At 35.4% G+C, this 72,089-nt stretch overlaps 1 pseudogene; it reads left to right on the top strand.

Annotated features, from left to right (window-relative positions):
* Positions 1–24,853: 24,853 nt before the first annotated feature.
* LOC100983007 (dipeptidyl peptidase 3-like) lies at positions 24,854–65,560 on the top strand (annotated as a pseudogene).
* Positions 65,561–72,089: the final 6,529 nt, after the last annotated feature.

The raw sequence follows: 72,089 nt of genomic DNA, 5'->3' as shown, positions 1-72,089 counted from the left end.
ACAGAATTAATTGCACTGAAATTAATGAAAGACATTTGAATTAGTGAAGACTTAGAAAGAACAATGTCTGATTTCAAAAAGAAAATACCTTAAGAGCAGACATACTTTTATTAATTTTTTAAAATTTTTAAAACTTTTTTTTGTTTAGTAGTTTAAAGATTCATAAGTTGCTAAAATTATAGTTTCCTTGTGGCCTTCACCCTATTTCTTCTACTAATATTATCATACATAGCCATAATACATGTAAATGACTTAAATAAATGGGCTTGCTTTTCAATTTGATTTTATTTGGATTTAGCATATTGATGTTCGAAAGATTTTTTAAACTATAAATGAAATCAGTTTATTGTTCACTAGTTGAGTGTTGCTCCCCACAAACATGTGTGAAAAGGTCAGAAATCATGTCTGACACGATGTCCTTATGTCTCTGTGAGCAGCCAGTGAAGGAACTTATCAAATATAGCCTTAGAACGTGCTCTTGACCATTTCCGGGGAGCTAAAGGAGGGTGTCTAGGAATAACCAACATCATCAATTGCTAATTAGTTTAGCCCCTATGCCCATAACCTTGAAAATATTCTTAACCAGGATGGTAACATTATAACAAAGATCACTCCAGCATTTCCCAAATCTAAGAAGTAAACAAATTGTCTTTAGAGGTAAATCCAAATTACTTCCTGCAGTACATAGTTTGTAGATTACTGTGTTCTTTTACACCCTCTCCCCTTAATATCTGATGTTTTAAGAAAATGTGTGAAATATAGGAAATATTCACAAGAAAGACAGCATAGGCCAACAGCTTCCCCACTTAAATACTAAATTACTACATACTGTATACAATTTTAAAAAAATCAATGCAAAGTCAAGGTATAATGACAAAAGCATGCGGTTTGGAGTCAAATCTGAAGTAAAAACTTCATCTTATGACTTGCTGGTTGAATGATTTGGGGCACCTGGCTAAACTTTTCTGAGCCTTAGGAACCACCCTCTGTAAAATGAGCACAATCATAACTATCTTGCACTGCTATTGAGAGGATTACATAAAGAATTATGCTTTAAAGTGCCAGCTATTAGGATGCTGCTGTGGAGAGTTGCTCAGGCTGTGCACTACACAGCTCCAGGGGGTTGTGCCTAATGACTCAGTCCCTGTTGACACAATGCTGGCTCCTAACTGAAGCTGTAATAATAATAATAATAACAACAACCATTATCATTATAGATAATAATAAGGATAATAATAATATGGATCTTAATATACAGGATACATTGCTGAGTGTTTTAAAAAATCTGTGTAAACATTTCTTAATATCAGGACTTAGAGGAATAACCTGGTTGAAAATCGGAAACAATACACATAGGCCAAGTTGAGGAGAGCAAAGGATAAATTGCTGTACTGAGAATTAGTGTGCATAGATGGTTATTCTTTCCAGCTCTGAAATTCAGGATAGTAAGTAGTTACACATCAGGATAGGGGCATATCAAAACGAAAGCAGGAACTAAGATTATACCAAGACTGAGAGAGACAGACCATAAAGTCCCAAACAAGCTACATGTAGAACCCAGAAAAATGAATACCAAAGTCGGGACAAAGCTTCAGGCAGGAAGGAATTTAAAACAGCCAGTGTTCAGGGTACTAAAGTCAATCAATAATTTAAGAGCTGTAAAGTCATTGAATTAAAAAGTACATTCCATTTGAAGCAGAAGCTGTAGCTCACAAATACTGGCCATACTACTAGGACAAGAAGGACCCTCATCATAGAAAGTAGCCTGAGATTGGCCAAGGGTGGTGGCTCATGCCTGTAATCCCAGCATTTTGGGAGGCCAGGGTGAGCACATCACTTGAGTCTAGGAGTTTGAGACCAGCCTGGGCAACATGGTAACACCACATCTCTACAAAATTAGGAAAATTAGCAGAGTATGCTGGTACATGCTGTGGTCGCAGTTATTCGGGAAGCTGAGGTGGGAGATTCACTTGAGCCCAGGAGGTCAAGAGTGCAGTGAGCCATGATCATGCCACTCTACTCCAGCCTGATCAATACAGTGAGACCCTGTCTCAATAAATAAATAAATAAATAAATAAGAAAATAAAGAAAGTAGTCTGAGATGAGACAATAGTGGCAAACAATGTGGTTTCCTAGGCAATTGTTACTTCTCTTCTGTAAGTAATTCACCTGGATGCTAAGGGAATTCAAAATTTCATAACCATTAACTCTAGTCACCAGAGTATGGGCAGATCAACACAATTCCATACCACAGCTAAACAAATGACCTGATGTGTGTAAACTGAGTATCCAAAGAATAGCTCCAGTTTTTTGACAAAGCAGGTAAACATTGCTTCATGTTTTCCAGTGTTATTCTCGTTTAAATCTTGTTGTAATGTTTTATGCATGTCAAAATTCCGTTTTATCTGTATCCTGTAAATTTTGTCAACATCTTGATGAAATCTTAAAACTTATAAATACCCAATAGATAAGCAAGATCTATGTACTAAAATCACAAATCTAAAAGGAAAATGGAAATTTCCGTCATGAAAAAGAACATATTTATGGACTCATAAAGAGAACAAATATCTGAATTGTAATCCAGCCTATATGACATTTCACAAAATGTAATGCCAATATTTATTGTGAATCTGTATTTTTGAATATACCTATCAAAGACTACTAATTTTCCCATAGAGTTCGTTTTTATAAGAATCACATAAAATGTAGATCAATTATTTTTCTGCTAACTCTATCAAATGCCTTGTCTGAGCTAATTATTTCCATCTCTTTACTGCACATTAGTTCATTATATCATTTGAAATCCAGTTTCTGCCACGGAAATTATTTTAAGACCACTATTTCCCATTCTTTCTTGGCTGAATACATTTTGCTCAGAATAAAAGTCATAGAAAAAAGTCCTTGGCTGCATAAAAGTCCTTTGTTGGTGCTTTTGAACTCCCTGGTCGTGGACTACAAAGAGTCCGGCGCTCTGCATCTCACCCCTGTAGAACAGAAACGTCGCCTTTTGTGGATCTTGATATACAGGATACATTACTGAGTGCCTTTAAAAGCTTTGTGAACCTTGATGGAAATCAGAGGTGAAAATGACAGTTCAAATGTCTGGTCTGGGTTTAAAAGATCCATGGTAATATATTTTTCTTCATAACAGATGCAGATAAAATAGTGAGAGTTGTTCTACCAGTAAAAGCAGGCTCAGACTTACGGTCACCACTCTTTGTACTTGCCAAAGCCCTAGCCCAGTGGACTAGGGAAGAAGACTCACTGCTGGGGGGAGGGAAGGGGTGCAAAGAAACGTTTTTGTGCCTACCAGGATTGGAAAAGATTTGTATCATCAATGTCTTTAAATTCTGAGATGAAATTGGGATTAAAGCCAGCTATTTAAATGTACAAGTTCTATTTAATCATGATTAAATTATTCATACTAATCTTAAAGAGATTTGAATTATCAGTGCCTGGGTCAAAATAGGGGCCCAACAAATGTCTATTTCTTTGAAAATGGAATTAGTTTGGAGACATATAAGTCAGGGTTCATTCAGGGAAGTGGAGTCACAATAAATATTAAGAGAATGAAGAATTTATTGATTAGACCTTCTACAAAATGTGGGAGAGTCTGAGAAAATGAAGCTATGGAAGGAGGATGTCAGAAGATCAGAGAAGAAATCAATTATTCCTACTGAAGCCCCACTATGAGTCAACAAGTCAGATCTCACAGGAAATTCTGAGAGCCCAGCACATCTGGCCTTGAAAATGGCTCTGCTCATTGATGAGCAATGAGCAAAATGGGATGCTTATTGAAAGGTCTCTAGAAAGCCATTGCCTCTGTTTGGCTGCCACCTCTGTGGCTCTGCAGGCAAGCATCTGTGGGTGGTAGTCAGCAGGGCCATCGGTCAGGAAGATGAACTGCAGGTAGAACAGATAGTAAGAAGGCAAGCTGGGACTCCTGGGGACTTCTATGTCTGCCCATCACTAAAGATGACCCATTAACCCCTGATAGTAATGGTCTTTACTTCCCTCCACCTTCCATATTTCATACAAGTTTCTCCTTTGGCCAATTCTAATCCTAACTCTTATAGGAAAGATAATTCTAGAAAACAGTTTCCAGTTTAACTAAGTTAACAATAATTCAATTCAGCCCAAGAGTTTTATTTCCAATGGATATGAAAGTAATTGTACTGTTAAAATGATACATTAAAATAATCAGAAAAGGAAAACTAAAGAGTTTTCTGTATACCTCCCAGATGAACTCATGGATCATTTACCTGACAAAACAAACAAAACAAAAGACCTATAATGCCATATCTCATGAAATAGAGCTATATATGCTAATAGAATGTTACTTTGGTAGCACACCTTTGTCTAGAACACTAAAACATCTGCTTTAGAAATGCACCGTTTGGTTTGGATTTACAGCTTTAGTGGGTTGAAAATTTATATTACCAGAAGGTTTATAAACCCCTGTGCAGAAGTTAAAACAATAGTTATTTATCTGAAATAATTTTTCTCTTGAACAATAATTTCCACTGATTATGGAATTATGTTTTACAAATATATAGTAACTAATTCAGTACAGGGTTTAAGTCTGTCTTGTTTGGTAAAATGAGAGTAGAAAAAACAGTATTGCTCCATCCAGTTTGCAATCCCTTTTGGGAGTGATATAAAACCTTACATGTGGATTTGAAACACACGTGTAGAGTAACTTCAGCTCTGTATGCTCTTCTGTGTTCTTTCTGATCATTTTTCAAGAATAACGTCTCTTTTTTGATATTTGCTTTGTGCTGCATACAGTCATAATTGTAAGAGCTTAGTCATGATTTTCAGTCATCAAGTTCACAGTTATTATATTCTGTTCCCAACCTTCACACTTCTGCTAGCCTTCTTAGTAATTCAGTACTGCTTGAGAGGCTCAAAAATCCTGACTACCAGCCTTCTCAGTCTTAGGAAGCTCAGGATGTCCACTCCATTCTGAACTCCATAAGCAAAGCCTCATGTTCATTTACCTAAGCACCCACTTGAGACTTCGATATTTGACTTAGCTTGTATTCTCTAGAAAGGAGAGACTGACCAAAGGTTTAAGTGCAAGTACTTTATTTGGGAGAGCAATCCAGACAGTAGGAATCTGGGACAGAAGGAGCAAGATAGTACATGATAAAAAGTCATTATAAAGAAGCATATTAGCCTCTTCTATAAACAACTGAATGCTTGATGCTATGGACTTCCTAAAATGAGTCTTTGGAGACGTTTGCCTAGAGAAACACTATTCATCCATCAGCTCTCTCACTCATTGATCAAAAAATTCTCCACAGGGTATTCACTTTTCTGTACTTCTAGATTACACATATGTGAGTACCCAGTCTTGGAACAGGAAATGAGAGGTACATAGCCCAGGCCTGCACTAAAGCACTGTCACAATTCGTCATGCGAAGCTGACTGGACAAAACAGAACAGGTCACCACGGTAGCGTCTGTAATAGGATTAGGACAGTAATCAAAGTAAAGTTTAAAATGTATCTTTCTAATACAGTCCACTCTTTGCACCACTCAGTTCCCATGTGCCCTCTAATAAGTCAATTCATCTAAATCTCCTTCAAGGTAAACAGCAGGAATCCCTCTACAAATATTTAATACAAGAGGGTCAATAAAATATAATCTCAGTTACTGTAACTCAACTGATCCAAAGCATTAATTGATATTTATTTCTTTTTCCTTGACCAACCATATTATATAGACTTTACCTCCAACAAGCACTTTGGTGTATATGGAGCCCATGAACAATGGAGTGGCTAAGACTCTTATCCATAAGGAGTCAACTGTTACTTAATTTGGCCTTCACAGGACAATTGCCCATACACCATTATCACTAGACAAGGAAATATCTAGGAGATCAATCAGGCAATCCCCTAGTTGTCAGATACATTTTTTATTGCCCATAGTGTATAGTATAATCCCTACCTTTATTTGATAATCAATCTATTACCTCTACAGTACAGTAACTCTTATCTTTTCCTGCTATTTAGCAGGCACTAATTGCCAAAGAGATTGGATGGTAGTTGGAGCTTAAAGTTCAGTGGAAGCTTTATTGTGTCCTCTGGTAGACATGTTTATGATTCCCAGTACCCTCCACCTTTTCTCATCAAACAAAACATATATATAGCATACTCTAAAGTCAACAGATGGAGAGCACAGGTTTTACAAGTGCTTCCTTGAAAGTAACGGTAACAGGGTGAGAGAGACCAACCCTATTCCTACCTTATTGTTTCTAGTTCCATGCATTTTAGTTATTAGAGAAAGAACCACAAACCTTATATGTGGTTATCCCCAAGCTGGCACCCTAGCTTTCTCTCATTTTATTAGGCCAGATGATTTTGAATAGTAAGGCCTAAAAACCAGGGAATTTCACTTTTATACACCCATTGTCAAATCTGCCATAAAATTAGTCCTCTGATGTGAGGCAATGGCATGCAGGAAATTATACCACTAGATCAGGCATTATGTAAGCTTCTGATAATGGTTACGATCAAACCACTGTAAGCAGAGAAAGCAAACCCATACCTGGCATAGGTGGGTGTCAATTCCAGTGAGTATGAATCACTGCCTCTCCATTGAGGAAGGTTTAGGATGTAATCCATCTTCCTCTCAGTAAAGGACTGGTCTCCTCAAGTAATTCTACCACATCAATGAGTTAGCATCAGTTTCTACAGCTAGGATATTGAACATTCAACAGACATTAGTTAGCTTGGATTAAGTAAAGAAAGCACATGTCATCAGGCCTATACCTAGTACCCATCTATGCCATAGTGGCTACTGTGCAAGTGTATTGTCCAGTTCCACTGTTGAGAATGTCTTCTGTAGTAGATTCTATATGGTGAAAATTAATAAGAGAGACAAAGATCTTCACATTTTGTACATGATACCAGATATTTGTCCATGTGTCTCTATCTCAGGCTTTCTTATGTCTTATCTGCCAATCTTGATTTTTCAGACTCTTGACTAATGAAGCAAGTCATTTACAACTGGTCAGAAATATTTGTATATCTATATTTCAAATGCCTTCTCCATACATACAGAATGAATATCCGAATGCAGATTTTCCTTGACTTACATTGGAGTTACATCCTGGTAAACCCATTGCAAGTTGAAAATATCATAAGTCAAAAATGCATTTAATATACTTAACCTACTGAGAATCATAGCTTAGCCTAGCCCACCTTATATGTGCTAAGAACACTTACAGTAGCCTACAGTTGAGCAAAATAATCTAACACAAAGCCTATTAAATAATAAAGTTTTGGACATCTCACATAATTTATTGAATACTGCACTGAAAGTAAAAATCAGAATGGTTGCATGGGTACCTGAAATACAGTTTCTACTAAATACTTATCACTTCATACTATTGTAAACTTAAAAAAAAAAACACTTAAGTTGAAGCATTGTAAGTTGGGAACTGTCTAATTACTGTTTGCATCTTTTCCATTAGAAGGATTTCTCTTAATGACTATCTTTTTGAGTTATCCCTGACTTGGATTGTACTGTGCCAATAGTATGTTTTTGCTATCACCAACCCATCTGCATGAGTTCTATTTTCTTCCAGTAGTTTATCACAAGGAACTCCCATTAGACTAAAGGTATAAGTTAAGGGTACTGCTTCAGCACAGCATAGATAGGCAACATGGTGTTCTGAGCCACATGTTCATGTAACTTACTTCTACTCCCTATAATTTGTTGGGCTCCATCTAGAATATGTAATTTCTCCATCAAACAACTTTCCATTGTTATGTCTGCTCATCTTTATGACTCGAGGAATCTGATAATAACCAGGTCATGAGGGGCATTCCCTCTCTCCCAGAGTCATGTGGTGCTGCATGGTCAGGCACTCAGTCTCTACAAAATTTGCTATTGCGATGATTGACTGCTGCTTTCTGTTTGCCAGTATTACACATATATTTTTATATTTATCATATATATTGAACAGTACCCTAGTTGTTTGTCATTCTGTCTCATCCCAAGAACATTATGATCTAATTGCTATTACTACAAAATCTCACAGGCAAGCCATCTGCAGCCTTGCTAGCATTACAGTAGCTACACCTACTTTGCCTCTGACAGTTAACAGGCTACCCTCTGCCATTATACAATTTTCTACACACAATTTTAATACCAAGTAGCCTAGTTTTATGACAATGTTGTCCACTGTTAATTTCTGCCTATGGAGGAGAAACATGCCTGAGCTTCTGAAAGATGCTGGTAGATCCTTCATCAGTTCTTTCATTATTGCCTTAGTGAGTCAAATGTTATCTGGGCTTCCTCATGCAACATTGTCAGTTGATGGGTCCTCAGGTCTCATATAATAAATATGATAATGATACTCCTTTGTTCTTTTGACCTCTTATACTATCATGAACACTCCAGTACCTCCATTTTATTATAATTATTCATCATGTCCATACTTCAAACAGGTACCACAACTGAGTCTTAGAAACACCAATGCTGATACTGAGTGCTCACTATCAACTTGCTGGCCGTGAGTTATGTTAGGAGTACATCCTGAGGAGCACCTTTTTGCAGTGAATTGAGGTCTTATGATCCCCAGACAAGAGAAAGGTTTCATCTCAGACAATTGGGAAGGAGCTGCTTCTGCCAGCCTGGTAGGTTCAGAGGTGTCTGGATTTCAAGATTCTAAGAGTTGTTCACGCAAAACCTCCATGCCAGCTCTCAGTTTTATTCTTTTCTAACAAGGCACTGAATTTAACATAGAAAGTCTGTGCATGTCTAACTTTTACAGTTATGCCACCTTGATGTTACAATGTGTGTCTAATTTTCAGTATAGTGTAACTTATCACTGCAGTTGATTGAGTTCTCTCTAATTGCTTGCATACATGACTTCTTGCTTTCACATGACTTGAACTAACATTTAGCTGAACTGAGCTTAACACTTTATTATTTTTGTTATTGAAGCATAACATAATAGTAATACACAATAAGTATAAAGCTTATAATTTGTGTTTTTGCAATCTAAACACACCTCTATGATTTACACAGCAAGATCAAAACCCAGGATATTATCAGCAACTCAGAAGCCCCTCAAGTAGTCAGTTCTCGCACTGCTATAAAGAAATGCCTGAAGCTGGGTAATTTATATAGAAAAGAGGTTAACTGGCTTACAGTTCTGCAGGCTGTACAGGAAGCATTTTGGCATCAGCTTCTGGAAAGGCCTCAGGAAAATTACAATCATGGCAGAAGGCAAAGGGGAAGCATGCACTTCTTACATGGCCGGAGAAGGAGGAAGAGATAGAGATGCGCGATGCCACACACTTTTAAACAACATGATCTCCTGAGAAATCTATCATGAGAACAGCACCAAAGGGATGGTGCTAAACCATCAATGAAGGATCCATTCCCATAATCCAGTCACCTCCCACCAGGCCCCACCTCCAGTATTGGGGATTACAATTAAACATGAGATTTGGGATTTGGGTGGGGACACTAATCCAAACAATATCATCCCGCTAAACTCTCTTCAACTTTATAATCCTCACAAAGGATATCATTGTCCTGATACCCAGCACTAATATTATTTTTGTTTATTTTTGAACGTTATATAAATTGAATGTTACAGTATAGATTCTTTGTTGTGCTTGAGTAGTTTGATATTCATTCATGTTCATATTGTTATTGTTTGTTGGTCCCGCTTTGTGGATACCCTATAATTTATTCATCCATTTTGTTATTGATGGGTGTTTGAGTAGTTTTTATTTTTAGTCAATTAGAGCTAGTACTACCGTGAATATTTTTGTATATGTATTTTGATAAATATGTATATATTTCCACTGGACACACACCTAGAAATAAAATAATTTGGTTATCACATATTGATGGATTTAGCTTTAGAAGATATTAAAAAGCATTTTTCGAGATAATTGTGCCAATTTATACCTCTATAGCGATGAAAATAAGAATTGTGATTGCTCAGCATTCTTACCAATGTTTGATGTTTTGTCTCCCTCTCATTTACTTCATTTTTTAAAAAATTTTAGCCATTCTCTTAGTTATGTAAGCTATTTCAGTGTGGTTTTAATGTCCAATTCCTTGATGATATTTTGAGCATAAGCACTTTTTCATAACGTGTCTTAGGTCAGATATTCACAGAATCAAACTTTGAGCCAAAGGTTGCTATGTGAGTGATATATTGAGGAAGTGTTCCCAAGAGAAACAAGTAAGTGAGTGGGAAGAGCAGGATGAGGAAGGAGAAGAAAAAACCAAGGGTCCAATTTTGAGTGAAGTTCCAGAACTTGCCTGATTCTGCAACCCAAAAGTCTTAACCCTCCAATTTATCATTTTTCTCTCTTGATGATTACTGTGTTGTAATCATCAAGAGAAAATGATGTTTAATAAATAATCCTGCTTAATAAATCTTCGCATACAAACTGAATATTACAAAGATACTCTCCGGTTTTCTTCTGAAAACAGTAGTGTTTCCCTTTTTTACATTTAATTATCCAATGTATCTGGAATTAATTCTAGTGTATGATGTGAGGTAGAAGTCAATATGCATTAGTTTTTCCACCTTGATATCTAATTGACCCAGCATCATATATGGAAAAATATCTTCTTTTCCTTTCTGTCATTTTTATTTTTAAAGTTTCTAACAGTTAGTTATTCTTGTAATAATGTTTTTCCTATATAATTCAGGTTCTATAGGTATTACATAACAAAATGCTTTTTTTTTTTTTTAACCTAACTACAGATAAGCATCTTAGGAACTGTGATACCATTGTATAGTAGGTGGCTTGAGTGCAGGTCCTTTACTAGGCAGTGTGATCCAAGGAATAAACTACAAGACGGTAGTCCAAAGAAAGATGCATTACTGATTTGGCATCTTCTATGTTTCTGTTTTTACTAATTGCTTAATCCTAAGGACCTAGTTGACCTTCCACACAGGAGAAAAAGAGGCAAAGCAGCTATCCATTGAATGCCATTTTCCTCTTGGTCAAACGTTACTTCACAGAGCATTAATACGCCTGTGCTACCAAGTTGCACATTTGGAAACCCTAAACTGTCCCAAAACATCTCAAAGGACAGCAGTAGAGTATCTCTGGGACAGGAGGTGGGAGTGACAACATGAGCCTGTGGAAAGAGCTGCCAGTTCACACTATCTTTAGCTGATTGAAGCCTGTAGTTATTGTAGCAGCTCTGGATAGGAAGTAAGACAAAGAAGATTTGATGTGGTTCCTAAGAGGTTTTCATTACCCTACCCAAACACTGACAATCTCATTGAAAGAAGGACTTTCCTGAGAGTTGCTGAAAAGCCAGGCCAAAGTCTCTAAATGCCCCACATCTACCCCAAATTTGTTTCAAGGCTTGTGCAAAAGGGGAAAAGAGATGGCTCTGAGGACGCCTTAGAGAGACAGTATATAAGCCCTTGCAGTGTCTACTCACTCGCTTTGTGTTCTTTTGTTAAACAACTGGGGTAAAGTCGTGGTTAAAAAATAAATATGTATGGCCATACAATCTTCCCATCAGAATGATTCATGGTAGAGCTATCAGGTTCAGTCTTTTGCTATTTGAAGGTAAGTTTGTTGAAAAATAAAACAACAGTTACAACTCTTTTTTTAATTATTTTTATTTTTATTTTAGAGAGAGTCCCGCTCTGTCACCCAGGCTCGAGTAAAACATCTTTAAACACTATTCTCTCCCAAGTGTCTGGGAAATGGATTTCAGGGCTTCCAGAGTATTGTTTCTGCTTGGATTGCAAAAGTCAGCTTCAAAGTTTAGAATTTCATTCTTTGTTCTTTACTTACCCTCCCTACCCTGAAGGCAGTTCACATAGAAAGTCTTTGCTGGTGGATTGAGGAGGCTAGGAATAAGATGAATTAAAAACAAATGTTTAATTTGAAAATGTTGCTCCACTACACAGTGGTGGTAGGCTATAGATAGGCATGAGGTCATCCTAACAACACATAAAAAACAGGAGACAGGCATCTATAATGTGGCCCACGAAGAAGTACCCAGGCTGAATCTTGAATGTGATATATCCCCTCCTCTAGGTTACTTTTAATGGAAGGGATCAGTCCAGAGTTTTTTGTTTTTCTAACCTAGGGAGTTTCTGATCACATGGGAAGTTCATTACCAAAAATGAATCTAAGCAGCCTCTGAACAGACAACTGCCCTTCCCTATACATTCCCCTCTTTCATGTTTATTTGCTGATCGAATAATGAACTCAAGTGAAAGAAATCATCAACTAAGTATTAACATTTTCACTATTTATTAAATCTTAATCACACTATTTTGAAGTGGCTTATTTCCTTTGGGATGGTCCCTCATGGTTACAACCTTATTTAAGTGGAGAGTTGCATCTCATACAAGGCCTGGGTCTTTATTTTTGCTAACAGGTTACTATTCACATTTCATTGTTGATCTACTTAAATATGAAAAGAGCACTTGGTTTGGGAACAGAGGCCTAACTTTATCATTAAAACAAAGAAAGATAGAAGCCTAATAAATGTAAGCAGTTAGAATAAGGAAAAGTCAGAGTCCCAAACCTCTACAAGTAAACTCCTAAACGCCTCCAGAGTTTTAGATAAAGGGCTTAGCCCCAAAAAAGCCTTCCCAAGAGATAACACAACTGAATGCTAATGAATACTGTCTGGAAGGCAGGTAGATTACAATGGCCCTAAATAGTGCTACTAGAGAGCTTCACTTAAGCATCTGTATTAGTCTGCCCTCCACCCACTATAAAGAAATACCTGAGACTGGGTAATTTATAAAGAAAAGGGGTTTAACTGACTCATGGTTCTGCAGGCTTAACAGGAAAGCATGATGCTGGCCTCTGCCTGGCTTCTGGGGAGGCCTCAGGAAATTTTCAATCGTGGCAGAAGGCAAAGGGGTACCGAGCATGTCTTACATGGCCAGAGAAGGAGCAAGAGAGAGAGCAGGGAGGTGCCACACACACTTTTAAACAACCAGATCTTGTGAGAACCCTATCCTAAGTACAGCACCAAATGAGGATTGTGTGAAACCATGAGAAACTGCTCCTATGATCCAATCACCTCTCAACACCAGGCCCCACCTCCAGCATTGGGGATTGAATTTCAATATGAGATTTGAGTAGGGATACAGATCCAAACCATATTAGCATCCATCCCAAAAGAATGCTCCTTGTTTTGATCTAGGTCCTGAGAGCCTTTATGGCCTAGCTTTTCCCAGCTCTAAGTGAAGTTTCTCATACTTCAGGAGGCCTTCATGGAAGGGCAGGAAGCCTGCAAAAATGTCAAAGCTACCACACCTGCTTTGACAGATAGTGCCTGTAATATGACAAAAATGCGGGGTAGAGCCAAGCCATCCACAGATTGTAGTGATGCTGTAGATGCTGGTTAATTATGTAACCTTCTATGTTAGACTGTGCCTCCATGGAATGCATGTGTGAGAAAAGTGCTTCTAGGCTGCCTATATTCACAAAGTCAAATTTAGAAGTGATGGATCAACCACCTCATTGTTTCTGAGGAATAATAGATGGCATCAATGGTTTCAAGGTGATATAAACATGAGAAATTGAGCCAGTCAACAGCCAGCTGGATATAGTCCTGTCTATGTCCTGACAGTGCTTATTGCCTTATCCTCCCCACAATCCCAGATAATCCCCCTTGATATTCTCTGGCTTTTCATGTCCTTTTCGTCCTTATGTGTCACTTGATAAAAAATGGTCCATTCGCCATCTGTAAAACATCTCCACTCCTTTTTCTGTACATATAGATACATCAATAAATAGACATATGGTCATGTGCTGCATAATGATGTTTGGGTCAGCAATGAACCACATATATGACAATGGTTCCATATGATTAGACTACTATATTTTACTGTGCCTGTTCTGGGTTTAGATATGTTTAGATGCACAAATACTTACCATTGTGTTACTGTGCTGTGCTATATAGGTGTATAGCCTAGGAGGAATATGCCATACTGTGTAGCCTAGGCTATATCATCTAGGTTTGTGTAAAAACCCTGATGTTTCCACAAGAATGAAATTACCTAATGACTTACGCAATACACGACTGTATAGATATCTATCTATGTCTACCTACCTACCTATCTATACATAGGTGGGTGGGTGTGGGAGGGGTGTTTTGAATTATATCAATATTTTGAAAACTGTTGACAATTGTTTAATAATTTTGTAAATAATGTGCACTAAAAATAACATTCTCCAATTGGGTATAATGTACTATGTATTTCCATTAACTTAATATTATTCACACTATTCAAATTTATATGGACTTTCTCAGTCTGCTTTGCTTTGTCTGTCAGTTACTGAGAATTATGCTGAAATCTCAAACAATCATGGATTAGTCTAGATATTTTTGTTGATCTAAAAATGTTTGCTTTTATATTGTAAGAATATGTTATTGATGACATAGAAGGTTCTTATATATTTCTGCGTAAAGATTTTATCAATATGTAGAGACTCTTGATCACGAATTAATGACTTTAAAACAATTTCTTTAACTGATGTTAATATAGCCAACATATTCCTTTTCTTTGTATTTGCTCTTTTACTTTCCACCTTTCTGTGTCATGTTTCAGGAGGTATGTCTCTTGTAAACACAATGTATCTGATTTGTAAAGATCCGACTTGATAATTTTTATTTATTAACTGGTATAGCAGAAGCTGATGGTGCTTCACCCTTGTCAGACCAGAATTGACTATGTCTGGTAATGTTGATACTTCCTAAACAGAAAAAAATGGTGACTCTATCTGACGACTTTCTCTGGCCGCAGGAAGATGTTGTGGGACAGACAGAAAGTACTACAGAACTAATGGCCCCAACAGCAGTCCTGAGACAATGAGGAATAAAAGTTGTTGAATAGACATGATAGCTCCTTCACCCAGGAGCAACTCTTCCAGTGACTCTAGTAACTGTCTTGGAGAGCCCCAATCGGATGGAACCTCAATTGCCCAATGTTTCAGCTCTCACTTCATTCCTCTCTGGAATCAGCTCTCAAATTACTGCCCACAAATCCTTGTCTGGGGGGTCTGCTTCTGAGAAAACCACCTAAAGCAACTAAAAATTTAAACTATTTATATAAATTGTGATTACCAAAAAGCTTAGATTTATTTTTGCCATTGTAATCCCTGAACAGACTGCACAGACTAAATCAATTCACTGAGATTGCTATATTGCAGTAAAGAAAGACTTTAATTAATTCTAGGCTAGGCATATGGTAGACAGGGTTATTACTCAAATCAGTCTCCCTGAAGGCTCGGTGGTGAGGGATTTCCAAGGATAGTTTGGTGGGCAGGAGACTAGGGAATGAGTGCTGCTGACTAGTTGGGGATGCAATCATAGGGGTATGAAAAATGATCCTCATACACTGAGTCTGCCTCTGGGTGGGAGCACCACAAGACCAGCTGATTCATGGATCCTGAGTCTGGGTGTAATCAGTTGGTTGCCAGAGTGTGAAAGTCAGGTCCAGGCATGGTGGCTCATGCCTGTAATCCCAGCACTTTGGAAGGCTGAGGCATGTGGATTGCTTGAGCTGAAGAGTTCAAGACTAGTCTAGGCAACATGGCAAAACCCTATCTCTACAGAAAGTACAAAAATTAGTCAGGCATTGTGGCATACTCTTGTAGTCCCAGCTACTTGGGGAGCTGAGGTGGGAGAATAACCTGAGCCCAAGGAGATTAAGGCTGCAGTGAGCCATGATCACAACACTGCACTCCAGCCTGGGCAACAGAGCGAGACCCTGTCCGGAAAAAAAAAAATCTGAAAAACATCTCAAAGGGGCAATCTTAGTTGCTACAATAGTGATATTATCTATGGGAGCAGTCGGGGAAGTCATAAATCTTGTGACCTCTGGCCACATGACTCCTGAGTAGTAAGGGATTATAGAAACTATGCCTATATCTTAGCAGAATTCAGGCCCCTACCATGATTCTAATCTTGTGGCCTTTCATTAGTTTTGCAAAGGAGATTTCAGCACCTGAGCAAAGAGGGAATCAGTCTTAGGGAGTGACTATTATCATTCTTGCTTCAAAAGCTTAAGCTATAAACTAAATTCCCCCCATGGTTAGCTTGGCTTATGCCCACTAATGAGTGAAGACAGCCAATCTGTGAGGCTAGAAGCAAGATGGAGTCGGCCATGCTAGATTTCTCTCACCATAATAATCTTTGCAAAGGTGGTTTGGTGAATTTTTTTTTCCATATTATAAATGTGTTCCACTTACAAGCTTTTTTTTTTTTTTTTTTTTACTATCTCTTCATTTATTCTTACATCTCTTGCCTTATTTAAAATGTTTCAGCAGCTTGTTTCTTCTCATTTCACCTTTTCTTTTTTTTCTTTCTTCTATTTTGGGAATAATCTCTATATCTATTCTTTTCCTGGCTACTCTGATATTTTTTCTGAGAATGGCAAAAAGTAAACACTTTAAGCCAGGAGAACTGAACTGTGGACAGGCAGTAGTCAACATAACATGTTTTCACAGAACATCAATTTTATCCAATCATTTGTTATTTAGATCATTATTTTATATAAAATATAAAATTAATACAGAACAACAAATTTGTAAAATTCTGTTGATTAATAACACAGAACTTCAGAGAGATTGCATTTTCCTGAGAGCAACTTCAGCTAAGTCTCAAATCCTTTCAAGTTTCACTATTGTCTGGCAATCAGGTTTTTCAGATGAAAGTACTTGAGATATTTCACGAATTTTAAAAATCAATCTGTTGAGGTGAAAGTTATGTTAAAGTAATTAGCATAATTACTATTTCAGTGGCATGGCACAATTAAATTTATTTCATTTTAAAAGAAAATCCGTTGAGGCCCAGGAAATTCTTCCAGACATATGTCCTCAGTATGCTCAGAGGTGCAGGCTGCTTTGCTGTGGTGTCACTTCCATCTCAACCTAGGCTTTCCTAATTGCTGCAACGGGAACAAGCAAGTCTTGAACCAGAAAATACATGTTCCATTTCTGCAGCACAGACATCACTCCCTATCACATCCCATTGCCCTGACATACTTAGATGGTCCTGCTTAACTAAAAAAGGGCAAAAGAGTACTACTGTCATGTGGAAGAAAAAGAGAGATAATAGCAGATAAGCACTACAAGTTTACTAGTTTTCAGAGAAAATTGCTTCTCCCAGTAATAATAGCAAATATTGCTAGTGTAAGTATTTACTTTAAACCTTTGAAAGATATGTAAGTAGATAGTGCAGTAGGGAGAAGTCTTCCTCAGCTTGATGATGATTTTTTATTAAATGACTTCCTTAGTGATAAATGCACAACTTTTGATGAGTGATTGGTGAGCCCCTTGGATAATTATTCAACTATTTGTTTCATCATCTGACCTTTTAAAATGTCCTAATTATACTAAAATCATATGATTTTACTTTTCCTTACTGTGTAGACACATTGTTCACTTATTTTTCAATCATGCTGTTCATCTTCACAATATTTTCTCAGTAATCACTCTTTAATATTTCTATTATAAGGCACCCAGCATTAACAATCGCATATGTAAGTGTGAGTGTTGGATTTTACACAGGGGAAAAAAGTATCTTTCTGTAAATCTTCTTTCATAGCATGCTATATTCCAGAGACATTTTGTCTGATTCAGCATTTTATTTAAAAATTCTGCTTATTCTTTTTCCTATTTCTTCTTTCATATATTATTTTTAACACAGGGGAGTAATACATAAACATAATATTTGAAATCATCAGTGAAATAATGTATATCTTCTAATGAGCATTACATGGAGAGTATATTAATATCCAAAAGATTGTCACTCACAAATATTAAAAATATTTTCACTCTTCTAATATCATACGTCAAAGGATATTGAGAAGTCTAAACAGACTTCCCAAGAAGGGGAAAAAATCACCCACACTATCATTTAGTTGTATTAAAACTCACATGTCAACTTGTAAACATGTGTCCTATTAAAAGGTTTATCTAAAAGAGACTTAGTACAGAATTTCAAAGACAAAGTAATTATGTTTTAATGACAATGCATTTTAAGATTCACAATGTACATTTTATTTGTCAATAGTTTTGTGTATATCAGGATAACTTATTGAATCATATGTTTTGACTCCTGCCTATCTACAGAAACACCTCCCAGGGTAGCCTGCATATATTTTAAAATATAAAATCTATTATGTATAGGCTGAAAAGTTGATTTCTTGTTCCTAATGTTCTAAATTTTGAGTACTATCAAACTGTAGTATATATTGTAGAAAAATAAAATGAAGAACCATGAATTCTGCACAAGGAATTTTAGAAAAGACTCTAAATATATAAAACATTGGCTGGATACCGTGCCTCACCCCTGTAATCCCAGAACTTTGGGAGGCCAAGGTGGGAGGATTGCTTGAGGCCAGGAGTTCAAGAGCAGCCTGGGCAATACAGCAAGACCTGGTCTCTAACAAAAAAATAAATAAATACAACATTTATGCCCCAATTTTTCTTATTATGTGGAAAATAAACGTTGAATAAATGAAAACTCAACTTACAGAGTTATAGTTACATGTTCCAGGTGCAAGTTGGAATATTATGCATAATAAAATATCATGTCAATAAATAATATGTACAAAGACTATATAATTGAAAAATTTCTGGCAGAATTGTTTATGGTGACAATTTTATATGAATTGCAAAGCGAATACTACTAAGTAAAAAGTAGAATGGCATAAAATAACTGGAAATAGATATATCATAATATTAATAGTAAAGGACTAAGGATGATTTTTCAGCTTTTATATTTTTCTACTAGTTGCTATTTTCAATGTCCTCTAAGGGCCTACATTAACTAAATAATGGATTTTTTTTTTTTTTTTGAAATAGAGTCTCGCTCTGTCACCCAGGCTGGAGTGCAGTGGCACGATCTCCATTCACTGCAACCTCAGCCTGCCAGGTTCAAGCAATTCTCCTGCCTCAGCCTCCCAAGTAGCTGGGACTACAGGTGCGCACCACCATGCCCAGCTAATTTTTTGTATTTTTGGTAGAAAAGGGGTTTCACCATGCTGGCAGGCTGGTCTCGAACTCCTGACCTCGTGATCCATCTGCCTCCACCTCCCAAAGTGCTGGGATACAGGCATGAGCCAATGCACCTGGCCAATAATGGAAATTTTTAAATATTTTTGATTTCTTTTTTTAATAGAGTCTTGCTCTGTCACCCAGGGTGGAGTACAGTGGCGTGATCTCGGCTCACTGCAACCTCCACCTCCCAGGTTCAAGCGATTCTCCTGCCTCAGCCTCCTGAGTAGCTGAGCTTACAGGCTCCTGCCACTACGCCCTGCTAATTATTGTATTTTTAGTAGAAACAGGGTTTTACCATGTGGGCCAGGCTGGTCCTGAACTCCTGACATCAAGTGATCCGCCCATCTTGGCCTCCCGACATAATATTCTTGAATTTTATAGGCTATTTTTATTTGTATTTTTGCCCTGTCAATCAGTTGGCTCCAATAACTATTCAAGTACATGAAAATATAAGTTCACTATGATTATCTCTTTTGATTGAATCTACTCTTGTTAATGGAAGAAAGTAGTGCAATTTGTCAGTTAAAAGTGACATCACTATTAAACAAATCAATCAAAAGGAAGATTGTCAGGCAGCAGCCACAGACAAAAGGAACTTTAAAACAAAAATGTTATTATAAACAAAGAGGTATCTATATAAGGAAAGTATCAATTCATTAGGAAGACGGAACTTTAAACAAAAATGTTATTATAAACAAAGAGGTATCTATATAAGGAAAGTATCAATTCATTAGGAAGACATAACTATAAACAGAAATGTACCAGAGCCCTTGAAAATATACAAAGCACAAACTGACAGTATTAAGGGAAGAAATAGATAATTTCCACAATAATACTTGAAGATAATACCTCACTTTCTTTTTTAAAATTTTTTATTATACTTTAAGTTCTGGGATACATGTGCAGAATGTGCAGATTTGTTACATAGGCATACATATGCCATGGTGGTTAGCTGCACCCATCAATCTGTCACCTGCATTAGGTATTTCTCCTAATGCTGTTCCTCCCCTAGCTCCCCACCCGCTGACAGGCCCCGGTATGGGATGTTCCCCTCCCTATGTCCATGTGTTTTCATTGTTCAACTCCCACTTATGAGTGAGAACATGCAGTGTTTGGTTTTCTGTTCTTGTGTTAGTTTGCAGAGAATGATGGTTTCCAGCTTCATCCATGTCCCTGCGAAGGACATGAACTCATCCTTTTTTATGGCTGCATAGTATTCCATGGCGTATATGTGCCACATTTTCTTTATCCAGTCTATCACTGATGGGCATTTGGGTTGGTTCCAAGTCTTTGCTATTGTGAACAGTGCTGCAATAAACATACATGTGCATGTGTCTACATAGCAGAATGATTTATAATCCTTTGGGTGTATACCCAGTAATAGGATTGCTGGGTCAAATGGGATAATACCTCACTTTCAATAATAGCTTCACAATAAAAAATATGTAGCAGACTCAATACTGTCAACCACATTGAGCTAATGACATTTATAGAATATTCCATTCAACAATAATAGAATACACATTTCTTAAGAACACACGAGATATTCTCCAGGATAAACAATAGGCTACATCATAAAACAAGTTACAAGAAATATAAAAGAATTGAAATAATACAAAGTAAGTTTCTCTGACCACAACTAAACTAAAAACCAGTGGCAGAAAGAAAATTAGGATATTTGTGAATATTATTAAACAACACATTTCTAAATGACCTACAAGTCAAAACAAAATTACAAAGGAAAATTAGAAATATTTTAACTGACTGAAGACAGAAACACATGACAAAACGTTTGCAAACTTATGCTAAAGCAGCTTATTTTGTTTTGAAAAAATATATACCTTTAAATGCCTATACTAGGAAAGAAAATCTCTAAGCAATAACATGTTTTTTATCTTAAAACATTAGATAAACAAGAGCAAACTAAGCACAAAGCAAGCCAAAAATAATAATAAATTAGTCTCATCAAAATTAAAAGCTATTTTGTTTTAAAGGCACCATTAAGAAGGTGAAAAGCTACAGACTGAGACAAAAAAGGTTTGCAAATCAGGCTAACAAAATGTTCGCAAATTATATGGCTGATAAAGCACTTGCATCCAGAATGCATCAACAATACTCATATTAGTAAAGGAAATATATGAATGCCCATAAGCACATGAAAAGGTGCTCAACAGAATTAGTCATTAGGTAAATGCAACTACCACCACACTGAGATATCACTTTACACTCATTAGAATGGCTAAAATTTAAAAGATAGACAATAACAAATACTGGTAAGAATGTGGACAAATTGGAACATTCATAGATTGTTGGTAGAGATGTAAGACGATGTAGACAAGTTGGAACAGTTTGTAGTTCTTAAAATGTTAAAAACAAATTTACCACATAACCTCACAATTCAACTCTTAAGTTTCTACACAAGACTGATGAAAATGCATGTCCACACAAAAACATGTATTTGAATTTTCAGAGCAGCATTATTCATAATAGGCATAAAAGAAATAAATCTGAATGTTCTTCAACTGGTGAATAAACAAACACAATATGGTATATCTATATAATAAAATATCACTCAAAAATATTTTTAAAAATGCATGCTACAATATGGATGAATCCCCAACATATTATGTTAACTAAATGAAGCCAGATACAAAAGGCCATATATCTAATGATTCCATTATATTAAAAGCCTAGAAAAGAGAGACAAAAACTGGATTAACAATTGTCTGTGGATGGTGATAGAAAAATGGAATGAGTGTAAATGTGCACAAGAGATATTTTTGGAGTAATAGAATGTTCAAAAGTAGACAGTGCTTATAGTTACACAACCTGGTACATTTACCAAATCTTTAGGAATTTTCCATTAAAAATGAGAAATGTTATGGTATCAAGTTTTGGGATTTTTTTTTTTTAAGAGGTTCTCAGGGCCGGGTAAGGTGGCTCACACCTGTAATCCCAGCACTTTAGGAGGCTGAGGCAGGCGGATCACGAGGTCAGGGGTTTGAGACAGGCCTGACCAACATGGTGAAACCGCGTCTCTACTAAATATACCAAAAAAAAAATGAGCGAGGCATGGTGGTGCGCGCCTGTAATCCGAGCTACTTGGGAGGCTGATGCACAAGAATTGCTTGAACCTGGGAAGCAGAAGCTGCAGTGAGCCGAGATTGCACCACTGCACTCCAGCCTGGGTGACAGAGTGGAAAAAAAAAAAGAAGTTCTCCGACCAGTATAGCTTCTCTCTGGCATGACTTTTCATTTAGCACAGTTATAGTAAAGCTAGGCTGCAGTGATAAAGAGACCTTCTGATACGGGAACTGTTTCAGGCTAGTGAGTGGCTTTGCTCCACAGGAACATTCTGAGGTCCAGTTTCTTTCTATGTTCTTTATCTGCATCTCCCATAGCCTATGTTCTAATTGATAAAGGTAAACATGACAAAGAACATTGCAAATTGACATCAGTACCCCTTGATATGATACGCTGAGAAGGACATCATGTCACTTAAGGAGCATTCTCGCCGAAAATAGATAATTTGAACTCCTCATGAGGAAAAATCAAAATTGAGGAACATTAAAAAAAATTGCCTGTACTTTTCAAAAATGTTGATGTTATGAACTGTTCCAGATGGAAGAAGAATAAAGAGATACAAAAAGTAATGGCAAAGTATGGTTCTATATTAGATCCCAGCTCAGTGCAAAGTGTGGCAGTTATGATAGACAACTTTGAAAAAATTAATAAAACTTTAATTTGTATATTATAGTATTTTATAAATGTAAAATATCCTCAATTTCATATATTTACAATTAAATATTAGTTTCATAGTTGTCATTGTAGTATGCAGAGACAATAATCAAATCGAATCTAAAACTATTTAGATTAAAGCAAACATTGTCCTGCTTAAAAAGTAGAGAAATGACTTGTATGGACTATTAACAACTATCCTTAAATAATTACAAGCAAATTATTTGGGGATCATAGTTTTCTGAAGAATTCTTTATTTTGTATCATATTAAATAGATTTTTAATGAATTCAGTTAAATAGAGTTACAATAAATGTTATCATTTATGATGTAGGAAAAACTGTCCATGGCAGTGTGTAAGTATTTAAATGTCGTGATAGTGGAAGATAATTTTTACTGGATTTTTAAATGACTAGAAATTATTACTTCATTAGGAAATAACTTCATTTCATCACAAATTTTAGATAATTTTAATTATTGCTATGATTGTAAAGAAATAAAGTGGCTTATTTTGTTGTTAATTTTTCCTTCAGTCTGTTTTCTTTTGGGCCTGTATCTTAGTGAATGATTATGTGTGTACAAATCCTTTTATACACTTGATGTCTTTGGCCTTTTTCTGATTACAGCTTTAGTACAATGAACATACAAATGAGATACACCTTTGTTAAACTTCCAAAACTCATAATTCATTATGGAAGGGTATGTCATGATCATCTAATTTAGTACCTTTATTTGAAGAAATTCTAGTATAGATCATCTGATTACAAGTCAGAATATCCTAGCAGTAAATAGTATGGGTTTTTCTAAAGTCTTAGCCTACAAAATATTCTCCAAGTGACCATAATCATTGATGACAAATGATCATTTATTTGATCCTATTTACTCCTCTCTTTAATTTTATAATTGAAGACAATTACAGCAATTGCTTCACATATTACTGTGAGAATCTAACGAGATAAAGCATCTTAAACAATTATGACAATTTCTGGATGATAGTAAATGCTCACTAAGCATTGGTAAAAATATTGAGGATGATTATCAAAATTATATTATTCCAAGGCTTTAGAACAAGTTGTTGGTCTGCCAATTATAGTGGGTTGCTTCTACTTACCCTGTAGAGGGTATTCTACTAAAGCAACTTCGCTGTAAAAGAAGAAAATTGTAATTATAATTGGTGGTGTGTATATATTAAGGGTTTAACTCAGAAAAATGTGGTGTGGGTCAAAATTACATAATTTGTTAATGAGCTGGCACTAAAGAAACAAAAGGTGGTGTTAAATTAAAATGCTAAAATTTGTTCAAAGTATGACATTACTCACTACAAAAAAATATGAGAAGAGTTTAGGGAATAGCAGACTATAGAAGTTATTCATTATGCATTCCATTACCACGTCTATATAAAACATCCAACTGGAAATGCAGTCTAAGAAAAGCTTTCTGCTTTAAGAAAAGAAACAATGTGTTCCATTGGAATAAGTTATCAGACATCAATCTGGAATTTAAGTATTGGTCATTCTTTATAATAAATAAATGCATAAATATCTGTATGTAAGTGTGTGTGTATACTAATATTAGCATTTTCATGTACATTTAAAAATTATCATTGATAATTATTAATGGAAGCTAAAAGTGATATTTATCTCCATCCTAACCTTTAGTCTAAAGTATAAAGCATAATTCTACTAGATAGTTCCATTTATCATGTGGCTAAAAATATGAATGATTTTATTTACTTCATTCACTTGTAGTTTTAGTTTTTAAGAAAAAGAAGCTGAATTTAGCCATTCAGCATTTAATGCTATTGTATTTTTCTAAATTACTTTTCTTATATGATGAACAATCATTTAAAAATGTCATTTTCTGTTTTTATTAAAATGAGTTCCAGGATTACAATAATCTTACACTGTAGTAAATAAGTAGAATTTTGAAAATGGAATTAAGATGCTCTGACATGAAATTATTTACCGTTTGTATCAAAACATCAAACATTGCCAGAGCTGAAACCAATTTATTTTAGAATCTATGTACATAAACTGAGTAATCAGAAATTTAAAAGAAAAAGTCTTTGTAGGCCTAAATGGATAGTTTCTATAATAACATATCAAAGAAGCTAATGAGCAAGTAATTTCAGGTGGCCTTGAGAGAGCCATTATGGCAAGAGAACATTGGAAATTTCCTAAAACAATCTGATCTCTGTATTTAAAAAATTGATCAAGTGCCTTTATGCTATTAGTTGTTAAATAAATGAAACCAAAGTAGGTGAGTCATAGATCATAATAGTAAAATACTAAAAATCTGGAGAAATCTACAAAAGGCATAAACAATAGCTTCAGGATATTTGGAGCTAAGACTGTTACATCTATTAATAAATAGGTTAAATATGAGATAAAATCTATTTTGTATCCTTCATAGCTCCTAATATAAGAAAATAAATCAAAATTATAAGTTGTCCATTTGTAATAATATGTTTAAAAAGAAAATAAGTCATCTATTTCCTTTATTTTTACTAGAACTAGTTGTGGTTTTTTTTGAAAAGTGAATGCACTTCTGCAGATAAACTTATTATTTGATACAGTGAGTATTGCAATGAAAGCTCAATGGGAGTATTTAACTGCCATATTTCAAAATGATTACCACATGCAGATTAGGAGTTGTAATATTTCTATTTCCTATGCCATTATTCTAGAAACAGTAAAGTTCCTGCTGACATTCTTATAAGAGATGTGGACAAACTGGAGGAATTAATGATCAAGATGCCTTTTGCTAAAAACAAGATGAACATCCGTCACTCTGTAGTAAGTGCACAGCATAGTTTTGTACTTCTTAATAAAGAAAGGATTATAAAGTACAAAGAACTTTTGATCTCCAGATTCAAATTTTTAATTTACCTATATATAATGTATCCTGCACATTTAAATATAGTGCCTTTATACCAATCATGAACAATATCTCACCTTTGAAAGATAAATCAAATTGTATACAATAAAATAGGTTAGGAAGGCATTCTCTATATTAACAGAAAACTAACTTAAACTTTAAGCTTATGTTTGGTTTGGAACACTGGAAAATTTTAAATTTCTTACTTTTATTTTTAATCTTCATAGCTTGCAACATTAAGAAAGAATGCTTTGATATATTTGGCCATAAATGCTTTAATTTCAGAAATACTCATTTATTTTAAGTAGCAAGCATGGAAACACTGCTGTGTACTTAGGGAAAAAAAAATGAGGTCCATGATTTGGAGGAAATTTCAAATTTTTAATGGTAGTTCAAGAGGACAGTGTAACAAGTCTAAGCTGCTATCAGTTTTCATATTTTTTTAAATTATAAAGTTATTGTTCCCAGTAAGTAAATTCAGAACACTAAAAGTATGTGTCTGCATGTTGTTGCATGCCATCAAGTGGTCTTACATAATGGACTCTTAGTACATCCATAGTTCTATTCCAGCCTTTAAGTCTGGTTTAAAAATAACCATGAGAGAGGGATTTCTATGACTAGCTTCCTTGACTAACGTAATGCATGATCCTTGTTGACTTCCTTTTCTTTCTTTGTTTACATGTCTACATCCAATCATTTACATTTGTATCTTTTACATGATTAATTATAAAAATGTACCCATTAAAATAACAGGTATAGTAATAAAGTAATATAGCCTTTGAAAATTTCAGAGAAATATATAAATAAATGAAAAATGCCCAGTAATTATTGACAACTACCTAGAGGAAACCAGTTTTTAAAAACTTTGGTGACTCTCCCTTTATGTTTTTTTACATACTGTTACAAAATCAGGAATATACTATATGTACAGTTTTGCATCCTATTTATTGGTGTCTTTATTTTCATTCAATGTTGTAGAAATGCTTTGAAAGTATTTCCTACAGTTGCAAAATTATTCTATTGTTGCAATGCTATTTATTTTTATATTATTTCTATTTTTTGCAATTATAAGTAATAATTTGGTTTGTCCACTTCAGTCATAAATCTCTTAATATTTGCTTAAAGGATATTACTACACATGAAATTAGACAATTGGAAGAAATGAAGTTTTATCAACAAATGAAGCTTATTTCAGAATAGACATATCATGTTAAATAAACCATCCTAATGGGGCTTTTCATGCCTAAGCCTTTATCAATATCTTTGTTATTGTTTTCTCAAACACCTTTATTTTTCATTAACCTTTTCCTAGAAATGAGATGCCTAAAACAAATCTCTGTATTCATACTAAACATTATTTTAAGCATAGCCATTTAGGTAATGCATTTTCAAACCAGCTGGGGTTTGTGATACCTATGCTAAAATGACAAGGCCTCTGAAATTTGGTCGCTTCTTAAATAAGTATCAATTCGTACTACCCTTTTGGGGGGCATCTTTCTCTTGAGATCATATGTGGCCTACAATATTTTCCTCAGTGAATTTTCAATATGGATGAATCAAAATGAGGTTTCGACCATATATTAAACCTCCCCAGGGCTTATTATTGCTTCTCCACCTGGGTATGTATGCAATATTTCCCAACTTAGCAGGGTCTGTGAATCTAATTAGCATGCTGTTTACTTCCTCAATGCCGTCGTTAATAAGACTGTTTAAAAGAACTGGACCTACCACTAGCACTTGTAGTGGTCCTCTAGATACCCCCTCCCTTCTAGAATAATTGCCATTTATTTTGAGCCCTTTTATTTGATACTTCAACCAATTTTTAGTCTATGCGAAAGTGTTCGTATCCAAACTAATTTAAACTTACACTTTGAGTAAAATTTTATAAGACATGCTATCCTTTTGCTTTGCTGAAATCAAGATATACCACATCTATTGCTGCTTTCATCTATTAATCTCATAACTTGATCCACAAGGAAAAAAAAGCAATTAAATTTGCCTGGCATGATTTTTTTCTTTGTAAAATCCTACTGCTTGCTTTTCATAATTCATTTATCCTCTAGATGTCTTCCAATATTTATCTTAGGATTTGTCTTCGTATTTTACTAAGAGTTGAGATGACTAGTGCTCTCCTTTTAAGAAAACAGAGCCTTGTTTGCTCATAGCTTTTCTCTTTCATAGCCTCAAGTTACCTATGAAAATAAACAAAGCAGCGTTCGTCATTGGGAAGCAACCTCACTGAATAGATTATGTCTCCCTATTCTGTCTTAAAATTGTGGCACAAAATCAATATATATGTTTTTATTCCTAAACATTCTAAATTGTATGGTAGAAAAGCAAAACGCTGGATTTTTAAAATGACCCTCTCCTCCATGTGTTTAACAAGATCTTTATTACATGCTAATTGCTTCAGCTTCAACTTCCTACCTTGTCTTTTGTTTGTTTGTTTTTGCTTGTTGTTAAAGATGATTTTAGAAAGCAGGTCAATATCTTAGTCATTTCAAAGTCTTTGTGGATTTCATTACCTTCTCATTAATAAGTATATACATAATCCTTATTTATTGCTTTGAAAACCCCTTTGGATATTATTAACATTTTCTTTTCTTTTTTATATATTTTCCCTGAGATTTCCTTTTTACTAAAAGGCCTATCTCATTATTTGTATTTTTATAACTTGGATTTCATTGATCCTTCCTACAGCTGCTATAATTTTCCTTCATTTCTATACTTCATCCCTGAAATAACACTATTTACTTTTATCACAGATACATGTCATTTATAGCATTCAGAAATATTAAGTCTCTTCTTGATCCATTAATTTTTATTTTTCACTTAACAATAATTGACACATTCCAAGCCTCTAAAATTTTTTTAAGTAAATCAAATACAACTCCCCTTTACACATTCTCCATTCCTAGTCAGGCTAAGTTAAAATTGGTTGATTTTTAAATCCAAGAGGTGGAAAAGATGGAAAAACATGAACAGTTAAGAAAGTATTGCAAGATTTCTGGCAAGAATGAGTATAGGCTGTCTTGTAAAGAAGAACTGAAGTAGAGAAGAGACTCAATGTGAAAGGTAAATAACAGGCCTTGGCAACTAAGAACACTCAGAAGTTAGGTTTTCTCCTTTCTGTCATTTTTTTTCTATCCTGGTGAACTAAATCTGTGCTTTTCAAAATTATTGTACATTACTTACCTGGATATTTTCTTAAAATTGGATTTTTATTCATTAGGTCAGGACTGAGACCTGAGCTTCTGCCCCTAAGTGATGCCAGTGCTGATGGGGTAAGTGACTAAATGTCTGTCTGGAATCTCTGAAGAAGGGCATCCTATCTTGCCCTCATCCAAGGAGCTCTTTCTAAACCATTGACAATAAAAACATACCTTTTGTGTTTTATTTCTAAAAAGTCTAAAATAATAACTCACATGGACACATGATAATATTTTAAAGTACTAACAAGTGATATATTTGCACACAAAGTACAACATTTTTACCAGAAAGAATCCTTTAATTTTAGAAACTTCTGAGTCCAAGCCAGAATTTAAAAATCATTTCAAGGAAGCTGTCACCTGAATGTAGCATCCACCATGTTGGAGGTTCAATTATATAAGTTCCATGAAAAAATTTAGACTTCACAAGAAATAATGATAGATGCCTTGTTGGGGTTGTGATGTTGGATGTGAGAAGAGGAGAATTTTGGTGCAAGGAATGGTTGAGAGCCACATTTGTTTTCCCCTTGGGCTAGATGAATTTTTAGTATATAAATATTTATATAAAGTGTGTATTAATATATATTCTAATTATACTTTTTGTATCAATTTTGTTGAAGTATAATTTTATACAATAAACTGCATTAGCATAAACAGTATTGGTGCAATGCTAACCTCACAAATTGAGTAGGGAAATGTTTTCTCCTCATCTGTTTTCAAAAATACTTTGCATAGTATTTCTGTTATTTCTCTTTTAAATATATAGTAAAATTCACCAGCTCTAGAATTCTCTTTAATTCAGGAAATTTTTAATTATAAATCAAACACATTTAATAGCTATAGGGCAGTTCAGGTTATCTATTTCTTCTAAAGTTTTGTAGTTTGTGTCTTTGAAGGAATTTCCTTTGCTCTAAATTCTCAGATACGCAGATATAAAATTGTCTATGATATTCTCTTATTAACATTTTAATGTTTGCAGTATGAGTAGTTATTAACCTTCTTTCTTTCCTAATATTCATAAACTGTATTCTCTTTCTTTTCTTGGTCTGTTTAGCAAAGGTTTATCCATTCTAAAAACATCTTTTTTAAAAAACCACTTTTTGGCTTTGTGAATTTTCTCCATTATTTGACTCCATTCACTTTTTTACTGATATTTTTTCTAATCTGATTTTTTTCTTTCTTCTACTTACAGTTGGTTTACTTTATTTTTAGCTAGCTTTTTGACATGAACTCTCAGGTCACTTATATTCATTTTTTCTTCTGTTTTAATGTAAGTATTTAAAGTTACAAATATCTTTCTAAGAACAGTTTTAGCTGTATCCCACAAATTTTGTTTTGTTTCATAGTCTTATCATTCCACTGAAAATATTGTCTAATTTCATTGTGATTTCTTCTTGTCCTACTTAAAATGGTGTTATAATAATTTCTAAGTATTTGGGGTTTCTTTGATGGGTTATGGTATCAGTTTCAACTTAATTGGGTTGTCATTAGACAACACATTCTGTATAATTTCAATTATTGTAAACTTACTGAAATTTGATCAATGAGACAGGCATTTTCAAAAAAGGAAGTTTTAACATTATTTTCCTTATTACTGTGGCTCAGTACATACCATGTGCAATTGAAAAAAATATATGTGTATGTATATATTCTTGAGTTTTTTCAATTATCTAATTTTTTACCAATTTTTGTGACTCTTAAAAATGTTTGTGGAATTAGTCCAATTTTTGTGGTTCAATATACACAAATAAAAAATACAGCTAACTGGGGAGCTAAAAGATCTCTGGAAGGAGAATTATGAAACACTGACCAAAGAAATCAGAGATGACACAAACAAATGGAAAAACATTCCATGCTCATTGGTATGAAGAATCAATATTGTTAAAATTGCCTACTACTCAAAGCAATTTACAGATTCAATACTATTCCTACCAAACTACCAATGACATTCTTCACAGAATTAGAAAAAAACTATTTAAAATTCATAAGGAACAATAAAAGAGCTCAAATAGCCAAAGCAATTCTAAGCAAAAGGGACAAAACTAGAAGCATCACATTACCTGATTTCAAACCATACTATAGGGCCACAACAACCAAAACAGCATGGTACTTGTACAAAAACAGACATATAAACCAATGGAACAGAATAGAGAACCCAGAAATAATGTCATATACCTACAGGCATCTAATCATTTATTAAGTCAACAAAAATAAGCAATAGGAAAAGCACTCTCTATTCAATAAATGGTGCTGGAATAACTGGCTAGCCATATGCAAAAGATTGAAACTAGACCCCTTCCTTTCACCATATACAAAAATCAACTCAAGGTGGATTAAAGACTTAAATATAAAACTGAAAACTACAAAATTCTAGAAGATAACCTAGGAAATACCATTTTGGACATAGGAACAGGCAAAGATTTCATGACAAAGTGACCAAAAGCAATTGCAACAAAACCAAAAATTGATAAGTAGGACCTAACTAAATGAAAGAGCTACTGCATGGAAAAAGGAATTATCAACAGAGTAGACTGTCAACCTATAGAATGAGAGAACAAATTATGCATCTGATGAAGGTCTAATATCCAGAATCTATAAGATTTAATATCCAGAATCTATTAAAAAAACTAAACAAATTTATAAGCAAAAACAAACCATCTCATTAAAAATTAGGCAAAGAACAATAACAGACACTTTTCAAAAGAAGACAAACGCATGGCCAACAAGCATATAAAAATGCTTAATAACACAAATCATCAGATAAATGCAAATCAAAACCATAATGCGATATTATGTCACACCGGTCAGAATGGCTATTACTAAAAAGTCAAAAAACAACAAATGCTAGTGTGGTTGTGGAGAAAAGGGAATGCTTATATACTGTTGGTGGGAGTGTAAATTAGTTCAACCATTGTGGAAAGTAGTTTAACGCTTTCTGCAAGAATTTAAAATAGAATTACCATTTGACCCAGCAATCCCAAAGGAATATAAATTATTCTACCATAAAGATGTGTGCATGTATATGTTCATTGCGGCAATATTCACAATAGCAAATATATGGAATCAACCCAAATGCCCATCAACCAAATGCCAATCAAAATGTGGTACATATACACCATGGACTATTATGCAGCCATAAAAAGAATGAAATCATGTCCTTTGCATCAATGTGTATGGAGCTAGAGGCCATTATCCTCTGCAAACTAATACAAGAACAGAAAACCAAATACTGCATGTTCTCACTTACATGTGGGAACTAAACATCAAGTACGTATGAACACAAGAGAGTAACAGATACCAAGGCCTACTTGAGGATGAAGGGTAGGAGGAGGATGAGGATCAAAAAACTACCTATGAGGTCCTATGTTTATTACCTAGGTGATGAAATAATCTGTATATAAACCCCCCCGACACACAATTTACCTATATAACAAACGTGCACATGTACCCTAAACTTAAAGTTAAAAATAGATAAATAAATAAAATTTAGATATTAATTTGGAGTTCATTTTAGTGTACTCTGTGGGTTGACATGTGTATTTCCCCAAGCAGATTTTGCTATTCAAATGCTATATACTATTTATATCATTTTTTATACAATGATTTCACTTGTGTCTCATATCATGGAACAAATATTTTCATGTGCCCAAATCTATTGCTAGAGCTACTATCCTGTTTTGCTGATTAGTATATATGTTTATGCACCCGTGTGACACTATTGTAACTAAAGAAGGTTATTACTATGATTAAACATCTAGTAGAACTAATCCCACCTCATGAGTCTTTTTATCCCCCTGAGGGTTGTTATACTAATTCTGAAATGTTTATTTTTCTATATCTACTTAATAGTAAGTCATCTATCTCACCCCTCTTAAAAATGATTTCAATATTTCTTGAGCTTACATAAAATTTATAACTTAACTTAGAATAAAACAGAAACTTAATGATTGAAGCAGCCTATCTAAGAGCAAGACTATTTCCATTTATTCAAAAATATTCCAAACCTAGAATTTGCATATACTGGTTAATTAATTTACCTATTTTCAATACTACTAAAAATCAGATTTTCTCTGCCATTATGTTTTCTAAAGGTTCTTTTGAATATGAAGGATATTTAAAATTTACTTTGTGCTAACATCATTTTAATGAATTATAATTTACATAGCAAAAAGTTGCACAAACAAAAGTGTTCACCTTTGTAAATTTTGGCAAATGTATAATCCTGTGTAATGATTTATGAAGCAAGATAAAAGACTGATATGATGACAAGGAGATACTTCCTTCTTGCCCCTTTGACCTTCTACAGTTTATTTTGATGATAAATGTTAAATTTTAATGAAATCCAATTTATCCATTTTTTTTCTTTTTCAAACAGTTCTGTGCGTGTTACCTAAGAAAATGTTACCTACACAGGGTTCTTCTATGAACCTGGAAGATGAAGATGTTCTCGTATCTTTTCTTCTATATGCCATAAAGATTTAACTTATTTCACATTTTCTCTTAACATTGTGAATTATATCAATTTCTTTTCCAAGGTTAAACTGAGATGACCACAATCAATCTATATTCTTTTATATATTGCTGGATTTATTTTTTAAAACTTACGATTTATGAGCTTTGCAGCTACCTTCATCACTGACATTGATTTAACATTTTCTTTCTTCAATCTTTTTCATGTTGCATTATCTGTGTTATATTTGCATCATAACACAATTCAGGAAGCATTTACTCTCTGTGTAAGAGTTACTTTTGTTTTTTCCTCAGGCATTTAACAGAATATATTATTTAAATCATCTGAGAATAAAATTTTGCACATGAGATTTTAAAATGGTGATTAAAATTTTTAACAGATAAAAGGCTATTAAGATATTTTATCACATTTTGTTCAGTCTGAGAAAGTTGTGCGTTTCAAGGAATTTATACATTTTCTCTAATTCATTAAATTTTTGGCAAAAATGTGTTTATTATGTTGACTTATTTTTCTCCTAGTATATGCATGAACTGTAATTGTGTTTCTTTTTTCACTTCTGCTGTTGTCAAATTCCACTTTCATGTGCTTAGTCTTGGTAGACGTTTATCAATTTTATTAATTTTTTTTAGAAAAGCAAATTTTTATTGTTCACTTTTTCTATTACTTATTAGCTTTTTATTTCATTGATTTCTAGTAATATTTTAATTACTTATTTTTGTTTTATATTTTTTAGCTTTAAGTTGCTCTTCTGATTTGAAAACTGTTTATTGATTTTAAATGTGTTCTCTTTTGTGATATATGTAACTAGAGTATACACTTCTTTCAGTACTATTTTAGATGCATCCAACATAAATTTATATGTTGTATTTTTATTAATGTTTGGTTCTAAGTATTTTCTATATTCATTGTATGTTTTTCTTTTATCCTTGGCTAATGCAGAGCTATATTGTTTAGTTTCCAAATACAGGCATACCTCAGAAATATTGTGAGTTTTGTTCCAGACCACAGCAATAGAGTAAATAAATATCACAATAAAGTGAGTCACACAAATTTTTTGGCTTCCCAGTGCGTATAAGAGTTATGTTTACATTATACTGTAGTCTGTTAGGTGTGCAATAGCATTATGTCTACAAAAACAATTCATATACCTTAATTTAAACAGTATTGTTTAAAAAAACGTATAATCTGAGCCTTCAGCAAATTGTAATCCTCATGCTGGTGGAGGGTCCTGTTTTGATGTTGATGGTTGCTGGCTTATCAGGGTGGTGATTGCTGAAGGTTGGAGTGGCTGTGGCAATTTCTTAAAATAAGACAACAAAGAAGTTTGTTGCATTGATTGACTTTTTGTTTCATAAAAAGTTTTCTCTGTAGCATGTAATGCTGTTTGATAGCGTTTTACTCACCCACGGTAGAATTTCCTTGAAATTTGGAATCACTTTGCTCAAACCTGCCTTATCAACTAAATTTATATATATATATTTTTTGAGATGGAGTCTTACTCTGTCACCCAGTCTGGAGTTCAGTGGGGCGATCTTTGCCCACTGCAATCTCCACTTCCCGGGTTCAAGTGATTCTCCTGTCTCAGCCTCCCAAGTAGGTGGGACTACAGGTGTGCACCACGATGTCCAGCTAATTTTTGTATTTTTAGTAGTGATGGGATTTCACCAGGTTGCCAGGCTGGTCTCAAACTCTGGACCTCAGGTGATCCACCTATCTCGGCCTCCCAGTTACTGGGATTACAGGCATAAGCCACTGCACCGAGCTAATTTATGTAATATTCTAAGTCCTTTGTTGTCATTACAACAATGTTTATAGCATCTTCACCAGGAGTAGATTCCATTTCAAGAATAAAACCACTTTTTTGGCTCGTTAATTAAAAGTACCTCATTTATTTAAGTTTTATCAAGAGATTGGAACAATTCAATAACATCTTCAGGGTCACTTCAAGTTATCTTGTTTCCACTATACCTGCAATTGCTTTCTCCATTGAAGTTTTGAACCCCTAAAATCATCCATGAAGGTTGAAATCAACTTCTCCCAAACTCCTATTAATGTTGGTATTTTGACCTTCCATGAATCACAAATGTTCTTAATGGCATATAGAATGCTAAATACTTTCCGGAAGATTTTCAACTTTCTTTTCCCAGATCCAGCAAAGGAATTAATATGTATGACAGCTATAGCCTTATAACACGTATTTCTTAAGTAATGAGACTCAACAGTCAAAATTACTTGATCCATGAGCCGCAGATTGTTTGAAGGCATTAAGAAAACATTAATTTCCTTGTATATCTCCATCAGAGCTACTGGGTGACCAGGTGCATTGTCTATGAGCAGCAATATTTTGAAAGGAATTTTTTTTCTGAACAGTAGGTCTCAACAGTAGGCTTAGAATATTCAGTAAACAATGCTGTAACATATTACATCATCTAGGCTTCCTTGTTCCATTTACAGAGCATAAGCAGAGTAGATTAGCAGAAATCTTAAGGACTCTAGGACTTTTGGAATGGTAAATGAGCACTAGCTTCCCCTTACAATCACCATCTGCATTAGTCCCTAATAATAGTCAACCAGTCTTTTGAAGCTTTGAAGCCAGCCTTTGACTTCTCTTTAGCAATGAACGTCCTAGTTATTATCTTCTTCCAAAGTAAGGTTGTTTTGTCAACTAAAGTCTATTGTTTAGTATAGCCAGCTTCATCAATCATCTTAGCTAGAACTTCTGGATAACACTGCAGCTTCCACATCAGCACTTGCTGCTTCATGTTGCACTTTTCTGTTATGGAGATAGCTTCTTTCCTTGAACCTTATGAGCTAAGCTCTGCTAGATGCAAACTTTTCTTCTGCAGCTTCCTTATGTCTCTCAGCCTTCACAGAATTGAAGAGAGTTAGGGCCTTGCTCTGACTTAGGCTTTGGTTTAAGGAAATGTGGTGCCTGGTTTGATCTTCTCTCTTGACCACTAGAACTTTCTTGCTATCAGCAATAGGCTGTTTTTCTTTCTTATCATTCATGTCTTTACTGGAGTAGCACTTTCAATTTCCATCAAGAATTTCTTTTTGCATTCACAACTAGGCTAGCTACTTTTCAATCTATGTCAGCTTTTGATGTGCCCTCTTAACTAAGCTTGATCACTTTTAGCTATTGATTTAAAGTGAGAGATGTGTGACTCTTTCTTTCACTTGAACACTTAAAGGACATTGTAGGGTTATTAATTGGGCTAATTTCAATATTATTGTGTCTCAAGGAATAGGAATGCCTGAGGAGTCAGAAAGAGATGGGGAATGGTCAGTCAGTGAAGCAGGCAGAACACATATAACATTTATTGATTAAATTCAGCAACTTACATGGGTTCAGTTTGTGTGCCCCAAACAATTACAATAGCAACACCAAAGATCACTGACCACAGATCACCATAACAAATATGAGTGATTAAAATGTTTGCAATATTGAGATCATTACCAAAATTTGACACAGAGACGTAATAGGAGCACATGTGATCTGTAAAATGGTGCCAACAGACTTGCTTGATGCACAATCGCCACAACCGCTCAATTTGTAAAAAATGCATTATCTGTGATGCACAATAAAGCAAAGTGCAATAACATGAGGTATGCCTATAGTTGGAGATGGTTTAAGTTATCTTTTTGTTATTGAATACTAGTTAAAATGTATCATTATCATAGAATATACCTTGTAATCATTTTCAATTTATTGAGATTCATTTTATGACAAAACATATTGTCTAGTCTGATAAAAATACTATGTGAACATTAAAATAATATATACTTTGAAGTTATTTGGTATAGTGTTTTATATATCTGAAGCTGGTTAATTTAGTAAATAGTCTTTTCTCATATTATATATGATAAATAAATTATATAATTTATTATATATAATAACATATATGTATTGTTGGGGCTTGGAACACAGCACCCTAAAATATCGCACTTTGGCATACTGAACTAAAGAAGCTACCTCAAGGTTTTCTGATCCTCTGTCTCTCCCAAAGCACAGAATAAAGCTGTTCTTTAGAAACCAGATATGCCAAAGAGCAACACAATTGCCTTCAATCACTTCCATGAAATTTTATTAACCAGAGAATATTAAAACTCATATCAGAGAGGAAGAAACTGAAAATTAAACACTATACCTAGAGCACAAAGAAACTTTGTCCAAAGGTACTATTTGTCCTCCAGTCCCATTCAGTTTACAAAGAGAATTATTCATATTCACAAGCAAATTCCTGTCTCCAAGGTGCATATATCTCTTTTCAAATCAGTTATTACCCCCTAAAATTGCCTATGTCCCCTTTCTTCTCTCCCTCTTATTAAGAGGGTATTTAAGCTTCAACCATCTGGCCCTTCTTTGAGTCTTATACATTGTATATGACTCCCATGTTTATGCACATTAGTAAATTTGTATGCCTTTTTGTCCGTGTTAATCTGTCTATTGTCAGTTTGTTTTATAGACTCAAATTATTAAGCTTTCAGAAGGGAAAGCGAAAGAGATCCTCTTCATTTCTACAACTTCATGATGATATTGTTAATATTTCTCTTATTTTGATTTGTATCTTCTGTCATCAAAAAATTGTTTAAAATTCTCAGGGATAAAAGTCATTTTTTAATTTTCTTAATATCTAGCTGGATTATATTATGAAATATAGTTTTGTCTGCATAACTGTATAATTTTTACTAGATGGTAATTAATATTTTCTTTCTTTGTGACTAATATGTAGGTGACTTTTGTGAATGTCATCATGCATTTTAAAAAAGGCATATTTTCTATCAAATGGCTAGAGCTCAAAATATTATAAGTCTACATTTGTATATCTTTTTTTCAGTTTTTTATCTACTCACCTATTTTTGGTCCTTTGCCCTTTCCAGATCCGTCTTGTTTTGTTGTTGCTGAAAAACCAGGGGTTTGGTATAGGTCCTGCTGCTCACTGCACAGAAAGCCAATCACTGAGACAATGAGTATTGCCAGGAAAGAAGGCTTTAATCGAGAAGGCTTTAATTGGGTGCTACAGTTGAGGAGATGGGAGTTCAGTCTCAAATTCATCTCCCTGACTGACTAAAACTCAGGGTTTATATAGCATGGAAGAACTGTAACAGTGTGTAAGAAGACAGGAACTAAGAAGGGGCAAGAAAGCAATCAGGATGAATGAGGACCCTGGCATCTCATTGTGTGGATGTGGCGATCTGGTGAGTTTCAGTTCTTTGATACTGTTTTATGAGGCCTGAGGGTCAATTTTTTGAGGAAGAAATTCAGATAAAACAAATGTAAGGTTCAATATTTAAGACCAGAAGGTCAATTTCTATGTTTTTCCAAATAAAAAATAAAAAAAAACTATATATGGAACTATTGGGTCGATTTCAGTGTTAGAATTTACTATTATTAGTACACTCCTTTTAATTGCTCTTGTATCTCCCATCCTGCTGCTCACTTTACGGAAAGCCAGTCACTGAGACAATGAGTATTACCAAAAAAGAAGGCTTTAATAGAGAAGGCTTTAATTGGGTGCTGCTGCTGAGGAGATGGGAGTTCAGTCTCAAATTCATCTCCCTGACTGACTAAAACTCAGGGTTTATATAGTAGGGGAGAACTGTAACAGTGTGGAAGAAGACAGGAACTAAGAAGGGGCAAGGAAGCAGTCATGATGAATGAGGAGTTCGGCATCTCATTGTCTGGATGTGGCGATCTGGTGAGTTTCAGTTATTTGACACTTTTTTTTGAGAGGCCTGAAGATCGATTTTTTGAGGAAGAAACTCAGATAAAACAAATGTAAGGTTCAAGATTTAAGACCAGAAAGGTCAATTTCTATGTTTTTCCAAAAAAATAAAATAAAATAAATAAAATAAAACTATCTGTGGGATTATTGGGTTGGTTACAGTGTTAGAATTTAATATTATTAGTATACTCCTTTTAATTGCTTCTTATATCTCCTGCAGATGTGTGCTGTGCCCTCACTTTTCTTAGCATAATGAACTGCAGTTTCTTTAATCTACAATGCTATTTTTCATGAATTAAAGATTATAGCATTTTCTGATTATTTGACAGTCTTTTATTTCTGTAGCATCATTAACTTTCACTTTTTGCTCCCCATCCACATCATATCCCCTGCTTTACCAACAAGTGTCCAAGAAGTACAACCGCTTTCTGCAAAAATGGTTGTCTCTCAATACCATGCCTCTCCAAGAACTGTTTCAGTCCCATGCACTGTCAAGCTTGTTTATTTCAATTCACAAGTAGCTAGTGATCTCATATGAATATTTTGTCACTAGAGTCCCATTCTCCCCTTCTTGAAACATTTGCCTACTTATTTCATCATGCATAACCTCTCTACTTTCCTGACTTCTTTGCTGCATCATCTTCCAACTCTTTATGTCAATGTGGGTTCTGAAGTGAGTTCTACTGGAATGAGTGTTCATTTTTCTACTTAGATAAAAGTTGACATTTGTGGTATTTCTTGATTCTTAGTTACAGACATAGGTTATGCATGGTTTTATTTTATCTCTTTGTTAATCTGTATGATGGGTTTTCTTTTTTCTTTCTTTGAGAATATATGAACAAATTTTACTTTAGGGGTCACCGTTATCTTATGGGTACTCAGAATTCCTGAATTAATTATTGTATTAAAGTATAAAAAATTACTACATTTTTCTATAGTCTGCATGTAATCCAAGTGCCACTTGATATCTCTGGCTTAAGGCCTCTCCCAACATTACGGTAGAGCTATCAGCCAGAACTGCGATCTCATCTAAAGTCTTGACTATGAGAGAATCTGCTTCAAAGCTCACTCTTGTGCCTCATCACAGGCTATTATCCTGAAGTTCTCAGTTACTCACTGGTTGTTGGCTGAAGTTCTGCCCTCCTTCCTTGACATGGGGGCCTTTCCATAAAATAATTCACAACGTGGCAGCTGGTTTACCTCAATGTGAGCAGGGTAAGAGAGCAAGAAAGAGCACCCAAGACAGAAGCCATGGCCTTTCCATAACCTGCTCTCTTAGAAGTGGCATAGCATCACCTTTGCCATGCTCTGTTTCCTAGAAATGAGTTACTAAATCAAGCTCATACTCAAGAGGAAAGGATTAAACAAAGGTATAAATATCAATGGGCAGAGATTATTGGATGCCTTCTTAAAAAAATTCACCCCAAATAATATATTTTTCAAAATTCCTGCTCTTCCCACCTAAAGGGCTTAGAAGTAGTGATATACCTATCCAATGTATTTGTTTCTAAATACCACTTTTTAGTAAGGTTTGTTAAACAAATGTTTTGTTCCAAATCTGAGGCAAGAGAAATGCAAAGTGAGCCTAATATACCTTTTCTTGGTATGTGACCAAAAAAGCAAGACTAATAGTATCATGTCAAAAGGACACTGAAGCCAATTTCAAAGGTCTGCCACTAGCCAAATTTGGAACAATTTTGGCTAACAAAAGGGATAATGGTTCTAATGGATTATGCAATACTAATTTTTTAAAAATAAATGAGTTTGCTGTGATGTTACACAAAGTGGGGAGAGAAAGAGGAAGGGAAAACTCTTCCTTCAAGAAAATTGCCAATTAATAAATATCAAAGAAATAATAGAATGAGATAGCATCATCTTGTTGAAACCAGTGTAATTGTTGGTTTAGGTAAGTATCATTGATGAATGTCTAAACCATTTGATGAAATGTTGGTCACAAGATTTATACAGTTTAAAATTATTACTTCAAGCTTATTTATTAATTAAAATAATTACTTCAAATTTATTATTAATTTCTTAAGTGTGGAAGATACAATTACAGTGTAGAGAATGAACAGACACCAACTTCACCAAATGATAAAGCTGAGTATTCCCAATGATGAAACAACACCTGCCTCTGGATAGGATCTAATAGAAAATTTAATCAGAGGCACTTGGCTTGTGGTACATGACAGAAGAAAGTCTGGAATCTTTAAAAAAGTCCTTGAATGGAAGACAAGAAATATTTTTGTCGTTGTTCCACACCAGGTGTCAACAAGTTATGACAAAACTTATTTGTAAGTAAAGTGTTTTTGGGGTTTCTTCTTTGGTATAAATTTTAGAAGTAAGTCAAGAGTATATGGATGGTCCCCGTAATGCTTTCTGAGATATTTTTATAGACATAAATATTTCAAAAATAAAAAGTCAGTGGAGAAGAAAATAAAACTTTAAAGCTCTTAGAATAAAATATATGATTATCGGATTACAAAGAAAATACTAAACATAAAATAAAAGGTGCATTAATTTGACTAACTTGATTATAGATAAGAACCTTTGTTGATCAAAATACATTAAAGTTATGCTTAAAGGGACAGATTGGGAGAAGATGTTTGCAACACTTATACCTAAAAAAGGATAATTATTCCAAATATAGAGAGAACTGGTAGACATCAAGTAGGAAAAACAACAACTGATTAATTAAATAAAACAAAAGTGGGTCATGCCTGGGCCTTTTTCCTACTGGAACATATTTTGGTTTAGGAGTAACAAAGAAGAGTTTACAAAGTATGTGTTCAATGTCATCTCAGAGGACACACTTTAAGTCTGAAGCATATTAATTTTTATACTCCATTTGTTATGTAGATAGAGAATGTATATTACCAGCTTCTACTCTCCAGCCAGTTGCATTTTATATATTACACATTTCTAGTTATTCATAATAAACACCCTAATCACAACAAGTATATTTTGGAAAAAAACATATTTAAATAACAACTCCCCTGGTTATCTTCTTGTCAGTAACTGCCAATGACATTTCACAAAGATGTCTAGTAGAGGTCTGTAAGAGCTCAAGTGCCCAGAGAAGAGGAGAATGTGTTACAAACCCACTGCTAACTTTTTTTTTCCCAGAGTAAAATGGAAGAGAAAATCCTTTTGATGGAATAATCATATTCTAGGAAAACCGATATCTGCTATAGCAAAGATGAAAAAAAAACAAAAACATTTTAGAAAAATTGCTGAATCCTCAAGGACCATAATAATCTTCCATTTCCCTATATTCTCAGCTCCTATCCGGTTCTTGGCAGACTTAGGAGCTCCCTCAAGGCTTATTAACAAGATAAACCATATGAGTGAACCATATGAACCTTTTCAGACAATGAAGACAGTGCTATCTTACTCTGAGGTATCTAAAAACAGCTTCCTCTAGTCTCCCATACGGTGACTCAAAACAAAGCTTCTCATAGGAATACCAAAAGTTCAAAGAGATTGTGGCACCTCTGCTTTAAAGTAGTTGTATAATTTGCTTCAGGCAAGATTATTTATATTTGATTTTTAAATGAGTCTAATAGGGTTTTATATGTAAGTTCCTATTTTGTCTACTAAATCTCCAGTCAAATATTCCTACTTTTGTACACAGAGGTTTTAAACAGATTGAAAGTCATTTTTAAAAATATGATCTAAAATATGGATGTTAAGATAAATGTATGTTAAGCCAAAATAGGAGTTAAACTGTTGATTTACAAACATCCTCTATAGAATTAGACCTATTTTCTTAAATTTTCCCAGGGAAAATTAGACAGTTTTAATAATACCTTATTTATCCAGCCAGCTACTATTTATATTTCTCTTTTGGAACTTAGTTTTAAATTCTCCTCAAACAAAATCCTATTTTACAAAATTCAAATAGAGGTTCAGCCACTTTTCTGGCAATTGCCTTGGTGAGTTAAGAATATCACATCTTTCTCTAAGATTTGCAGACATAACGGATTCCTCTCGTAGAATTCATAGATTTTAATCAGTTGAAGACTGTGCACACCATTTTTCCTTCAAATATTCTGCATGATACTGTTCTATTCTATTCTATTCTATTCTATTCTATTCTATTCTATTCTATTCTATTCTATTCTATTTGGAGACAGGGTCTTGCTCTGTCACACCTGCCAGAGTGCAGTGGTGCAATCACAGCTCACTGCAGCCTCAACCTCCCAGGCTCAAGTGGTCCACCTGCTTCAGTTTCTCAAGTAGCTGGGACCACAAGTGTGCATCATCATGCCTGGCTAAATGTTTTATTTTTTGTAGAGACAGAGTCTTGCCATGTTGTCCAGGCTGGTCTCTAACTCCTAGGCTCAAGTGATCATTCTTTCATGGCCTCTTAAATTTCTAGGATAAATTTCTAGGCATGAGTCACCATGCCTGGCCTGGTACTTTGTATTCCTTAAGAAAAATATTCACCAAGGTATACATGATATTTCTTCTTTTTTTCACTATAGAATTTAAACATGGCAGATGAGAAAATAGTGGCCTACAAACCACTGTTTTATTTCATGAGTTAGGTAAAACTTTTTTGTGTAAATGGCATGGTAATAAACACTTTAGGCTTTACAGGCTATGTGGTCCTCCTTGCAACTACTGGACTCTGTCAATGCAGTGTCAAGCAGCCACAGACAACATGTAAATGCATGAGCCTGGCTATGGTTCAGCAAAACTTTGTTTACAAACATTGAAATTGAATTGCATGTAATTTTTGTAGGTCACAAAATAGTCTTCTGATTTTTCACCCATTTAAAAATGTAAAAACCATTCTTGGGTCTTCCAGGTTGGATCAAAAAGGCAGGTGGACAGGTTTGGCTCACAGGTCCTAGTCTTCCAAATGCTTTTCTATACCTAAAAATATGGTGTGTGTTTTTTTTTTCCCTTGTAAAGAATGAGGTTGAGAATTTAGGGGCTAGTTAAGGAAAAAGACAGGACCAAGTGGTGGCGGGAGCACACAAAAACTTTATTTGGGTGATAGGTTTATTTGCTTTGATAAGTTTGAATGAATGTAGAGGATGTCCCTCACAGCATGGGGCCTCCATGCAGAAGGGAGGAGGGCAAGAGAACTGCCAAGAAAAAGGGGATTGGAGAGGGGAGTTACCTGTGTAGGTAATGTCACTCAGCAGCATAGTGGGGAACACTCTGGGTCAGAAAGCTCTGAAAGGCAGCAGCAGCTTGGTGACTGTATTAGTCTGTCCTCACACTGCTACGAAGAAATAGCTGAGACTGGGTAATTTATAGAGAAAAGAAGTTTAATGGACTCACAGTTCCGCATGGCTGGGAAGACCTCAAAAAACTTACAATCATGGCGTAAGGCAGAGGGGAAGAAAGGCACTTTCTTCACAGGGCAGCAGGAAGGAGAAGTGCCAAGCAAAGGGGGAACAGCCCCCTATAAAATCTTCAGATCTTATGAGAACTCACTATCACGAGAACAGCAGGGGGTAACTGCCCCATGATTCAATTACCTCCCACCAGGTCCCTCCCATAACATGTGGGGATTTTGGGAACTACAATTCAAGTTGAGATTTGGTTGGGGACACAGCCAAACCATATCAGTGGCCTTTATTGTTGTTGTTATTGTTTTAGTAGTCTCAGAGTTTTATCTATAGCTAGCAGATGTTGGGCATAGTTTCCAGAGGTATACAAAACAGGAAGATTATAAATGCCTAAAAATCTGTATGTTTGGCTATATTTAAAACTTTTGGATGTGTAGAAAATTGAGTTTGACTATGGCAGGTCTCAGTGTCTCACACTGCTTTGAAGAAATAAACAACATAAGGCCAACACAGAGGCCATCTTAGGCTCATTTTTAGAGCATCCTTTCAATAATGTTAAGATATGAAAAGGAAAGAGATTCCTCACACGTTATAATCTGTTAATACAGCAAAGTATATTCAGTCCACCTTTGTCTTGCATCTTCTTCCAGGCCTATTCCTACTATTGACAGGAACTAGGGTTAGAAATGGTGGTTTCTGGCCTGTCTCTTGCGTCTCTTTTCTTTCCCTTTTGGTCTCCATCCCTCATCATTCTGCCTGCATGTGGGGACTGTGGACAGCCCAGCATGCATGTCCAAGCTTTTCCATGGCACCTACCCCTTACAAATAGCTAGGACTTGGCCAATTCTCAGGCCTAAAGATAGGCCGACTGCTGCTGCCCTGTCAGATCTCAGAAGGTCAAAGCCAACTATTCAGGCCCTGGAAGTAGGCTCAGAACTGTTTGGACAGGGATTTAGGCTTCTGGGTACCCATATCGTGGTCTAGGAGGGGAAGACACATTTTCTTTGCCCCATGGACACCTTGCCTCTTAATGTACTAGGAGCAGGGGTCCCTTCTTTCTGGGTCTAGGGACAGGACTACTAATAGATCACATGCTATGCAAAGACCCCAACACATAATTATTGAATTAACCTGCCATGCAAAGACCATAACACGTAATTATTTAATGAACAAGTATGTTGTTGATCAAGGGGATAAAGAAATACATGAACAAAAAGCCTGGGGAGAAATAGTTGAATGGAGTATCTTGGTTCCATAAAGCATCATAAAAAATGCAACTTAATAATTGCTGGGCATGGAGTGTGGTAGGGAGATGTAAACAATATGACTTTTTTTTCCCCTGCAGCAAGAGTGCTGAACATTTTCTAGTGATGAAAGTCACATTAGATAAATCAATGATCCATCATCCTATTTTAAATTACAAGTCCCAGAGTGCTATATTAAGAAATCGATCCATCCACCCTGGTATTTCTTCCTAATAGGTATAGATCATCATTTCTTTGTCCATGTCATAGTCTTCCAACATTATGTATATGTTTACAGGTTATTGTTATTCAGTAACTCTGTCTTCAGCATACAGGTCTAAAAAATATTAAAACTCTCGACAGATGAACACTAAAGATCAATTTTAATACAATTGATTTTTTCACTTTGCAAACTTTTGGTGGAAACATTCTACTGGGGAAGAAGCTAGACATTCTTTTTTTGTTTGTTTTGGGGCATTCTTGATCTGAGAACATTCTTCCACGAAAATAGTCTGTAGCCTGAAAGAATTTTGAAAAAAGAGGCAGACATTGAACTTTCAGTCAACAATTTAATAACAAATGAAAGCTTGGATTTTGTGCCTGAGAGGGTATTGTTGCATAGGAAGTTTTCTAATCCATCTTTAAATTGGAGTTTAAAATACTCTGGGGAAGTCCAGGTAGAGTGGCTCACACCTGTAATCCCAGAACTTTGGGAGGCCGAGGTGGGCAGATATCACGAGGTCAGGAGTTCAAGACCAGGCTGGACAACATGGTGAAACCCCATCTCTACTAAAAATACAAAAATTAGCTGAGCATGCTGGCGTGTTCCTGTAATCCCAACTACTTGGGAGGCTGAGGGAAGAGAATTGCTTGAACGAGGACCCGGGAGGCAGAGGTTGCAGTGAGCCGAGATCATGCAACTGCACTCCAGCCTGGGCTACAGAGAGAGACTCTATCTCAAAAAACAAAAAAAAAAAAAAAAAAAAAAAAAAAGAAAGAAAAGAAAAAGAAAAAAATAATTTATGGGGAAACGATATTTTGCAAATACTAGGTTGTAAACTTCATTGACTAAGGTTAAACATCCTTCTCTCTTTCACTAGTAAATACAGAGTTTAAGTTTCAGGAGTTGAGATATATGGAAGATGTATTAACAGAAGATTCATTAAGAAGAGAGGGATAGAAGGATATGCAGGATTCTTTAAGAATAAAAAAATAGAAGAAAGATGATAGAAAAAGGCTGAAAGGAGAGAGAAACCATGAGAATAGGAGTAGGTCTTTTATTTTCCCCTGGTAGATGACAAGACTAGTAAGTAATGGGTCTTTGTGACAGGGAAAACACAAAATTGAGAATATTTGCTATGGTGGAATCACGCTAGAAGCTAGGTATATTGTTTAATTCTCCATCAGTTCTGTAAGTGTGGATACTAGATTCACTTAAAAGTTGAGAAAATTGATACTTAATAAGATTGTATAATTTGTCCAAGGTTTTTCAACTAGATCTGACTAAAAAAATTTTGTATTTTGAATTCTGCCAAAAGAGGGAATTTGGATATATCCAAACAGTGGTACACCTGGTCTTATTTTTATTTTTGGTCACTGCTGTTTTTCCCCGTTTTTAAGCCACATTTCTGGGGCTGCTGTAACTCAAAGTTTCAGCTAATGATTTCAGGAGCCTGCAAATCTCTAAGAAATTTATTTCCCACATTTCAATGTGACAGACTCCAATGGTCACTGTCCAGGCAACCAAGGATTTAAGGCAAGCCAAGAGATGAACCAGCCCTCACATTGAAAATTTTGACATTTCATTCTACCGTTTCTCAAGTTAAACATCTATCATTTTTCCTGCTGTCATTGTTTCTCACTTCCTTTGTTTTTTTTCTCTTTCTTTGTTCCTATGCCAATTTTTTTTTTTACTTTTTCATTGCAATGACAATAATTATCCTTAAGTGTGTATTCCACTTGCAACAGCCAAAAGCATTTAATAGATGTGGCACTTGATCTTTATAGAGCAACTATTTTATAATCATTTTGCAAAGGAAAAAACAGAAGCTAAGAAATGTAAGTGATTTTCCAAAGACACATAAGTAGGAAAATGCAAAACCAAGACTGATTATAGTTCTCCTGATTCCAGCTCTGCACCACTGCCTTTTCACGTACCTAAGGATTAAACAAGACCCTTCAGAGTTCCTTAATCCCTCCTCTTCCTCCTCTTCCTCAGTCTATTCAATGTGAAGATGATGAAGATAAAAATCTTTATAGTAATCCACTTCCTCTTAATGAATTCAAAATATATTTTCTCTTCCTCATGATTTTTTAAATAACATTTTCTTTTTCTGTAGCTTATTCTACTGTTAGAATACAATATATATTATATATAAAACAAAATATGTGTTAATCAGCTAGTTATGTTATTGGTAAGGCTTCTGGTCAACAGTAGGATATTAGTAGTTAAGTTTTGGCGGAATCAAAAGTTATAAGAAGATTTTTTACTGTGAGCATGGTAATGGGCTTAGCACCCCTACCTCCCACATTATTCAAGGTGAACTGTACTTCCAACATTTTTATGCTATTTTACAAATTCTAAAATGCAACGTTAGATATGCATTATTTTAGATTAATTATTCCCTTCTCTAATGATCCTCTGTAAACTTTATAACCAATTATTTTTTCAAACTTCTACTCAAAAATAAATTAATACCACAAACCTTATCATTTCATTTTGCTGCTGTAAACATTTTTTATACTTAATTTAAAATCTTATAATATTGTACATAATTTAAAATCTTATAATATGTACAATACTATAAGATTTTCATCTTATGTGTAAATTTGATTCATCTCAACTAGTCCTTTGTGTCTATAAATCGTTGAGTTTCAATAAACATCTAAGCTGTTGTTGAAGGGAGTTATCTGAACCAACTAGACCCAACTATGGACTGCAGTCAGGAGATGTCCAAAATCACACAAGTAGGAAACAGCAGAACCAGGATTGATCCCATTTCTCCTGATCTCAACTCTACATCACTGCTTTTTTTATGTACCTAAGGCTTGAACCAGACCCTTCAGAGGTCCTTAATCCCACTGAAAGCTTTCAAGACTTTCAAAGCCCTCTCATCCACCACTGCCCAAAATGGTCCCTGAGCAAGGATATGTGCATATCTGAGTGCCTCACCATTTATATATGTGCTCACAAACTGCAAAATGTACACAAATATAAAATATTATTTTCATTATCACCTGTGTTTTTCTAGGTCCAAACTTGGAATTTAAAATCATGTTATATTCATAGTATTCCTTTCCATTTCCCAGTATCTCAACCCTAACTATTTATGGCAGACCAACTGATGACATTCCACGCGTGCTAACAAACGTGTGGTTTTGGCTATTCATTTAGAGTTGGAAAAGGGAAGCAGTGACTAACATTTGCACCATACCTACAATAAACCAGGTGTTTTAACAAGCAAAAAAGATACATGGATCAAATCCATGCCATCTTGGAAACTTGAGTTTAATAAGGAAATAGAAAAATAGATATACAATAAAAGAGTGTTATAAGCAATATGGCAGGGAAAAACAGGGTGCAGTGAGATTCCATAGAGGGAACAGTTAGCCTAGACAGTGAATCAGAAGAGTTATCAAAAGTGACGTGAAAACTGGGAACAGAAGGATGACCTGTGGGAATGAAAGGGGACATATTCCGGGCAAATAGAGATATGTATGGCACACTTAAATCTCCCAGTTCCCAAATGGTACAGCTTTCAATATATCCACTATTCTGTTCTCTTGTCTCTTTAGGTGATACGGTCTTTACGTTCTGACTTGCCTGTGAAACTGCAATAAAGGCAAATTGCTTCTCCTTTCAAAGTTTACAGTTCACCACTACCATCACACCACTATACCAACAGGCAATACCAACCTCTAAGCTACTCTAAACATGCTAAACCCCTTCAGACATCGCACTGTTATGGCAGAAATGACAAGTGTAGCAAGAAAATCAAACTAACTCATGATATTGTCAGGACCATCTGGTTTTACTCTGACAAAGGCTACATTCTGAGACTGATGACAATGTAAAACACAGTAGAGGTTGAGTAGTCACCTAGATTCTGATTTCCTCTGGCTCTCTGAAAATAGTGTACCCGATATTTTTCACCCGTGTCTCTTTTTCATATGTAAGATATCTGGAGGCAGCAAACTAATAAACCAATATTAACATATTTGAGGTTCTTATAACGTGAAGAAAGTGAGGTTCTTATAACGTGAAGTTAGGCAAAGTTTTGCTTTGAAACAACATGAACTTATATTCTGATATTATTCCTTTAAACATATGTACGTGTACTGTGTTTCAGCATCACTAATACAGCTCAGAAAGTTAGTGTTACATATGAGTGCATGATTATTTATTTAAAGTATACATTTATATTTTTGACATATCCTGTATACTACGCTTGATTCTTGAAATAAGTAAACATTTCATATTTTTTCTATAATAAGACATTTTGAAAATGACACTTCTAGACTAACAAGTTCTATCAATACCAAACAATATAGCAGGACACCCACCAAGAATCTGATGCTTGTGTTTCTAAAAGACATTGTTCAATTAACGACATGTTCTGCATGAAGGCTGGGATCCAAGCAGCCCACTTAAAAAAGAGTCTCTAAGATTTGAAGCCCGGATTATTTCTTATAGGCTTGGTTTGCCTGCCATTTATAATTTCCAGTTATTGCTTCCTTAATTGCCTGGGCATAACCTTATATTTGGTAACATTTTCTTTTTCTCTTTAGGGCTTTAAATGATTTGCACATATCATCTTTAATTGACACCTCAGTGTGACATCAGCAAAATAGAAAAGATGGATAGCACAATCCACAAAACATTTTCCTTACAACTACATTTCTAATACTTTGTAACACAGATTAGCCAGATATACTTGGTTTTCAGCTTTTCTTGGCAATATTTTCCAAGAAGCTGATTCTAGTGTTCAAATTGGCTGGTGCACTAAATCAATAAACAGATTTTTAACTTCAATCTAAAAATCAGCAAATGAGGTTCACACAGGGAACACTTTTCTTTATGTGAATTTTGATAGTAAGCGGCAAAAGTTGAGAAAGTATAACCCATCTCACATTTTGGAGATAATTGAGATAGAGAGCAGATATTAGCCTCATATAGTTTTAGAGCTTCTAGGAAACTTAGATATCAAAAGACCAGTACTCTCCTACTTAGTATAGAATAGGCTGAAGACTGATAGCTTTCTCAGCATCATAGCATTTCTAATGGTAGAGTTGGGGCAACAATTCAGGTGTTTCAATTGCTGATCCTATGGGTTTTTCACCACATCAAGCTCTTCCGTTTCAGACCCTAATCTAATATAATTAAGGCAGATGTTATAAATATATGATTGCCAAATAGACACATCACACCACTTTTTTATGAGAGAAGGATACTGAATGATTAAGCTGTTTTATAGTATAAAAGAAGGGAGAAAAGACAGTTTAGGTTATCAAACAGGTAAGAGAGATTATAAAGGTAACTTAAATCACTAAGCTCCCCCATTCCTTGTTCCCCACTCATCTGACGTTTGGATCCCTTCTACTATAAAATGAATATGTAGTCATTGAAGTTATACTTGAATACCTCTGGTGATGGAGAACTTAATGTTTTTTGCAGACATGTATTTCCATTTGACAACCCAAATCAATTTCCTTGCAAGTTCTTTCCTTGCAGCAACAAACCTGTAGGTTATGTAATGTGAAATGGAGATAACCACTTAATGTTTAGATTTTTTTACTCCTTCTGTCATAGGAAAATATGCCAAAATCAGATATAAGGACAAATAATTTATTATCCTTTATGATAAAACATGCAAACCCGAAACGCAAACTAAAATTTGTTTTTAACTTTTAAGTACAGCAATTCCATTCTATTAGTCTTACATGATAGCCTTGAAACAGATATATTTGTGGAGATATATATGTATGCAAGCAAATTAAATAAGCATTTCACAGCATCAGTAGAATTTAGAGCTAAAGCTGCAGTTCTTTTCTAATGTACGATGTCACTTACCTTTAATAGTTTTGGACCAAATAATAATTACTTCAATGTAAGAAAAATTCAAGAGTCTTATTTACCTCCCAGTAAAGCATCATTTATCTTGATCTGTTCAATGGTAAAATAAGGCATTCTATAGAAGTTACAGACAGATGAGCACGATAAGTGTTAGCGTGAATGAAAACCATCTCAAGGCAAAAATGCAGAAGCCATACATAATAGAACAGGTTGTTTATGGAACACAATCAATGACCTTGTCTTGAATTCCGTGTTTGAAAGAAAAATGTTTTTAGCAGAAGCTTCAACCGAAGACCATTATTTGTCTATTGTCACCACTAAACTTTCCATGGATGCAGAGTCAGATTTAACTTCGAGTGAATCAGATTTCACCCTTTAGTTAGTACTGATACATACAGTATCATAAATACAAAGCCTTCAAGTACTTTCTAATATTACCTTTTATGGCAATACTTTTTTAAATTTTAACTTATTCTCCTAAATTTATTTTTTCTGTATCTAAACATAAATACACACATGTAGATCAATTGATAGAAATGCTCTTTTCATGTATGTGTGTGTGCATGGGTATATGTGATGATACATAATACTTAAATATTATAAATTCACTGTACTAGCCTATGTACTACAATGGGCTATGGTTCTGACTTTAAAAATGAGCAAAGTAATTCACCATACCTCAAAACAAGCAAACAAACAAAAAGCTATCTTCTTCAAAATGATAAAGCAATGTAATGCGCAAGGGTTTTCTTTCTCTCTTTTTTCTTTCTTTTCTTTTCTTTTTTTTTTATTATTATTTTTTGAGACAGGGTCTTACTCTGTCTCCCAGACTGTAGTGTAATGGCTCAATCATAGCTCACTGCAGCCTGGGCTCAAGCAAACATCATTCCTCAGCCTCCTGAGTAGCTGGGACCACAGGCACTCGCCACCACACCTGGTTAACATTTTCATTCATTGTAGAGACAGGGGTCTTGTTATGTTGCCCAGGCTAGTCTCGAACTCCTGGCCTCAAACAAGCCTCCCAACTTGGCTTCCCTCCCAAAAGGCATGGATTGCAGGCATGAACCACTGCACTTGGCCTACTCTGCAGGTATTTTAATAGGCAAAACCAATTTATAGCTATCAGTATTTTTTACATCCCCAAACTACAGGTAGAGCAAAAACACTCATGACTAACTCCTGTAGTGTACTAAAGCCAACTCATACCAGATTATACTAGGTGATTGTCATATTTTGAGAAATTTGGGGAGCCTGTTTCTAAACACAGATATTATTAAAAATCAAATTATAGAAACTTACAATTAAATAACATTAAAAACACAGGTAAGAAATGCTCAGAACTCATAATTTCTAATTATTTTGCTACCATTTACTGTTGCTTAGTGCTTGTGGTTATTAATGTCTATTTTACCTGCATAGCGGAAACCCTATATAATGGTGTGCTTCTGCCCAATCTTCCCAATATCTCTTTCATGGACATCAATTGATGTCTTCAAATTAACCACAGTGGGTATATTTACAGCACAAAAATCAACTACAATTTGTGTCTCCTATCCCCAGTTCCAGCTGTCTCTTGTGAAACATTTATCAACACATCACTGATAACTCTGAATGTAAGGAAATGTAGCTTAATGGCTCACAATGCAGGCCTCCAAATTTGTGTGCTCTTGTACATTTTTCTTTAAACTTTTAGGGGCCTCAGTTTCTTCATCTGTAAAATGGTTTAGAGGTCTCTTGGCAGCACTTAACACTGTGTCTCTATTGGAACATAAAGTGACCAATGAATGCTAATTGTAATCACTATCAACCATGAGAGGCAGAAATGAATAACAGAATGGACTGTGTTGAAGTTAGTTTTATGTTTAAGAGATTCAGCGAAATAGACAAATTCAATTTTTCAAAATTTAATTTTTTTACATATAATTATGTCTTAGCATCCAAATTAGAGGTAGAACTCAGTTGCATGCTGAGAAAATTATGGAAAGTAGTGTTTTCATATTTATAGAAGACTAACATTTGCTTTCCTAATATTGAATTCTTTATTTCTTTCATAGTTATTTTTTACTTTGATAAACACTTTGTATAAATATAATTTGATCAAATGTTCAGCATGATCAAGTGGAAACATTTTGTCATTGGGAAGAACTAAAATTTGATATCAATTCTGTCCCGGCTTACTGCATCTACCAAGTCAAACCATTTAAGTAGTCTGGCCTCCAATTTCCTTATATTTACATTGAATAAGTTTGGATTAGCAGCTGAATAATTTTTTTAAATAAGATCTTCTGTAGAAGCTTACTACATTCAGTTTGGATAGTGCTTAAGATGATGGACCAGATACATGTACCTACTTTCTCTTTCTCTCTCAAAATCCCAGAAAAGAATATAAAAATGTAAGTATACATGAAAAGTAATGGAAAATATAAAAGCAACATCAACACACTAGAAATTTAGAGAAATTCTTATAAGATAGAAAACATAGAGGGACAATAATCAGATCAGAGAATAACATAGCTAAAAACATGCAGAAGCCAACTGTACCAATAAGAACAGAAAGCTCATGGTAAATAAGTACAATGAACAGAATGTTCAACAACAAATTTTGCAGAAATTCATTGGAAACCCCATTTTAAACAAATGGATCCTTCTGAGAGTGCTTGCAGCTTAATGGTTAAAGCTCAAGCTCTGAAATTATTCATTCATTCATTCATTTATTCTGGTCTTTTTTGAGAGTTTTTTTTTTCTTTTTAAGAGGAAGTCTAAGTTTAGTAATTGTTTCAGGCATCTTCCCTGTCTCTGGCATACATCCTGTAATGATTCTAAAAGCGAAGGTCTGTGGGCAGCGAATATTCCGTGTCCTTGCATGTCTGACACTATCTTATTTCTCATTCAGATTCGGATAACAATTTGTTATATCCAGACTCAAAGTCATTTTTCCTTAAAACACTTGAGGACATTGTTCCCTTGTCTTTGTGCATCTGGGCTGTCAATAAGAAATATGATATATCAATCTGATTCTTATCCATTTGTAGCTATCTTTTTTCCCTTTTCTGGAAGATTATAGGATTTTCTACTTTTCTTGATTTTAGTTTTTACTATTATTTTTCTGTCAGTGAGACTTTTTATCCCGTTGAGCTCTCAGCGACTAGTTTCAGTATGAGGACTCAGTTTGCTTTCTTCCATCTGTCATACTACCATATTATCTACTGTTTCTTTAAATATTGTTTCTCCTCCATTTGTTTTATTCTTTCCTTGTAGAATGTCTCTTCAGTACGTGTCAGAATTCCCTTATATAATTTCCATATCTCTTAACTTTAATTTTAGACAATTTTATTGTTAAATATAACATACAAGAAAAAGTAAGAAGAACTCATGTCCTTGCTTTTTATTTAGTTCTGTCACCCATGTGTGCATTCCTAAACGGGATAGCTTAATTTTTCCTCTTTCTGCACTTTATATAAATAGAAACAAATGGAATATATCATCTTGTTTTTTCCTTTATTTACTTAATAACATGTTGTAATATTCATCCATATTGTTATGTGTTCACTTTCATTTATTTGTATTGCTTTATAGCTTACCATTATTGGCTACAATTTGCTGTTGACTGGCTTCTGTGTGGTTTTTAGTTTGGGATAACAAGCAATGCTGCTTGTATCATGCACAAGAGTATTCACATCTCTAGATCAGTAAGTCTCAAACTCTAGCGTATAGGAATCACCAGGAGGACTTAACTCATTGCTAGGCCAAACCCTCACAATTTCTGTTTAAGTAGCTCTGGAGTGAAACCCCAAAAATCTGTATTTCTAAGAAGTTTCCTAGTAATGCTGATTCTGTGTGAACTGCCTCATACAATGAGGCTCCATTTATTTAGCTTATCTTTAATGTAGCACAATAAATTCTGTAATTATATTGCACACGTGTTGTTGAGTTTATTTTTAGATAGTTGACACTTTTAATGCAATTGTAGATGGTGGCAGCTTTTAAGTTTAATATTCTGTTTTCTAAGGGTATATAGAAAAATAATTGCTTTATTTTTATATTGATTTTGTATCCACCAACCTTGTTACACCGTTATTAATTTTAATTCATTTATCATAAATTTTTAAATATTTCTAACATGCCAACTATATCATCTGTGGATAATGGCATTTTGGATTTTTTTTTCATCATTTACACATTTTTTCTCTTTGTTGGACTAACTTCAATATTCAATAAAATGTTGAATAGAAATGATTATTGCAGACAGTCTAGTCTTGTTGCTGTATTGTTGTGTTTCCATTCATTTATTTGTACTGCTTTATAGTCATATCATATCATGAAACAATATACATGTTTCACCATTAAGTATGATGATTACAATAGTGTGTTTGTCTCTGTTTGTTTGTAGATACCTTTTCTTTTAGGCCAAGAAAGTAAATTTTAGTTCTGGTTTTTAACCAATTATTTTTTAAACTATGAATTGATAATTGATTTTTTTCTATTTTTCACCTATTAATACAATAATTTTTATCCGGTAATCTGTTAAAGCAGTGGAAAACTTTTGTTGACCTTTTGATGTTGAACTCGTCTTCATAATTAAATTTGAATACACACGTGCACAAATACACAATTAGATATAGCTGACTATTGTATTGCTCAAAGAAATGCACAGAAACTCATGAATAAAAAAAAATTTGGCCGACAGTTACTTTTTCAAATGTTATCTTTGACAGGTTTTTGTTTCAAGGATATGCAGGTAAAATAAATATTAGTTGAGGAATGTGCTCTGTGTTTCTATTCTTTGGAAAACTATGAAACCCTGAGTAAGACTGGAAATATGCTTTCCTTAATGCTTGGTTGATTTCACTAAAAAGCAACTTTAGGGTGTGTGTGTGCACATCTGTGTATGTGCTTATGTACAAAAATTTCATGCTGACACTTAAATTATTATAAATTTCAAGCATACAAAGTTGAAAATTCTTACAGTGACTACGCTTCTACCACTTAAAATATTACTGTACTTGTTGTATTATGTATTTTTAAATGCTTTTGAACGATTTAAGTTTTCTAATTTTCTAGAGTTAGATTTGGTAAATTATAGGTTTTTGATTTTATTCAAATCTTCAAAAGTTTTATAAAACCTTTTATATGACAACATTTTATTATCTGTTAAATATATACAAAAACTGTAATATCTATAGCAATATTTGATTTTTAAATTATTCTTGTGGCTTTTATTTGCACTCTTTCTCTCCTTTTTTTTCTTCCTGTCTTTCTTTATCTTTCCCAATCTCTCCAGAATTTTCTTAATTTTAATATTTCTTTAGAAGTACCAGTGTTTGGCATTGTTAATCTTTTTCTACTGTATATATATTTTACTTCATTGGTTTATTATGTTATCTTTATTATCATCTTTCTTCAGCTCTTTTTTGGACTTATTTTGCACATCTTTTTCTAACGTATTAAGATAAATGCTGAGCTCACTTTAATCAACAATTCTTCTTTTCTTTCGTATGCATTTAAGTGTATGGGTTATCTTTTATATATTGCTTTACCTGTAGTAAACAATTTTAAATGGTTTTTATTATAATTCACTTCAAATTATTTTCTGTTATCTATTATCATCTCTTCCTAGATACATTTTTCTATGGTTTAAGTTGGACACTTAATCCGTAAATTCATATGTAACTGGCATTTGGAGGTGGAACGTTTGGAAGTTAATTAGGATTAGATAAGGTCATAAGGATGGGGTTTCTTTTGTTTGTTTTATTTTATTTCTTCTTTTTTGAGACGGAGTCTCTCTCTGTCACCAGGCTAGAGAGCAGTGGTGCAATCTCGGCTCACTACAACCTCCACCTCCTGGGTTCAAGTGATTCCCCTGCCTCAGTCTCCTGAGTAGCTGGGATTACAGGCATGCACTACCATGCCCAGCTAGTTTTTGTATTTTTAGTAGAGACGGAGTTTCACCGTGTTGGCCAGGCTGGTCTCAAACTCCTGACCTCATGATCCACCCACCTTGGCCTCCCAAAGTGCTGGGATTCCAGGCATGAGGGGCCACTGTGTCTGGCCCTTCTTTTGTATTTTTTGAGATAATTTCTGTAAAGTTTAGAGTGTAAAGCCACGATGATAACATTGGTGGCCTTCTAAGATGAGAAATAGAGACCGGAGCTGGCAAGTTATTCCTCTCATCAGGTGATGCCATCCTCTATATTATGACCCAGTAGGAAGACTTTCACCAGATTCTAGCAGTATGCACTTGGACTCCCCAGTCTTCAGAACTATGAGCTAAATAACTTTTTTTAAAAAAATAAATTACCTGATATGTGGTATTCTGTTATAGCAACAGAAAATGCATTAAGACAATTGTTTCTCTCTTTGTTTGATTTTTTAACTTTCTATTTTAAAACACTTTTAGATTAGGGAAATTGCAAAGAGAATAGGCAGAGGAACATGTACCTTTCACTCAATTTCTCTCAAGGATTATATCTAATGTAACTCTAGTACCATATGAAAACTAGAAAATTGATGTTGATACATTCATAAAATTACTTCTATGCCTTCTTATCCCAGATGTTGATTAGTGTAACCACCCTGGCAATCAAGATACAGAAACTGTCCATCATGGAATGAAAAAGCACTTCATTACTGTTCCCAGTGTTTATTGATACCACAGTGTGTATGTGTGTAAGAGATGGGGAGCTTCTTAATTCCAGCCGGGGATTTTTTATCTTTGCCTTTTATGATCACCTTGAAGAAAGAAGTTAGGTACCACATTACTATGAGATAAACAAAAATCTCAGCTCTCTACTTGGCCTTTACTAGTGGAGGTGGGGATGGAGTCCATGGAATTTGGTTAAAGCAGGGCAGTTACTATCTAAAAGTTTTCTGTCTTGTTAAGGTTTTTATTTTCCTGGACCTTTGGCTAGAGAGAACAGACTTTCCTTGGGGCTTTGTTTGCACCCTTTTGTGTTTGCAGGTTTCCACATGCTACAGCAGATAGTCTGGGATATATTCAACCAAAAAAAAAATAGTAATAATAACCTGCATTCTTTTTTTCACCTTTCAGAGTGTCCTTATGTTTGTTTTACATATCATGTCCCTAGTTTTTAGTTGGACTTAGTAGAAAGAATAAAGAAAAGTTCATCCACTCTATTTTTTTCTGGAACTGAAAGTCCACATACATTTGTTTATAAAATGTATTTCTTGTGTTAGCCAGGAAAATAAGCCCAGAAAAAATAAATAAATAAAAAGCATGCTTGTTAGGAAAAAAAAAGAAATAAAGAAGGAAAACTGCCCATCCACAGACAACATGATTATCTATGTAGAAAATCCCAAAGAATCTATAAAGAAATGAATTCCTAGAACCAGTCAGTCTAGCTAGTTCTTAAGTACAAGGTCAATACATGAAAACCAGTCTTATTTTATGCACTACCTATGTAAAATTAGAATCTAAAAATTACTTAAATAATGAAATATCACACAATTTCATATAAATACAATAACCTCCAAAAAATGTGTAGTTATAATTCTCACAAAACGTATATGCTATCTGGATGCTGAAAATTACAAAATGCTTATGAAAGAAACAAATGAATATCTAAATATAAGGAGCCCTACCATTTTAATTGATTGAAGACTGAATTTGTTAAAGATACTAATTCTTTTCAAAATGTTTTATGGATTTAATGTAATATCTATCAAAATTTAAGCAAATTTTTTTTTCAGATATAGACAAGCTGATTCTAAATTTATAAGGAAAGGCAAAAGAACTAGAATAGCTAAATGAATTCAGAAAGATAAGAATAAAGTTGAAGGAATCATACTGCCCATTTTAAGACTTACTAAAAATCTGCAGTAATCAAGTCAGTGTTGTGAAAAGAAAATAAATCGTGGGGCCCCAAAATCACTAAGCTAAAGGGACAAGTCAAGTTCAAGCTGGGAACTGCATAGGGCAAACCTCCCTTTAATTCTATTCCAAGTCATCCCTGTGCTCACTGAGATAAATGCTTATCTGAATGCGTACTTTGGAAAGGCAAATCGGAAACTCAGAAGAATGCAACCGTTTGTCCCTTGTCTACCTATGACTTGAAAGCCCCCTCACCACTTCAAGTTGTCCCACCTTTCCGGACTGAACCAATGTTCATCTTACATGTATTGATTGATGTCTCATGTCTCCTTAAAAGGTTTAAAACCAAGCTGTGCTCAGACCACCTCGGGCACATGTCAGGACTTCCTGAGGCAGTGTCCCGGGTGTGCATCCTTAACTTTGGCAAAATAAACTTCATAAATTGACTGAGATCTCTCTCAGATATTCAGGGTTTACAGTGTGGTATTGGTGAAGGAATAAACATACAGATAAAAGAAAGAATGGCGATTAAAGAAATAGAGCCACACAAATGTGACTGATTAATCTGACAAAGTTAAAAAAGCCATTCAATGAATAAAGGCTAGTCTTTTCAACAACTGGTATTGGAACAATAGACATCCATAGGCAAAAGAAATGAATCTCATTCTAAACTTTACACCATGCACAGAAATTATCTCAAAAATTTTAAAAGAAATTAATTCAAAAATCTAAAAGTAAATTGCAAAAATGTAAAATGTTTGGAAGGGACATGGGAGAATACCTATGTGACCTTGAGTTTGGTTGATGAGTTCTTAGACATAAAATCAAAACCATAATTCATAAAAGATTAAAATGATCAATTGAACTTCACCAATTTTTCTAAACTATTGCACTGTGAAAGACTCTGATAAAAAATTTAAATGGCAAGACACAGAATGAGAGAAAATATTTTTATTTTACTTATGCACAAAGAATTGAAATTTACTTTATAGAAAGAACATTCAAAACTCAACAATAAGAAAATACACAATCCAATTTAAAAATTAGCAAAAGACATGAGCAACCACTTCAGCAAAGAAGAAATAAGGATAACAAAGAAGGCGTTCAACATTAATAGCCATTAGATAAATGTAAAATGAAACCATGATGAGATTCCATTGTACAACCATTAGAATGGCTTACATTAAAAAAATACTAAAAATATAAAGTGCTATCAAAGATGCAGAACAATTGTAGCTCTCAAAATATTGCCGATAGGAATGCAAAATGGTACAATCTTTCTGGAAAGGTTTTCTAGTTTCCTAGACTGGCAAACATATAATTACCATATGACACAGCATTCCATCTTCTGGATATCTACCCTAAGAGTTGAAAAATTATGTTTACAAAACAACCTCTATACAAATGTCCACTATTCATAATTGCCAAAAACTAGAAACTATTAAAATGTCCTCAAAGGGCAGATAAACAAATTGTGGCTTGTGTGAATACACAAGAATACTATTCACCAAGGAAAAGAAATGTGCTTTTGAAATACACAAGACTTTGGATGAATCTTAAAAGCATTATGCTGTGTAAAAGAAGTCAATCTCAAGACGTTACATACTATGTGATTCCATTTATATGTCATTCTTGAAGAGCCAAATCTATAGGAACTCAGAAGCAGTCAGTGGTTGTCAGGAGTTATGAGAGATGGAACAGGGGGACTTTGGAGGGAGATTAAATTGTTTTGTATTTAAATATGATGGTACACACATGTATTAAACAAAAAACTGTGATGCCACAGGAGGAAAAAATCAATTTTATTACAAGGTGCTTTTTAAAAGTAATAAAATATTTATTTCTTAATTCTCAAATATACTGGGATATTTTTAGTTATCTATTTGTATTAGCTTAGTTGAATTGTGATCAGAGGACATATTTTATAATGAAATCTGTTCATTAAAATTAATGGAGATATCCTTTATGGCCGATATATTATCAATAGTTGTAAATAATCTGTGTATATTGAAAAAATGCCTATTTATAAATGTTAAATACAGGGATCTTGGTCTTCCATTAGACCAATTTTGTTACTTAGGTTGATCAACCAATGTCTATTGATGCTGTTGTTGCTGCCTGTCCTAACACTTCCTGAGAAAGGTAGTATAATTTTGTGTAATTATTTTCTTTTGTAAGTATTTTAGGCAATGCTATTAAGCAGCATACACACATAAAATTGTATGGCTATGTGACATATGGAACCTTTAATAATTAGAGAGTAATCCTTTTATATCTAGTTTTTTAAATTTAAATTTTTTTGTATTAAAATATTTGCAGTAGCATTATTTTATTAGGGTTTACATGGTATATATTCTTCTGTGTTTTTACTTTCAACCATTCTATTTTAAATGACTTACATAAGTAGCATATATTTAGTTTTTTTTTTAATCTGCTAATATTGTCATTTAACTGGAGAATTTAGGCCTTTCATATTCAATGTAAGTTTTAATATATTTAGACTTACATATGCCTCTTGGTATTTGTTGATATACATGTTCTAGCCTGCTTTTCTCTTATTTTTTAACTTTTATGCTGATTATTTTAATCATCTCATTTTCCTTTTCTTGTGCAGAATTTATATATTTTATTCCTTTTATTTTAGTGATGATCCTTGAAATTGCAATACACATAATTAAATTATCAAATGTACATATGCTTTGACCCAGAAATGTTACTATTAAGAATTTATTTTCAGAATTAAGAACAGAGGTACAATAAAATCTTCATCATGATACTCTTCAATATGCTAAAAAATTGAAAAAAATTAAATATTCAACATCAGGTTGTTGGTTGTAAATAAAACTATGTAATAAAGTAATCTACAGTCATTTAAAGTAATACTTCAAGAGAGAAATTAATGTTATAACTACTTTCACAATGCAGCATTAAGCAAAAAAGAAAAGGAAAAACCCAATAAAATATCATTGTATGTGTATGCACATGCACATATATATATGAATATGTGAATATACTTGAGTATATATGCATTTGTCACAAAAAGATCATATAAAAATATTGCTAATAGTAATTATAACATGGTGGTGAGATTATAAGTAAAAGCAAATTTATTTTGTTCATCAGTATTTTATATAATTCAAATGAAATTTTTGTATCAACAGGAACATAGAACAATATCACTAGAAAATTCAGAACACAGTGTTTACAGTAAGAATTTAAATGAAAAAATTAATTCTAGTATCTCTGCTATGATTACAGCAAACTAGAAATTACATATACATATGAAAATATCTTCTAAAGAATGTAGAAGAATTAAAACAGCTAATTTGATATAGTTTTCAATTGTGTAACCATTTTTTTCAAAAACAATTGTTTTTTCTTTAAAAAATAAAACATAAACTTCACTGAGCGAGACTGTGATGACAGGTCAAGCAATAGAAGAGGAAATTATATAGATCCAGTATAATTTGTGTTCAAATATAGTTTCTCACTGCATATATCCAGTTGTGTCTGTCAGATACAAACTGTTATTGCTATCATTAGCCAACAAGTAAATCCCTGATAAATGAGCATGTCAGAGGGTGCCCCTTCAGTCATCTTTGGCACAGCCCTGCCGTTAATCTAAGGAAAAATTTTTCTGTGATCTTGGAGCCTTACTCATATTTTGTGACCTTGAGCTACAGGCTTTGACATTGCACTGAGACCAAGGATTTGGGGGTTTCCTCGCTGACTTTGACTTCAGGCTGACACACTGTTGCAAATCATTTCACCTGCCACTAGGTAAGCTCCTTTTCTGTCATAAGGACACTGGTCTATACACACAAATGTAAACACACCCAAATTATTCTCAGAAGTAAAAAAAATATATATAGAAAGAAAATAGACAGAAAAAATTCTTTGGGAAATAGATGTCACATGAAATAATCTTCTTCTGTTACTTTTGTGCTTTTGCTCATTGGTATGAGAGATGGTGGTGTGGAGGTAGACTACTTCTAACATTCTGATTCGAGATCTGCTTTTTAAAATAATAATTAAAAAAAGAGCTTATTCATGGATTTCTTGTTTATCCTCAGAATTACCAGTTCATTATTTAAAAGAAGTACATCCTAATTTTTTTGTAGAAATTGACTGAGAAAAAATGTTGTCCGTCAGTGGACATTATATCTATACATTACTTATCTGACAAAAAAAAAGGAGGCTGGGAAGATGACGTCCCTGCAGCCCTGACCTCAGCAACTCCTCTTTCCCATGTCCCCTCTCTTCCCCAACAGTGAATCACCACCTATTTCTTTGGTAATTGTACCATGGAAGATGGCAAACTGGCCCAAGACTTTCTGGACTCACAGAACCTCAGTGCGTACAACACCTGGCTCTTCAAAGAGGTCGATGGAGAAGGGAAGCCCCACTACGAGGTGCAGCTGGCTTCTGTGCTCGGCACAGAGCCTTCCCTGGACTCGGAGGTTATTCCAAGCTGAAGAGCTAGGAATTCCGGGGAAGCCCTTTCCAGGTGACTCGGGGGAACTACATGCCCATCCTCCAGAAGGTGGTGGAGCAGCTGGAGAAAGCCAAGACGGATGCAGCCAACAGCCACCAGGAGCAGATGCTGGCCCAGTACATAGAGAGCTTCACCCAGGGCTCCACAGAGGCCCACAAGAAGGGGTCCCGCTTCTGGATCTAGGACAAAGGCCCCATCGTGGAGAGTTACATCGAGTTCATCCAGAGCTACCGTGACTCCTTTGGTTCCCGAGGAGTATGTGAAGGCTTAGTAGCTGTGGTGAACAAGGCCATGAGTGTCAAGTTTGAGTGGCTGGTGGTGAGCGCAGAGCAGCTGCTGAAGGAGTTGCCCTGGTCCCCAGCCTTTGAGAAAGACAAGTTCCTCACCCCCGACTTCACCTCCGTGGATGTTCTTACCTTCGCTAGCTCTGGCATCCCTGCCGGCATCAACATCTCCAACTACAATGACCTGAAGCAGACGGAAGGCTTTAAGAACGTGTCACTGGGGAACGTCCTGGCTGTGGTCTAAGCCACGCAGTGGGAGAAGCTCACCGTTCTGGAGGAGAGTGACAAGGACTTGTACATCGTCCTGATGGGGCCCTCCTTCGATGTACAGGTGGGCCTGCACGAACTGCTGGGCTATAGCAGCGGCAAGCTCATCGAGCAGGATGAAAAAGGAGCATTCAACTTTGACCAGGAGACCGATCAATCCAGAGATGAGAGAGCAGATTCAGAGCTGGTATCGGAGCATGAAGACCTGGGACAGCAAGTTCAGCACCATTGTCTCCAGCTACGAAGAGTGCCGGGCTGAGAGCGTGGGCCTCTACCTCTGTCTCCACCCGCAAGTGCTGGAGACCTTTGGCTTTGAGGGGGCTGATGCAGAGGAGGTGATCTCAGTGAACTGGCTCAACATGGTTGGGGCTGGGCTGCTCACTCTGGAGTTCTACACACCTGAGGCCTCCAACTGGCAGCAGGCCCATATACGGGCCCGGATTGTGATCCTGAGAGTCTTACCAGAGGCTGGCGAGGGACTCCGTACCATCAATCCCACCGCAGGCTCCGATGGGCGCCCGGAAGCCCAGGTCCGTCTCGACCGCAGCAAGATCCAGTCTGTGGGCAAGCCTGCCCTAGAGCGCTTCCTGCGGAGGTGCTGGTCCACAGGGGATGCGGCCGGAGGGTGGACCCTGTACGAGAGGTATGCAGCAGTCGCTGATGCGCCCCCCGAGGGCTTTCTCACCCTCAGGGACAGGGTGCTGCTGCGTAAGGAATCTCGGAAGCTCATCGTTCAGCCCAACATTCGCCTTGAAGGCTCAGACGTGCAGCTTCTGGAATACGAGGTCTCAGCTGCTGGCCTCATCAGATCCTTCTCTGAGTATTTCCCAGAGGATGGACTCGAGTTGGAGGACATCCTAACACAGCCGGCAACAGCCGATGCCCAATTCTGAAAGGGCCCCAGTGAGGCCCCATCTGGCCAGGCTTGTGGAAGAAGTGTGTGGCCTCTCCCCCAACTGCATCAAACCAAGGCTGCAAGTGGCCTCCATTCGTGTTGTATTTAGGGGCTGGGGAGGGGGAGGGGGAGGGGCAGGAGCTTGGACCTTGGTACTACCTCAGCTGAGGGTGGTGACACTAACCCCTTCCATTTGTCAGCACCTTCCAGCGTGCCAAGTGCTTCCCCTCTGTGAACTCATTTCATATGCACTGCCATATGTGGAGTGAGCAAGACCGTGCTCACCATCCCGTCTACCAGATGAGGAAATGGCAGTTCTGAGAAATCACGGTCTAGATCCTGTAGATGACATGTGACAGCTAGGGTTCAAAACGTTCTCACCAAATCCAATGCTCTTCACGTATTAATTTTATAACCCGGCAAATAAATATTAGAGACAACCACCAAAAAAAATTAAAAATAAATTAAATAAAAAAACTAAATACCTTCCATGGTGGGAAAGCTCCAAGGAGATCCCAGTGATCTCCTTGTCCTAGTGTTCACTGCTTTTTGTAATTCCCTCCCTGTGAATGATTTAATGTATGTGTCTAGGATATAGTGCCCCATTACTTAACCAAACATCAATCTAGATATGCCATAAACGTATTTTGTAGATGTGATTAATGTTTATAATAAGTTGCCTTTGAGTAAAGGAGATTACTGTGGACAACATGGGTTGGTTTTGTTCAATCAGCTGAATGTGTTGAGAACAAAAAGCTGAGATGTCTCAGAGAAGAAAAAATTCTACCTCAAAACTGAAGCTTCAACTTCTGCCTGAGTTTCCAGCTCACCAAACTACCTATGGGTTTCAGGTTTAGAAACCCACACCATTTTTTGAGCTAATCCTTAAGGTAAATCTCGTGTCTGTTTTATTGGTTCTATTTCTCTGGAGAGCATTGGCTAATAAACTCCCCTTGAGCATGGGAGAGACTTGTATCTTAATTCTGACTGAGAGAACATGGGAAAGGTGATAACATGTCACTCCTGTGATTACACTGTATTTTTTAAGATCCTGTCTTAGCAGACTAGAAACAAAGTCTTCCCTTGTGGGCTTAATGAATTTATGGTTATGTTGAAGAAGCCCACATAACAAGTAATTTCAGTGGAGTCTACTAATCATGGGCAATTCTTGGACCTGAGAGTGGTCCCCATATGGCAACCAGTAAAGACAGGGCCCTAAATTGCATCGTGCTACCTTCTACTAATAACCCAAATGAGGGAGGAAGTTCATTCTTCCTCAGTTGAGCCTTCAGATGAGCATACATGTTGGCTTTCATTTTTATTGCAACTTTGTGAGACTCTGAGAAGAAGGCCAAGCTAAGCTGTGCCTCTACTCCTGACCCATGGAAATGAGGAGATAATGCTATAAGCTGCTAAGTTTGAGGCAATTTGTTATGCAGCAATAAAAAAAACATGAATCTGCCTTCCAACACATAAGGGATATTTTTATGAATAGAATCTATTAGTGTTAATCAGTTTTGATACTTTTTTAACAAAGAAAACTCTTTTTATAATATATAATAATATTAACATAGGACTTTAACTTAGTTTTCAAATGCCATAAAAATATGTGTGTATGTTGTGCTATAAAAGAGGGTGATAAGAGAGACACAGAGATAGGAAGATGTAGCAAGAAAGATGCAGATGGAGGATGCAGAAAGAGGAAAGGATAATTAGTAAATGTGAAATTAATCATGTCAGACTATAGAAATGATTTTATATACTACAACTCAGACCAAAATGGCATTTAATTGACATAGATTCTGTAAAATATTCTGTTGAGAAATTATTATACTTTAGCAAATGAGCCAAAATATGTTGTCCAGAAAAGTAAAATTTTCAAAAATTAACAACAAAAAACATTTAAATGTGCTGGGTACAGTGGCTCACGTCTGTAATCCCAGCACTTAAGGAGGCCAAGAAGGGTGGATTGCTTGAGCCCAGGAGTCTGAGACCAGTCTGGGCAACATGGTGAAATTCCACCTCTACAAAAAACAAAAAACAAAAGACCTCCAAAAATTATTACACTTTTGTAACCCCAGATACCAGGAAGGTTGAGGATCACCTGAGCTTGGGACATCAAGGCTGCAGTGAGCTGTGATCTTGCCACTGTTATCTAGCCTGGGTGATGGAGTAAAACTCTGCCTCAAAAAAAAAAAAGGAAGGAAAGTATACACCTTAGCTTTTTGGAAAAGACTTATGTGTACTTTAAAAAATATACATTGAATTTTGTTTTTTATTTAGAACTATATATACGTATAAGTAAGCAAAACAATCCAGTGTCAAATAGCCTTTTTAAAGAATCTTATTTTATTTTATTTTTATTTAAGACATTTTTTGTAGAGATAGGGTGATATAGTTTGGATATGTGTTCTCACTCAAATCTCATTGTAATCTCCAGTATTGGAGGTTGGGCCTGGTGGGAAATGATCAAATCATGGGTGTGGATTTCTCATGAATAGTTTACCACCATCCTTTTGGTGCTGTTCTTGCGATAGTGGTAGCTTATCATGAGGTCTGACTGTTTTAAAGTCTATGGCATCTTGCTATCTCTCTTTCTCCCCATGTGACATGCCTGCTCCCACTCTGCCTTCCACCATGATTGGAAGCTTCCTGAAACTTCCCCAGAAGCAGATGCCGCTACACTTCCTGTACAGCATGCAGAACTGTGAGCCAACTAAACCTCTTTTCTTTATAAATTATCTGATACCAGGTATTTCTTTCTAGGAGTGCAAGAGTGGCCACTAGAACCTTCTCTGGAAAAATGGTGGATAGGAAATAGGACTAACTTGCTCTCCCACTGGGATGGACAGAGCAGCATATGGGGATTCACATCATGAACTTTTGCTCCAAGAACTACCACAGGATCATGCCAGAAAAGCCAAGAGAATCACAGACGTTTCAAAGGAAGCAGCTTGCCACTGCAGGCTCTGTGAGACCTCTGAAAAACTGTGAGTGTGCAAAGTGTGAGGGGGAATGTCCACCCCCAGGCACACATCCTCACTGGGGAACCTGAATATCCAGATCACAGGAGAAGTATTTGGCCTTGCCTGAAGCTGAGATAAATTTAGAGAGCCAAGTGAAATATGGGGGTAGAGGAAGCACAGGAAGAGCCCTGTGGGCACTCTCAATCCCAAGGGAAGCCATTCCTGACTTTGTCTCACAGGGTTCCTTGGAGAGGGCTTCCAGCCAGTGAAATTGAGGAAAGACCACAGGGAGAAGAAAACTTCCAGCTAAAGTTTGTAACAACTTTGACCAAACATAAAGTTTTCTAGACAGAATCCAGGGGAGGAAGTAAACAGGGAGTGCAGACACAAGCACAGAAACTGCAGCAGGCAGGGAGGCATGAAACCTGAAAGCCCTGCTTGCTTTCTCAGAGGGGAGGCTTGTATCCTGGGGCAAGTTTTCAGTCCTGCTCACTGGCTGCCTGGAAACAAACTAGTTTGTGCTGGAAACAAACTAGGAAACAAACTAGGTGGGGACACGATGGCAGTGAGACTAGCCTTTTGGGCTGCATGGTAGACGGGTGAGGCCTATAATTGGTGGCTTTCCCCCATTTCCCTGGTGACCTGCATGAAGCAGCAGAAGCAGTCATGAGTCCCTGGGAACATAACTCCCTTGGCCTCAGAACCACACCCCCATCCCTCACAGCATCCACAGCAAGCCCCACCAAAGGAGAGTCTGAGCTCAAACATGCCTAACTCTGCCCCCATCTGATGGTCTTTCTCTACTCACCCTGGTAGCTGGAAATAAAGGACATAATCTCTTGGGAGCTCTGTGGCACTGTCCACTGCCTGAGAAACCAGAATACTTATCCAGGTGATCTTAGGGAAAGCTTGTGTCCTCTCTACATTACCACAGCTGATGCTCTCTTGAAAGCACCACCTCCTGGCTGGAGGCCAACCAACACAAAACTAGCTCACTAAGTAAACATAAAACCAAGGACCTCCACAGAGTCCACTTCACTCCCCTGCTACCTCAACTGCAGCAGGTACTGGTATCCATGGCTGAGAGACCTGAAGAAACATCACATCGCAGGACTCTGCAGGCACTCCCCAGTATCAACAAGAAGTCCTTTAGCCTGCCTGAGTGGCTAGACCCAGAAGAGAAATAACGATCACTGCAGTTCAGATTTTAGGAAACCCCATCCTTAGGGGAAGGGGGAGAGCATTACATCAAGGGAGCACCCCATGTGACAAAGGAATCTGAACAATAGCCCTTGAGCCCCAGATCTTCCCTCTGACATACTCTACCCAAATGAGAAGGAACCAGAAAAGCAATTATGGTAATATGACAAAGCAAGGTTCTGTAACACATAGAAAATATTACACTAGCTCACCAGCAATGGATTCAAACCAAGAAGAACTCCCTGAATTTTCAGAAAAAGAATTCAGAAAATCTATTAAACTACTCAAAAAGCACCAGAGAAAGGTGAATACCAACTTAAAGAAATAAAAAAATACAGGATATGGACAAAAAAACACTCCAGACAAATAGCATGAATATAAAACAATCACAACTTCTGGAAATGAAGGATACACATTGGAGAATTGCAAAATACACTGGAATGTCTCAGCAATAGAAACGAATAAGTAGGAGAAAGAACTTCAGAGCTTGAAGACAAAGCTTTTGGATTAACTGAATCCAACAGAGACAAAATAAAAAGAACCCGATGTGAAAAAGACAAAGACAAAGAAAAAATGAACAAAATCTCCAACAAGTTTGGGATTATGTTAAATGACCAAACCTAAGAATATTGGTGCTCCTGAGCAAAAAGAGAAATCTGAAAGTTTGGAAAACATCCTTGAGGGAATAATTGAGGAAAACTTCCTTGGCTTTGCTAGAGATGTAGACATCCAAATACAAAAAGCTCAAAGAACACCCAGGAAATTCATTGCAAAATGATTATCACCTAGGTACATAATCATTAGGTTATCTAAAGGCAAGATGAAGGAAAAAAATCGTAAGAGCTGTGAGGCAAAAGCATCAAGTAACCTTTAAAAGAAAACCTATCATATTAACAGTAGATTTCTCAGAAGAAACTCTGCAAGCTAGAAGGGATTGGGGTCCTATCTTTAGCCTCCTTAAAAAAAGAATTATCAGTCAAGAGTTTTGTATCCAACCAAACTAAGCTTCATAATGAAAGAAAAATAGTCTTTTTCAAATAAACAAATGCTGAGAAAATTTGCTACTAGCAACACAGCACTACAAAAACTGCTAAAAGAAGCTCTAAATATTGAAACAGATCCTAAAAATACATCAAAATACAACCTCCTTAAGGCATAAATTTCACAGAACTTATAAAACAATAACACAATGAAAAAACACAAGGTATTCAGGCAACAACTAGCACAATGAATAGAATAGTACTTCAATTCTCAATACTAATGCTGAATGTAAATGACCTAAATGCCCCACCTAAAAAATACAGAATGGCAGAATGAATAGTGATTCACTAGCCAAATATCTGCTGCATTTATGAGACTCATCTAACACATAAGTACTCACATAAACTTAGAGTAAAGGGGTGGAAAAAGATATTCCATGCAAATGGACACCAAAAGAGAGCAGGAGTAGCCACTCTTACATCAAACAAAAGAGACTTTAAGGCAACAACAGTTAAAAAAAAGACAAAGACATTACATAATGAATAAAGAACTAGTCCAACAGCAAAACATCTAATCCTACACATACATGCACCTAACACTGGAGCCCCCAAATTTATAAAACAGTTACTACTAGATCTAAGAAATGAGATAGCCAGCAACAAAGTAATAGCAGGGAATTTGAATACTCCATTGACAGCACTAGACAGGTTATCAAGACAGAAAGTCAACAAAGAAACAATAGTTTTAAAGTATATACTAGAACAAATGGACTTAACAACTATTTACAGAACATTCTACCCAACAACTGCAGAATATGCATTTTATTTATCAGCACATGGAACATCATCCAAGATAGACCATACGGTAGGCCACAGAACAAGTCTCAAGAAATTTAAGAAAATCAAAATTATATCAAGTACTCTCTCAGACCACAGTGGAATAAAATTGTAAATCAACTCCAAAAGGAACCATCAAACCCAGGCACATACATGGAAATTAAATAACCTGCTCTTAAATGATTGTTGGGTCAACAATGAAATCAAGCTGGAAATTTAAAAATTCTTTGAACTGGATGATAATAGTGACACAACCTATCAAATCCTCTGCGATACAGCAAAAGCAGTGCTAAGAGAAAAGTTTATAGCATTGACTGCCTACATCAAAAAGCCTGAAAAAGTGCAAATAGACAATCAAGGTCACACCTCAAGAAACCAGAGAAACAAGAAAAAATCAAACCTAAACCCAACAGAAGAAAATGAGTAACAAAGATCAGAGAAGAACTAAATGGAATTGAAGCAAACAAAAAAATACAGAAGATAAATGAAACAAAAAGCTGGTTCTTTGAAAAGATAAACAAAATTGATAGATCATTAGCAAGATTAACCAAGGAAAAAAGATCCAAGCAACCTCAATCAGCAATGAAATGGGAGTTATCACAACTGATACCACAGAAATACAGAGGACCATTCAAGGCTACTATGAACATCTTTA

This window comes from Pan paniscus, chromosome 11 (genome assembly GCF_029289425.2).
Source record: "Pan paniscus chromosome 11, NHGRI_mPanPan1-v2.0_pri, whole genome shotgun sequence".
Taxonomy (NCBI): Eukaryota; Metazoa; Chordata; class Mammalia; order Primates; family Hominidae; genus Pan; species Pan paniscus.
This window is presented reverse-complemented; position numbering and strand designations above follow the sequence as displayed.